This window comes from Hordeum vulgare, chromosome 5H (assembly GCF_904849725.1).
Source record: "Hordeum vulgare subsp. vulgare chromosome 5H, MorexV3_pseudomolecules_assembly, whole genome shotgun sequence".
NCBI lineage: Eukaryota > Viridiplantae > Streptophyta > Magnoliopsida > Poales > Poaceae > Hordeum > Hordeum vulgare.
Window position 1 is genome coordinate 448578471 of NC_058522.1, and position 72089 is coordinate 448650559.

The 72089-nt window shown below is 46.3% G+C and overlaps 2 pseudogenes; both read right to left on the reverse strand.

Annotated features, from left to right (window-relative positions):
• Nucleotides 1–49485: 49485 nt before the first annotated feature.
• On the reverse strand, nt 49486–50196 carry LOC123396855 (annotated as a pseudogene).
• LOC123398279 lies at nt 49486–57975 on the reverse strand (annotated as a pseudogene).
• Between the last annotated feature and the right edge of the window lie 14114 nt (nt 57976–72089).

The following is a 72089-nucleotide window of genomic DNA, read 5'->3' on the forward strand; positions in this document are numbered from 1 at the left end:
CTTATAGGCGGAAGAAGTAGGGCAAAGGAGCCACGGGGGGCCCACAAGCCTGCTAGCCCCCCCCCCCCCAGGCCGCAGCTAGGGTGCTTGTGGCCTCCCCGGGGACCCTTTGCCTTGGTTCTCAAGCTCCCTGCGTATCTTCTGTTCCGAAAAAAATCTTTCCGGAGGTTTTATTCCGTTTGGACACCGTTTAATATTCTCCTTTGAAAAAGGTCAAAAACACGGAAAAAACAGGAACTGGCACTTGGCACTGAGTTAATAAGTTAGTCCCAAAAAAGATATAGAATGGATACAAAACATCCAAAGTTGACAAGATAATAGCATGGAACCATCAAAATTTATAGATACGTTGGAGACGTATCACACCCCCACTAGTTCCATTGGAGAGCTTACCTTAGCTCATATGTGCATTCGTTGCATGGCAATCCCTACTCCTCACATCATATCTATCATTTGGCTTTCTCTCGCCTATGGTTGTCATCATTGATGTGAGACTTTCACACCTTTTTGTCTTCCTTGCCCATCATCATTCTATTTTCCATCCTATGTGCCAACATATCTTTCTTATGCTCATCCATTGCATGACTGCTCAAAGTCGAAAGGGAGAGGATCATTTTGACTTGTGCCTGACTAGTGGTATGGGGTTGAGTCAAAATAAGATTCTGAAGGAGACCAAGTGTGAGGTTTAATAGAATGAGTTCTCAATTAAAAAAATAGGTTATGCTCTAAACCATCTCCCACTTCTTGCACGCAAACACCATTTGGAGACATTCGAGTCACGGACAGCGAGAGCTCTTGCACCCTTATGTTCTTACTTTGCTAATTTCAATACTAGATATAGACTCTTGCTTGTTATTGTCTTGACTTGAATTGCATATCTCACTTGCTTTACTTTGAAGTTCTTATATGTGTGTTAGCATGTCACCACAAAAACTATTTGTGTTATCATTTACCTACTCGAGGACGAGCAAGAATTAAGCTTGGGGATGTTGAAACGTCCCAAACGTATCTATAATTTCTGCTTGTTCCATGATCTTTTGGGTGACATTGTTATATGTTTTGCTACACTTTTATATCTTTTTACACATATTTGGACTAACCTACTAACTCAATGCACCCGGTGCAAGTTTCTGCATGCTGATGTCTTTTTTGTAGGGGCTTTTACCCAATTTTCCGGAGCCCCGAAAATCCCGAGAAAAATATAAAAAAATCAGCGCACCAGAAGCTTCACGAATCACGAAAGAGGCTAGAGGGGGGCCAAGGGCTTCCCAGGCGACCTGTGTGCGCGGCCCACCCCCAGGCCGTGCCGGGAAGCCGCCTGGCTGGGTCCCACGCCCTCTGGTGCCCTCCTTTCGCCTATATTTACCCCTCGACGAGAAAAATCCTATGTGGGATCCACAGTCGCGAATTTCTCCATCGTTACACCGCCGCAGCGCTTCCGAGATCGGGAGCGTCAGGAGACCTCTTCCCGGCATCCTGCTGGAGGGAGGATTAACCTCCGGGAGCTTCTCCACCATCATGGACGCTTCCCGGACGTGCCGTGAGTAGTCCTCCTTGAACCATGAGTCCATGACCAGTAGTTCTGTGATGTCTTCTCTCCAATCTTGTGCTTTCATGATTAGTCCTTGTGAGCTGACCTACATGATCAAGGCACCAATGTTAGTTTCGTGCTATTGCTATGCTCGGTTTGTTGGGATCCGATGGATTATGAGATTATGTTCAAACTGTTATAAGTTATATATTTGAATATCCTTTTATATTATGTTCTTTAGTGATTCATGCATGTTATCCGTTGCTCTTTATTGCTTTGGTTGAGTAGTAGATTGTAACTCCAATAAGGAGTGTTATGCACGATTTTGGGTTCATGCCCCCTGATGTCTAGCTTGAGTGACAGAAACATGAGACTAGGGGATGTGTTGTTGCCACCAGGGATAAAACAACGGTGCTTGTAACCACGGTTGCAAGGATTGTTTACCTTACGCATAGTTCGTTAATGCAGTTGTCCGTTGCTTTGAGTTTACACTTTGGGTGGGGCTCGCAACTTAATACCAGCGAGATGTTCTGGATAGATATCTCAAGGTGGATGATTAGTAAGTAGATGTTGATGAATAAACGGTCTACTTGTCTTGGCGTACTGCCCATTACTATTGATCCTCTAACTTTCAAGTAGCATAATTAGCATTGCGGTGCGTTCATAATTTTGTCAATTGCCCAGCTGTAGTTTGTTTACCCAAGCATAGGTGTTTATCGTCTATTGGGAGAGAGACATCACTAGTGAACATCATGTGACTCCGGTCCATATCACCACCATTGCTTACACCTCCATCATTTACTGCTTTCATTTACTTTTCTGTTGCAATCACTATCACTTTTCCCGCTTGTTTTTTGACCCTTTGCAAACTACAAGGCCGGAGAGATTGGCAACCTCTTTGTACTCGTTGGGAGCAAAGTTATTTGTGTGTGTGCAGGTCCACGTCTTCTGCTTGCGCCAGGGTAGGGGGCACCTACTTGTTGATCCTAGGAGTCCTCCTGGTTTGATAAACCTTACAGTCTCCGTGTAAGGGAAAACTTGTTGCTGACTACATCTCAACCTTCCACTTGGGGTAACCAACGGGGAGCGAGAAGTATAGACATCATATCGTCATCACTTGCTTGAGGCCATAGAGTGCCTTTTTGAGTCTGATGACTTTGTCCGGATGCTTCGGGTCTTCAAAACCATGGGGCTGAGCAACATATACTTCTTCCTCAAGCTTACCATTGAGGAATGCACTTTTCACATCCATTTGATATAGATTAATATTGTGATGGTTAGCATAAGCAAGTAATATTCGAATAGCTTCAAGTCTAGCAACAGGTGCAAAAGTTTCATCGAAGTTAATTCCTTCAACCTGTGTGTAGCCTTGGGCTACAAGCCATGCATTGTTCCTCACTACCTGACCATCCTCATCTTGCTTGTTTTGGTAGATCCACTTGGTGTCGATGATATTGTGCTTGTGAGGATCTGGTCTTTTGACGAGTTCCCACACGTCATTTATCTTGAATTGAAGAAGTTCATCTTGCATGTCTTGAATCCACTCAGGTTTCATGAAGGCTTCGGCAACTTTTGAGGGTTTTGTGATAGACACAAACGAGGAATGCCCACAAAAGTTAACTAAATGTGAAGCTTTTGAGCGAGTGAGAGGACCTGGCGCCTTGATGTCATCGAGGATTTTGTCAAGTTCCACTTCATTTGCAATCCTTGGATGAGTTGGTTGAAGACTTTGGTTGGGCTGAGGAATTTGATCTGTAGCATTTTCCTCAGGTGCACCAACTTGAATTTCCTTGGTGTTGGGGACGACTTCTTCAACAAGGGGTTGTTACTCAGTAGGTATGATATCTTCAGTAGCCCTGAGCTTGATGGTTTCGTCGGGAGATAGTTTATCTGGCACACGAGGTAGTTGATCTCTTTGCGAGCCATTAGTTTCATCAAACCTCACATCTATAGTTTCAACAGCCTTGTTGTGATAGCTGTTGAAGACTCTGTAGGTGTGCTAGTCCTTCCCGTAACCAAGCATAAAACCCTCATGTGCTTTAGGTGCAAACTTTGAGCTATGGTGAGGATCTCTAATCCAGTATATTGCACCGAAGACTTTGAAATAACTTACATTAGGTTTGTTGTCAGTGAGGAGTTCATATGAGGTTTTCTTGAGGAATTTGTGAAGATATACTCGGTTGATGATGTGGCAAGCAGTGTTGATAGCTTCAGGCCAGAAGCGACGAGGAGTCTGTTATTCTTCAAGCATAGTCCCTGCCATTTCAACCAGAGTCCCGTTCTTGCGTTCAACGACGCCATTCTGTTGAGGAGTATAAGGGGTAGACAATTCGTGAGTAATACAAAGTTCATCAAGATAATCATCAAGACCAGTATTTTTGAATTCTGTCGCATTATCACTCATGATGTGTTCGATCTTGACACCGAAGTTCGTCGAGGCCCTTGAGGAAAATCGTTTGAAGACTTCCTACACTTCAATTTTATACAGAATGATGTGTACCCAAGTATAGCGAAAATAGTCATCAACGATCACAAAGCCATATAAAGATGCTGCATTGGTTAGAGTAGCATAATGAGTAGGTCCAAAGAGATCCATGTGAAGCAATTCAAACGAACGAGTAGTAGTCATGATAGTCTTCGAGGGATGTTTCGATCTAGTTATTTTTCCAGACTCACAAGCACCACACAGATGGTCCTTGAGGAATTTTACGGATTCGATCCCAATGACATGCTTCTTCTTCGCCAGTGTGTCAAATTCCTCATGCCTGCATGACCAAGTCGTCGATGCCATAGCCAGCCTTCTGAGGTTTTTGCTAGTAAGCATGTGGCTCGTTGAGGACCTGTGGAAAAATCAACAATGTACAAATCTCCTCTCCTAAAGCCTTTGAATACTTTGGATTTGTCAGATTCCATGATGACTACGCATCTATATTTTCTAAAGATGGCAACCATATCAAGATCACAAAGCATTGATACTGACATGAGGTTAAACCCAAGGGATTCGACAAGCATGACTTTGTCCATGTGTCTGTCCTTGGAGATAGCCTCTTTGCTAAGTCCCAATACCTTGATTTTACCTTTATCAGCGTAAGTGATTTGCCTCGGTGGTGATGGAGTTAGTGGCATATTCATCAACAGGCTTTTATCACCGTTCATGTGATTTGTGCAACCACTGTCAAGAACCCACTCTGTATTCTTGGGTTTGTTATCATGTAGATGAATTAGTACACCTTACCATCTCATATGCTTCAGACTTGAAGAAATATGATATCAATTTTAGTAGATAAGGATTTCATCATAAACGGTAAATTTGAGGACGTGTGAAATGTTATCATTTCATCATTTTTAGCTTGTGTCCAATCATGCAATTTCCTAAGGTCTCTAGCAAATTCTTCAGATGATGACATTCATCTAGAGACCTGACCTGCAGAAGAGATTAGTTCAATTTCTTCACCACCCACATCTGAAGGGGTGGCAAAGAGTTTATCATCCTGCGAGCACAATATGAGAATGGAGGCATTGAAGCTAATGCACTTCTTTTCACAGTAGGGGGTTAGAGTACTGAAATGAATAGGCAGAGAAATTCTTTCAGGACTTATGAACATAATGATTTGAGGAATAACGCTCATATTCCTGTCCCTTGTAATTTCCCTGCATATCAAAAGCATTAGCACGAGTACTAGCATAATATTGACCGTTTGAGGAATTTGATACTCATGAAGACTTTGGTCCACCTGAGGAATTTGATATGGGGTTCTCGTTCTTCACAGGTGGTGTCATGAGGACATTCACCTGAAGATTTCCCAAGCAACTTTTGGGGACAAAGATTTTTCTTAGGGGTGGTCCATTCCTGTAGTTAGTTCCAACATATCAAGCAAATACTTCACCGGATTGATTTTTGAACAATTTATAGTTGGACTCAAATGACTCATCAGAGGAATAGGATATTTCACATGCAAACCCTATTAGAGTGGATGGATCGACGGGAGGGCCTTTAGCAGCAACCCACGAGGTTTTGGGGTACTGCTCAGGTTTCCAGTATGATCCATCGGTATTCAATTTCCTCTCAAAGGCAATGCCTTCTTTCCTCCGGTTCCTGTTCAAAATCTGCTTTTTGAGCACATTGCAAAGGGTTTGATGCCCTTTGGGACTTTTCTATATGCATGTCACATACAATTCCTTCAACCATGCACTTTCGTCAATAGCATTTGTGGTTTCCTCAAGTGAAGAATTTGATACCACGGGAATAGTTGAAGAATTTGTAGCGATAGAAGCATTTGATGATTCTGGTAAAGAATTAGCAGTTTCACGCTCGATGAATTTCAAACATGGTGGAATGAATCAACTTGAGCGGTATTGATCTCTTGAGCAAGCAATGAATCATTTTCCATTCGAAGATCATCATGAGACATTCTCAACTTCTCAAGATCAAGTTTCCTCTAAAGAAATTCATAGGAAAGTTTATCATGATCAGCCAAGAGTGTGCCATAACGATCTTGAAGATTGTCAAATCTAGACTGAAGATTTTTCACATCTTTATTGAGGACTTGAGTACGATTCATTTCATCGTTCAACAGATCATCGCTTCTGTCTAGCAGTTTCTCAAGCTTTTCAATGGCACTTTGTTTCTTAGTGGCAATGTTGGCAAGTTTATAGTAACTGGGTTTTTGATAATCATCAGGTTCACAGTCACTAGAATCAGAGGAGGAAGTATGGTTTGGTACCTTTGAACCTTTTGCCATGAAGCAATAGGTTGGAGCAAAGTCATTAGCATATTCATCAGTGTAGATAGTGTTGTCATTTTCTTCAAGGTTGAAGATTGACTTGTTGACGAATGTGGTAGCCAGTGCAAGACTTGCCACACCAGACTCTGACTCTACTTCAGAACCTTCATCTTCATCACATTCCTTAGATTCTTCTTCAGAATCCATTTCCTTGCCAATTAGTGCCCGAGTCTTTCTGAAACTGGTCTTCTTGTGCGATGAGGACTTTGAAGATGAGGATTTTGAAGATTTCTTATTTTTATTCGTGTCATCAGAACTTTCATCCTTGTATTTCTTCTTCCTTGATTCTTTCACATGGCGAGGACAGTCAACAGTGTATTGACCAGATTTCTTGCATTTGTGACAAGTTCTTTCTTGTAGTCCTTAGATGAAGATTCTGATTTCCTCATATCTCTTCTGGAATATTTTCCTAACTGGCCACGCTTTGTAAACTTCTGGAATTTCCTCACGAGCATTGCAAGTTTCTGTCCAAGTTCTTCAGGGTCATCAATGTTGCAATCCGAGTCTTCTTCTTTGGATGAGGAAATAGCCTTAGCCTTCAGCGCACGAGGTCTTGAGTAGCTTGGTCCATACAGATCTCTCTTTTCTTCTTGTTGGAATTCATGAGTATTGAGTCTCTCAAGTATATCAGCAGGATCAAGCATCTTGTAGTCTCTTCGTTCTTGAATCATCAGAACCAGTGTGTCAAATGATGGATCAAGAGATCTTAGTAGTTTCTTCACAACTTCATGGTCAGTGATGTCTCTAGCTCACAGTGTTTGCAGTTCATTTGAGATGTCAGTGAGGCGATCAAAGTTATCTTGGCAGCTTTCATTATCAAGCCTCTTGAAGCGATTCAAGAGATTGCGAAGAACATCGACATGAGAGTCACGCTGTGTTGAGCCTATCCCAGATAATCTTAGTTGTGCCCAAAGCACTCACTCTGCCATACTAACCTTTGCTCAGATGGCCACAAATGATACTCTTCGCTTGTGAGTCAACTTGCTTGAACTTCTTCACATCAGCGGTAGAGATAGTAGCAGTGATGGAGGGAATACATTTTCCACAATATATGAGAGATCATTGTCAATAGCTTGAAGATGCATTTGCATCTTTGTCTTCCGGTAGGGAAAGTTCTTTCCTTCGAAGGTAGAACATCCTACAGTAACCTTGATCATACATGCGGTTGACATAACTAAAACTCCACGTGGTTAAACCAAAATCACATAGAACAAGGGAGTATTTTGCTCTGATACCAATTGAAAGTGTGTTATATCGACTAGAGGGGGTGAATAGGAGATTTTTAGAATTTCATCAGTGAAGAAAGTCCTCAGTTATGAACTGAGTGCAGCGGAAATAGCATAGGATCAGGTGTGCAAAAACGTCTAGAGCAAAGTACTCGATGAGATTTCATAGATTCAGTTTGCACGGTTCGCAAGTACAGAGTAAGCAGGTGAAGATTAACTCAAGTGAAGAATTTGAGGTTGAGGAAATTTAGAGAAAGTATTTAGGAAAATTCTTCAAACAGTATAGATGAAAGTCAACAACATACAATTGAAGAAATGAAAGAGTTGAAGAAACAGAACCCGTAGCTTGATGAAGACAGTTGTTGATGACCCAGATCCAACTGTTGTGACAGTTGTACATCTGGTTCGGAATGGCTTGGTATTGAAATTAAAGGACACACAGTCCCTACACTATTCTCCTTGAGCTAAGGACACACAGTCCTCACCCAACACTCGGGGTAAGTCTTCAGGGCAGACTTCCAAACTCTCACAAACTCGGTCACCCGGCGATCCACAATTGACTGTTGGATGCTCTAGACCATGACGCCTAACCGTCTGGAGGATGCACAGTCCTCAAAGGTAGCAAGCGACGGTTCCACACAGGCACAACTTCTTAAGTGATGCTCAATCACTTGGGTTTTTGGTATGGGTTTGGTGTTTGGGGTATTTCCTTACTTGATGATTTTCTCTCGAATACTCTCAGGAATTTGCGTTGCTCTAAATGACAAGTGTCAGTTTCTCTCGGAGCTGCCAACCAGCTAGTGGTTGTGGGGGCGGCTATTTATAGCCTGCGAGCATCCCGACATGATTTGACATAAATGCCCTTAAATAATATGATCGTTGGGTGGATAGGATCAGTGAGGTGGCACGTGGCGCGGCAACGGTCGGAACTTTCAACTGTGAAAGTCCTGATGTCTCTCATATTCCTAACTTTGAGGCTTTGGTAGATTTAGGCTTGGGTTGAGCATCATGAGGAAAATCATTTCGTAGTTTTACCTCGACCCCGTTTAATAGTACGGTGTTCCTATGACTCAAGTGTAAATAAAATGAAACAGAAAGAGTAAATCCTCACGCTTCAAAGTCTTCAGAGTGTTTTCTTTAGGACACACTGAATTCTTCATCTTCAATATCTTCATGAGGAATATCAATTTCATCGCAATTTCTTCGGGACCAAAGTCCTCAAGGAAGGACCAAAGTCTTCACCCGAAGACATACATTTTTAGGGGTCGATATTCATCGGATAACTCAAACTCCTCAGCAACTTATAGAGCATGTATACACTCACAAACATATCAGTCTCTTAACCTATAAGTCTTCAAACCACCAAAATCACTAAGGGGCACTAGATGCACTTACACGTTTATAATTGTGGGATAAAAAAGATGTGCATGTGTGGGATGAGCACAAAAAGGAGTAATTTGACCTACGAGTGTTGCTTTTTCGTAACCATCAATGTTTGGCCTGCTCTTAGTAACCTTTAAGGACATCCAAACAAGGGATACAATGCATGCACATACTGTTTAGATGAGGCTGAAGGTGCGTATTTGGATATTTGTAAGAAGGCTGTGTACCTGGGGCATCATCAATTTCTTCCGACCAAGCATCCCGTAAGAAAGAAAGGCAAGCATTTCAAAGGTGAGGCAGATCACACGAAGAAGCCTAGCCACTGTACTAGTGATGATATATTTGATATGGTCAAGGATTTCAAAGTAATCTTTGGAAAGGGTCATGGCAGTCAATCTGTTCCAAATGATGACGCTTCCGGACATCTGCCCATGTGAAGAAGGAATCTATATTTTGGTACCTACCCTATTGGAAAGTCCTAGAACTTCGCTCTGCGATCGATGTGATGCACGTGACGAAGAATCTTTGCGTGAATTGCTAGGCTTCCTGGTCTTGTATGGGAAGACAAAAGAATCACTCGAAGCACGACAAGACCAGCAACATATGAAAGAACGAGACAACATGCATCGACAGAACAATAAGGATAAAGGACGTCATTACTTAAGTCCTGCCAGCTACGCTCTTACCAAAGCAGAGAAGGAAAACTTTTTTGAATGCCTGAGCAGTATCAAGGTCCCGTCTGGCTTCTCGTCCAATATAAACGGAATAATAAATATTGCAGAGAAAAAATTCCAAAACATAAAGTCTCTTAACTGCCACGTGATTATGACGCAATTGCTTCCGGTTGCATTGAGGGGGCTTCTACAAGAAAATGTTTGATTATCCATTGTGAAGCTATGTGCAATCCTCAATGCAATTTCTCATAAGGTAATCGATCCATAAATCCTACCAAGGTTACAAAATGATTTGGTCCAATGTCTTCTCAGTTTTGTGTTAGTGTTCCCACCATCCTTCTTCAATATTATGATACATGTCTTAGTTCACCTAGTCGAATAGCTTACCATTATGGGTCCTATTTTCTACAAAATATGTTCCCCTTTGAGAGGTTCGTGGGAGTTCATGGGAGTCTTAAAGAAATATGATAATAACCGTGATAGGCCAGAAGCAAGCATCTCCAGGGGCTATGGAACAGAGGAAGTTATTGAGTTTTGTGTTGACTATATTCTTGGCCTTAAGCCGATTGGTGTTCCTCAATCGCGGCATGAGGGAAGATTCATTGCAAAAGGCACGCTAGTAAAGAAAACAATAATATGTAGGGATGTGCATTCTTTCAGTCAAGCACACTACACAGTTCTACAAAGTTCTACCTTGGCGGCCTCGTATATCAATGAACACAAGAATATTGTATGCTCCCAACACCCAGCGCAGTCTGGCGACTGGATTACACGTTCACACGTGGCAACTTTTGGCAGTTGGTTGCAAACACATCTCACGAATAACACCACTATTGAAGATGAGTTGTACTTGTTGGCCAGGACACCATCTTCGACTGTATTTTCTTTCCAAGGGTATGAGATAAATGGGATTATATCTTACACGACCGCCCAAGATAAAAAGAGCACCAACCAAAACAGTGGCGTCCGCTTTGATGCAACAAACACTCATAGGGAAAAGGACGCATATTATGGTTACATAGAGGAGATATGGGAGCTTGACAATGGACGTTCTTTTAATGTCCCTTTGTTTCGGTGCAAATGGGTCAATATGACATGAGGCGGGGTAAAGGTAGACCCCCAATGCAGAATGAAAACAATGGATCTAAACAATCTTGGGTACATAGACGAACCAGTCGTCCTAGCCAATGATGTGGCTCAGGTTTTCTATGTGAAGGACATGTCTACCAAACCGAGAAAGAAAAGATAAGGAGGCGAATACATCACACGATGAGCCAAAGCGCCACATAGTACTTCCGGGAAAAGAAACATCATGGGAGTAGAGGACAAGACAGACATGCCAGAAGATTATAAAAAGTTTGATGAAATTCCTCCCTTCAAAGTGAAGACCGACCCAAGCATCATGTTAAATGATGAAGATTCTCCATGGTTACTGTGCAATCATAAGCAAGGGACACACGCAGAAAAAAATTATACCCCAAGATCCCACTCTCGGATGTGACCGACTTCACGTCATCACTTTATCTCTAGTGAGTTTCTGGACTTATAGCTGGAAAGTCCAACTTCGGAAAAATCGGAGGAAACCTTTGTAAGAGTTAGGGTATATTTGTGTTTTGGATGTTCCTAGGTGGAATCTGGAGCGTTGGAATCCAACAAAGAGCTAGGGCATTTTGGCATTCGAAATATTATTTTTGAATAATTATTTGTTAAGTTATGAATTTTCAATTATTAATGTCATTTTAGCATCTTAATTATAGAGAGGAGTTACTCAGTGCATAACTGGGTTGAAAGCCATAGTTATGGGAGACAACTATTCTAATGATGGCTTTGACCTAGAATCACTGTAGTTACATGCAGGTGATGTATTAACTGGCAAAACCAATAATGTGAATAAAAATAGGTTCATAGTTTACCTAACATGCAAGCATAGTGAAAGGAAGAGATGGCCATTCTCGAGAAATAATAATGATCCATGCTATCGTGCACAAAAGGTGGTTCCGACCAAGGATGATAAGGCTTGGAAACAAAAGGAAGCGAAGAAACATTTCAAGCCCAGGATGATTGTTCATCCTCACTTTCACGAAGAAACATTTCAAGTTTGCTGCATGATGGGGTGATAGTCCCAGGGTAGGGTCATAGGCCTGCCCTATAGGTCCTACCCAAGGACTACCCTTCATAGAGGGCAAGGCCCTTAGACAGTTCCGACTGAACTAAGGACCCCCCCCCATCATCCAGTCAGTGACGAGCATTCGGAGCATATTTATCGTACCGACTGAATTCCACTATGTACAATTGTAACCTCCGAGGAGGGCAACGGTCATACGTTTTCATACACCATTATTAGCATTTAAGGCATACGTTACCTGTAACGTAGGCATTTATTCGCCACTACTCCACCCCTTTCCACCGGGCCGTTGTGAAGGGCAGTGCACTCTATATAAGCCGTCCTTCCCCACTGGTGCAGGGGTTGGCATTTACTGTAATCCTATATTCCACTCGACACTAAGCTCCCAAGAGCACTGAGACATAGGGCTTTTACCTCCACCGCAGAGGGGCCTGAACTCATACAACCTCGCCGTAGCTAAGGCTCTGCCCATCCTTTCGTACCCTACACATCTACTGTCAGACTTATACCCACGACAGTTGGTGCCCACCATGGGGCAGGCGTCTAAGCGACTTCCGACGAGTTTGCAGCTTCATCTTTTCATCATGTCGTCCGGCGGAGATTTATGCATGGGTCGGGAGATCCTCTTCGGCGCACTCTCCTTCATCGTCGATGGTTCGGCATGGCTTCGGGGTGCGTCTCTCGATGTCGAGGCGCTCCCCAGTCGCGGGGCTACGCACTTCCGTGCTGGTGCTCGCGGCGTCCTTCTTCTCCAGCAGTCGACCCCGGTGTCGACCTTCGCCCCCGTCACGCGCCGCAACAAGCGGTCCCGCCGTCCGCGGCTCCAGCGTTGGGTGCGACACGCCCAGGCGCACTAGAACGCGTCATCTCAAGTGGCGGTCCTCGAGTCGGTTGTGGTCGCGCCGCCGTCCCAGTGCTTGGACTCAGTTCCAACTGAGTTACCTTCCGAGTACTTGGGTCGCGGGCCTGCAGCCGAAGTTCTCATGGCAAATTCCCATGAAAGTCCCCACCGGACTGGCCGGAACGAGCACGAGGTCGGCGAATCGTCCGGCGCTCGCCGTCAACACCACCGTTCTGCCAGTCGACGCACTCGTCAGAGCAACGTCGAGGTGTTCCGTACACCCGTCCTCAACCTGGCTGCCGCTGCCAAGATAGTCGATTCCCTCCAACCGACTGATTCGGAGGCTGGTAGAGGGATCGAGCAGATCCGTGCCCTGTTGCACACGGCGCAGCAGCAGAATTCGGCGGTCTCTCAGTCGCACAACAGGATCCACAACAGTTCTGTTCACGCGAACACGCATCGGTCGGTTTACAGCCCCCACTCTCATCAGCGACGCAGAGGGGCAGCCATTCCACGAATCCCAAAGATCGTCGCCGTTCACGTACCCCTCCGCGGGGTGGGCCTTACGGGCCCCGACATCATGATGATCGGCGTTCAGTCGGTGACACGTATGATGCAGGGCCCGACGCAAGAGGGTACATCGCCCAGAGGAAGGTCGACAGGAGTCGAGCCCACCGTGATGGTCACGATAGAGACCGTCCGAGTGGAAGCAGGACCATCGTCTCTGGCCCCGAGTGCTTCAGTCGGGCCATCCGTTCAGCTCACATCCCTCCCAACTTCCGATTGGCGACGGGGATCAGCAAGTTCATAGGAGAATCCAAGCCAGAAACGTGGCTGGACGACTACCAAGTGGCGGTCCAGATCGGTGGTGGAGATGACCAGGTCGCCATGAAACATCTCCCCCTGATGCTCGACATCTCGGCACGAGCGTGGCTGAATCAGTTGGCTCCATCAAGCATCTACAGCTGGGCAGATCTGTCCCGAGTGTTCATCAGGACCTTCGAGGGCACGTGCAAACGCCCTGCTGGTCTCGTGGAGCTCCAGCACTGCGTCCAAAAGCAGAATGAGCCCCTGCGTGATTTCATCCAGCGCTGGACGACCCTCTACCACACGGTGGAGAACGTCACAGAGCATCAAGCAGTCTGCGCATTCAAGGCAGGCGTGCGGTACAGAGATCGGTACCTGAAGTTCGGTCGGACAGGCGACATCTCCATGAGCAAGATGATGGAGATAGCCGCACGCTCTTTTAAATGGCGAAGAAGAGGACCGCATACGTAGCAGCAAGCACAAGGCAGTCGCCGACGGAGATGGGAACAGCAATCAGAAGCAAAAGTAGAAAGCTCTGTCCACTCCGCAGGCAGAGGCAGCTACCGTTACAAATGCCAAGTTCAAGGGCAAGGGGAAAGCTCAATACACCCCCAAGAAGAAGCAGTTCGGGAACTCCATCCTGGATCAGCCATGTCCAATACACACGAAGATGGATGAAGAAGGCAACTCCATATTCCCGAAGCACACCACTCGGCAATGTCGCCTCCTGATCCAAGGGTTAGGCGAAGGGCAGCCGAGTGAAAAGGACAACGAGCAGGATGATGAGGACAAGGAGGATCCGTTCCACCAAGTCCACGCAACATTGATGATTTTTGCTGACGTGGAAAGCAATAGTCGACTGAAGCTGGTGAATAGGGAGGTGAACATGGCCACCCCGACCAACCCCACGTTCCTCAAATGGTCACAGACTGCGATCACCTTTGATCAGTCGGATCATCCAGCACACGTGCCCACCCCGGGGAGGCAGGCTCTGGTAGTCGACCCGGTGGTGGAAAGAGTCCGACTGCGCAAAGTCCTCATGGATGGCGGCAGCGGCTTGAATATCATGTACGCTGACACTCTCAAGGGGATGGGCATTCCGAAGTCCAAACTTAGCGAGAGCAGCATGCAGTTCCACGGAGTCGTCCCAGGACGAAAGGCCAAGTCACTCGGCCAGATCGCGTTGGACGTCGTTTTCGGCTCCGACAAGAACTTCCGCAAGGAAAAGCTGACATTCGAGGTGGTGGACTTCCAGAGTGCATACCATGCAATTCTGGGCCATCCGGCGTATGCACGTTTCATGGCCCGTCCATGTTACGCGTATTTGAAGCTGAAGATGCCGGGTCCCAAAGGTGTGGTCACCATCACAGGCAATCGGCAGCGGGCCGAAGAGTGTCTGCAGCAGGGGTCGCGGATTGCCGATCAGCAGATGGCTATCCTCGAGCTAGATGAGTACAAGAAGACGGCCGACCCCGCTGACTTGATGCGTTCGAAGAAGCCAGCTTCGGAGTCCGCATTCCAGTCGGCGGGCGACACGAAGAAAGTCAGCATCCACCCGACGGACGACACCGCCGCCCCGACGAACATCTCCACCACCCTTGATCCAAAATAGGAAGCCGAGCTCATCCAATTCCTCTGTGAGAACTGGGACATTTTCGCATGGAAGCCCGCTGACATGCCAGGTGTACCCGGGGAGTTGGCTGAGCACCGAGTGCATGTGGATCCTACCGCTCGGCCCGTCCGAGAACGCCTGCGTCGGTCCGCCGCGCACAAAAGGAAGGCAATCGGAGAAGAGGTGGCTAAACTTTTGGCAGCCAACTTCATTCGCGAGGTACACCACTCTGAGTGGCTCGCCAATGTTGTCATGGTGCCCAAGAAGGACAAGTCCCTCCGTATGTGCATCGACTTCAAGCATCTCAATAAGGTCTGCCCGAAAGATCATTTCTCGCTCCCTCGCATTGATCAAATTGTCGATTCGACTGCGGGTTGCGAGCGTTTATCATTCCTTGATGCCTATTCGGGCTATCATCAGATCCGTCTGTATGGTCCGGATGAATTAAAAACAGCCTTCATCACCCCGTTCGTGTGTTTTTGCTACATCACTATGCCATTCGGTTTGAAGAATGCAGGAGCAACTTTTATGCGCATGATCCAGAAATGCCTCCTTGACCAGATCAGTCGAAATGTGGAGGCATATATGGACGATATCGTAGTCAAGTCACGCAAAGGTTCTGACCTGCTGACTGACTTGGTAGAAACATTCGCCAACCTTCGTAGGTACGATATCAAGCTCAACCCTGCTAAGTGTTCATTCGGTGTTCCCAGCGGAAAGTTACTCAGTTTCTTCGTTTCCGAACGAGGGATCGATGTCAGCCCCGAAAAGATCGAGACCATCGTCCGAATGGAGCGGCCGGTCAGAGTACATGATTTTCAAAGGCTCACAGGTTGCCTAGTGGCTTTGAGCAGGTTTATCGCTCGACTCGGCGAGAAGGCGTTACCTCTGTACCGACTCATGAAGAAATCAGATACTTTCGAGTGGACAGATAAAGCCCAGATTGCATTCGACGACCTCAAAGCCCTGCTTTCCACCCAGCTGGTTCTTGCTGCCCCGCTCAGTAAAGAACCCCTTCTTCTGTACATCGCGACTACAAATCATGTCGTCGGCACTGTTCTCACAGTCGAACGTGAAGAAGAAGGCAAAGCGTACAAGGTTCAGCGGCCAGTATATTATGTCTCCGAAGTCCTGACTCCTTCCAAGCAGAGGTATCCCCATTATCAAAAGCTTATTTATGGGATCTACATGACTGCAAAGAAGGTGGCTCGCTATTTCCAAGACCACCCGGTGTCTGTCGTTTCTGATGCTCCGTTGTCAGAAATCCTCCACAATCGAGACGCATCAGGCTGAGTGGCGAAGTGGGCTATGGAGATGTTATACTGCGACATCAAGTTTGAAGCCAAGAAGGCTATAAGGTCTCAAGCTCTGGCTGACTTCATAGCAGAATGGGTAGAACAACAGCAACCGACTCACATCTACTCGGCTCATTGGACTATGTTCTTCGATGGGTCCAAGATGCTGAATGGCTCCGGCACTAGCGTAGTGATCATATCGCCAAAAGGTGATAAGCTTAAGTATGTGTTGCAGATACATTTTGATTCTTCCAACAATGAGGCAGAGTATGAAGCTCTCCTTTACGGATTGCGCATGTCCATCACACTCGGCGTCCGTCGCCTGATGGTCTATGGCGATTCAGATTTGGTGGTTAATCAAGTGATGAAGGAGTGGGATGTCAGGAACCCCACCATGACTGCATACTGCAACGCGGTAAGGAAGCTCGAGAAGAAGTTTCAAGGTCTGGAACTTCACCATGTTCCGCGACTGAAGAACCAAGCAGCTGATGAGTTGGCAAAACTCGGATCCACTCGGAGATCAGTCCCGAGTGATGTCTGCCTCGAACACCTAGATCTCCCTTCGGTGAAAGAAGATCCTTTTACGGAGGAACCGGTACAACCGAAGAGTTCAACAGATCCGACTGAAGTCGAGGTCCCCGCTGTGGTTGATTTGATCATGGAGATTCTTGCTATCATCCCCGATTGGACTGTGTCGTTCATTGCGTACATCCTGAGGCAAGAATTACCAGAGGACGAAGTCCAAGCGAGGCAGATCGTCCGCAGGTCGAAGTCCTTCACCGTCATTGATGGCCAGTTGTACAAGGAAAGTGTTTCAGGAGTCCTTCAACGATGCATCTCCCCTGAGGAGGGACAGTTAATCCTGGAAGAAATTCACTCAGGAACTTGCGGCCATCATGCCTCCTCAAGAGCAATCGTCGCCAAAGCATTCAGAGCTGGCTTCTTCTGGTTGCAGGCGAATGAAATGGCAAAGGATATGGTCGACCGATGCGAAGGCTGTCAGTTCTATTCGAGCAAGTCCCACAAGCCAACGTCTCCGCTGAAGACAATCCCTCTTGTTTGGCCGTTCAGAGTGTGGGGATTAGATACAGTCGGTCCATTCAGAACTGGCCAAGGGGGATTCACTCATCTGTTGGTGGCAGTCGATAAGTTCACCAAGTGGATTGAAGCCAAGCCCATCAAGAAGCTCGACACCCTTACGGTCATCAAATTTGTCAGAGACATCATCTCCAGATTCGGAGTCCCGCACAGCATAATCAGTGACAATGGCACAAACTCTGACTCTGACAGATTCAAAGGTTTTTGCACAGGCCAAGGTATCCGAGTGGATTTTGCATCTGTGGCGCACCCTCAAACCAACGGGCAAGCAGAGCGGGCGAACGGACTTATTCTTCAAGGGCTGAAGCCTCGACTCCTGCGAGAAATTGGACATGCCGCCAGCGCATGGGTCACCGAGCTACCTTCGGTGTTGTGGGGCCTCCGCACAACTCCGAATAGATCTACAGGGCGATCCCCGTTCTTCCTCGTTTATGGAGCAGAGGCAATCCTTCCGAGTGACTTGCTTCACAACTCTCCACGAGTCGAACTCTTCTCCGAAGCCGAAGCGGAGCAGGCCAGGCAAGACGGAGTGGATCTACTAGAAGAAGAGCGCGAGATGGCACTAACTCGCTCAACAATTTATCAACAAGATCTGCGGCGTTTTCACGCGCGGCACGTCACGAGTCGCACATTCCAAGCAGGTGACCTGGTGCTCCGAGTGGACCAGCAGAGGCCTCACAAGTTGGCTCCCGCCTGGGAAGGACCCTTCATCATCTCTAAGGTGCTGAACAACGGAGCATATCGACTCTACAACCTCGCCAGGGAAACGGACGAGCCGCGAGCATGGAACGGAAATCTCCTGAAGTGCTTCTACACGTGACCACCGACGGAGGCAATGTAAAGAACAAGTATCATTGAAGTAATACAAAGCAGGCTGATTTTTTGCAGGTCAAAAATTCTTCCGCGTTTGCAGACTCCGGTCTAAAAAACTCTCTCCGAGTGTGCATTAAAAGTCGCACTCGGGGACTTAGCTGCGACCCAGAGTCGCCTAAGTAAAAAACTCTCTTCGAGTGTGCGCTAACAGCCGCACTCGGGGACTTAGCTACGACCTAGAGTCGCCTAAGTAAAAAATTCTCTCCGAGTGTGCGCTAACAGCCGCACTCGGGGACTTAGCTGCGACCCAGAGTCGCTTAAGTAAAAAGTTCTCTCCGAGTGTGCGCTAACAGCCGCACTCGGGGACTTAGCTACGACCCAGAGTCTCCTAAGTAAAAAACTATCTCCGAGTGTGCGCTAACAGCCGCACTCGGGGACTTAGCTGCTACCGAGAGTCGCCTAAGTAAAAAATTCTCTCCGAGTGTGCGCTAACAGCCGCACTCGGGGACTTAGCTGCGACCCAGAGTCGCCTAAGTAAAAAATTCTCTCCGAGTGTGCGCTAACAGCCGCACTCGGGGACTTAGCTGCGACCCAGAGTCGCCTAAGTAAAAAACTCTCTCCGAGTGTGCGCTAACAGCCGCACTCGGGGACTTAGCTGCGACCCAGAGTCGCCTAAGTAAAAAACTCTCTCTGAGTATGCACTAAAAGTCGTACTCGGGGACTTAGCTGCGATTCAGAATCGCCTAGGTAAAAAACTCGCTCCGAGTGCGCACCAAAAGCCGCACTCGGGGACTTAGCTGCGACCCAGTGTCGCCTAAGTAAAAAACTCTCTCCGAGTGTGCACTAAAAGTCGCACTCGGGGACTTAGCTGCGATTCAGAATCCTCTAAGTACAAAACTCGCTCCGAGTGCGCACCAAAAGCCGCACTCGGGGACTTAGCTGCGATTCAGAATCGCCTAAGTACAAAACTCCTCCGAGTGCGCACTAAAAGCCGCACTCGGAGACTTAGCTGCGATCCAGAATCGCCTAAGTAAAAAAGCTTCCTTCGAGTGTATCCTCGAGATCCACTCGGAGGCTTAGCAAACCCTCATTGAGGCTCATGTGGATGTGAAGACAACTGACAACTACATGAGTATCAACTCACTCCGAGTGCGCACGAGATGCCGCACTCGGGGACTTAGCTGTGATCCAGAATCGCCTAAGTAAAAAAGCTTCCTTCTAGTGTATCCTCGAGATCCACTCGGAGGCTTAGCAGACCCTCAATGAGGCTCATGTGGATGTGAAGATAACTGACAACTACATGAGTATCAACTCACTCCAAGTGCGCACGAGATGCCGCACTCGGGGACTTAGCTGCGGTCCAGAATCGCCAAAGTAAAAAGCTTCCTTCGAGTGTATCCTCGAGATCCACTCGGAGGCTTAGCAGACCCTCATTGAGGCTCATGTGGATGTGAAGACAACTGACAATTACATGCTCCGCATGTTTGCCATTGGCTTCACCAAGAAACGCCAAACAAAAACCACGAGCCAAAATCGTGTCAGAAAATAAACTTGGCGAAAGAAGAGCAAAATATTCGATTCGAATTCAAAGTTGGATCTACGATAGTCGGCTCGGTGTGGATCAAGCTTATCCACACCAAACCACGAATGTGACGGCCAACAGCAGTGGCCCAAGTTTGATACAGATACCACTCAGCATACCGAGGTAAAGTTTTTCAAGCGTCATCAGGACTGGCACCGGGACTGGCGGGCTCCACAAAGGTGTCAAGGTCGATCCCGTCCGCGACACGAGTGGCTGTCTCGAGGAAGGTCTCCATGAAATCTTCGAATCGAAGCTTCTTGGTGTTTGCGACCTGCCACGCCTTCAGCTTTTCTTCGCGAGCTTCCTTGCAGTGCACTCGGACTAGCGATAGCGCCACGTCCACACCACAACGAGCGGCAGACTTCTTCCATGCCTGCACTCTGTTCGGGACGTCCTCCAGCCGAGTCATCAACCCTTCTATTTCCCGCCGGGAATCGTCTTCGGGCCACAGCTCCTTGTCGATCCGGCCGATAACTTCTCGCAGGCGGCCAATGAAAGGTCCCACTCTGCCAAGGCGAATATGTGCTCGGAGCATGTCCCGATTGGCTTCGTCGCCGAGTGGAACGTTCGAAACAACCGACCGTTCAATGTCAGCTGCTTCAGCCTCAGCGTCCAGACAAAAATCTGCCAAGAAAAGACAAGCAGAAAGTAAGCGCAGAATAAACTCCAAAGACAAGAAGCACTCGGCAAAAAGCTTACCACCGAGCAGTGCAATCATCTTCCTTGCCCAGTCGTTGACGTACTTCTCCTGCGAAATGCACCGACTGTTCATCAACTTCATCTGACCCATCAGTTCAGTTCTTTGCTTGCCCATTTTCTCAATTTCGGCCACCAATGCCTTGTTGGTCTCCCGGGACCCCTCCAGAGACTTCTCTCGGTCAGCAAGAGCCCCCTTCACACCAGCCAAGTCATTCACAGCCGCCTCCAATTCCGCGGCAAGCTGAACCTTTTCAGCCTTCAGAGTATTGTACGCGGATCCCATTTTGCAAGTCTTCTGCCAAATCAGCGGAAACAGAAGCTCAGACACATTCAACAAGGAAAACAAGCAAAGCTCAAAGTTCTTCAGGCCCCTGCCGATGCAAGCACTCGACAGCGGTCTCGGGGACTACACCGAGTGGGTTCACTAAGAGTGACCCCACTGACATGAAACTCGAACAGGCCGGCCCTATTGAGCTACATGACAAACAGACAAATCTATGAAACTACTATCACCCGACCTGAGTAACACTACTCTCGGGGACTACACCCAACGGGTGCACTCGGAGTACCCCCACTGGAAACATTCGGGCAGATCAGCTCTGATCCACTCGGGTAACGGAAAATACATATAAAGACAACTGTCGATGCAAGCACTCGACAGAAGTCTCGGAGTGAACGCACTGCAAACTAATCCTACCGTATCCGAGTATCACTTAAACCCCCAGTGGGTTACAAGAGGAAAGTAAACACTTACTAGCGCACTTACTCGGATATCGTCCCGGAGTTCCAAGCTTCTCTTGTACAAAGACGTGATGGAGTCATACGCCCCTTGGCGTCACCCACCATGAGCTCCACCTGCACCATGGCCTCCTTGGCGGCTCCCACTTGGTCTTCCGGGAGGTGTCGGGCGTCGTACTGGACGGTCGACGGACCTGGCATGACAGAAGACTCCTTGGGCATCCCAAGTCCCGCTCCAGTTGTTTCCGCCGCGAGGGGCACCGCCTCAGTCGACGGCATCGTCTCGGTCGGCGACGCGTCCATGGTGGGAGCAGCAGCAGATGGAACAACCTCAAGGACAGGCGCCAAAGTTGTCCCTGATCCCCTTTGGTCGTCCTCCTCTAGATGAATCACCTCCGAAGGAATCCCGACTGAACAACATGAGGTTACAGAAAAAGGGGCAAGATTAAAGGCAGCACTCGCGAAACAATAATGCAAACTCTCGGAGTCGTCACAACGTACCTTGCTGGGGTGTGGCAGCGTTATCCGTATCCATGGGATCATCGTCTTGGCGCGGCAGAGAGGTGGCGGAGGTAGCAGCTCTGTCAAGTAAAATCCACTCGACCGATAAGCATGAGTTCAATCAAATACTGAAAGAAGATGGGAGAACAAGACACTTACGCTGAGGCAACTCGAATAGCGATCCTCATCCAAGGCAAAGCTTTCCGAGGCTTGGACCCACTCGGTTTGGCCACCTTGGACGGTTGGTCCGTGGGCTCGGCAGCAGCGTCCCTGGTCCTCTTCACGCTCCGAGCACTCGGAGCCACGGGAGGAGCTCGCGGAGGAGTCGGCGCCACGGGAGAAGCAGGCGGAGCACTCGGAGCTGCTGGAGGAGCCGGCGTAGCCGCCGGTTCGTGACGGCGCTTAGTTCGAGGCTCTGATGGTGGAGGTGGCGAGCTCTGCTCCCCAACCTCGCCCTCCTCCTCTCCAGACTCCTCCGTTTCCCCACTGTCGGAGACGTACTCGGTGCTATCCACGCTGCCCTCCTGGCAGCCCTCCTCTTCCTCAGCGGGATTCCCGTTCGAGACGGGAGAGTGCCAGTTGGTCCACTCCAGCACAAAATACAGTCGACAACGTCAGACACCAGGCGGCGACACAAGAAAAGCAATAGATCTAAGAATATTGAAGGCACTCGACAAGATGCACTCACCTCATTCGGAGGAGGATTGTCGGCGCGGAAGGGCCTCACTCGTCGGGCTCCTTGGGGGTTGTCACATGCGCCTGTAATGCCGCGGACCCACGCTGTCACGGTCTCCCCGGTCACGCACTCTGGATGAGTCCGAGTGGAATCCTCGGGCCCCATGTAGTGCCACATGGCGTGGTGTCGGGCTTGCAGCGGCTGGATGCGCCGACCCAGAAAAGTCTCCAGCAAATCTGTGTCGGTGACTCCCTTGCGGACGACAGCTATCAGTGCGTCGACCAGAGGTTGGATCTGGATCTTTTCCAACTTTGAGAGTGCAAGCTGCCTGGGAGGGGCCAGACGGTCTAGGCTAAAGGGCGGCAACGCAGTCGCGGCATTCGGACAAGCTATGTCCTGGCAATAGAACGAGGTCGACTGCCAGTTCCTAACTGACTCGCACAGCTGGAGAGGGGGGTAGCTACTCTTTGTTTTCTTTTGGAAACCTAAGCCCCTGTAGAGCTGGAGGAGATGGGTTTTATTGTCCGACTGGCTAAGCTTTTTGATAGTCTGAGACCTAGCGGAGAAAATGTACTTAAAGAGCCCCCAATGGGGGGGACATCCAATAAAGCACTCGCACAGAGTGACGAATGCGGCGAGATGGGCTATCGCGTTGGGAGGAAAATGATGGAGCTGCGCCCTGAAGTGATTCATAATACCTCTAAAGAAGGGGTGGGGAGGCAAGGAGAAGCCCTTGTACACGTGGCTGAGCAGCAAGACGTGCTCTCCCTCCTGCGGCGCCGGCTCCGTCTCGCCCTCCGCCGTCAGCCTCCACGACTTGTTGGCAATCATGCCTTGCTCCACCAGCTCCAGAAGGTCGTCCGCCGTCACCGTGGAGGGGAGGAAATTCCCCTGGATCCAACCCGCCGGTAGTGCTCCCTGTCGCCGCTGAGCAGGAGCCGCCACCTTCTTCTTCTTCTTCTGCGACTCGAGCTTGCTCCTCTACCCCTTCGTCATGGTGAAGGCAGCAAATCCGCAGAGGAGGAGAGGAAGAAGGAGGCTTGGAACGCGCAGGGAGCTATGGGAGAAGCGAGGCGAGTGCGAGTAACAAGGGCAGCGCAACAAGAAACCCCCGCCGGAGAGGCTTAAATAAGGTTCCGACTGGGTCACTAACAGGTGGCCCCGAAATCTTATCCCCCGACCGGCTGCTGCGATATTAGTGGAGAAGATAAAGGCGCGGTAATCGAGGCGGCAGAAACTACTCGATGACGATGTCGACATCCCCGCTGAGCGCGCGGCAACCGAAATTTGAAGATCCCAGAAAATCCGCCGCTGTCAGTTTGACCGGTCACATCGAAAGATTCCGCGGAAGCACTCGGTCCCTGACGGTTCGTTTCACTGGTATATTCACTCGGATCACTGGTCGAAAGGATAAAATGGATCGAGGCAAACAACGCCGAAGTCACATCCATACTAGTCGGATCCGTACTCCAGGCACCACTTCGTCGTTCCAACCCCGATCCATTCAGGGACTAATGATGGGGTTATAGTCCCAGGGTAGGGTCATAGGCCTGCCCTATAGGTCCTACCCAAGGACTACCCTTCATAGAGGGCAAGGCCCTTAGACAGTTCCGACTGATCTAAGGACCCCCCATCATCCAGTCGGTGACGACCATTCGGAGCATATTTATCGTACCGACTGAATTCCACTCTGTACAATCGTAACCTCCCAGGAGGGCAACGGTCATACGTTTTCATACACCATTATTAGCATTTAAGGCATACGTTACCTGTAACGTAGGCATTTATTCGCCACTACTCCACCGCTGTCCACCGGGCCGTTGTGAAGGGCAGCGCACTCTATATAAGCCGCCCTTCCCCACTGGTGCAGGGGTTGGCATTTACTGTAATCCTATATTCCACTCGACACTAAGCTCCCAAGAGCACTGAGACGTAGGGCTTTTACCTCCATCGCAGAGGGGCCTGAACTCATACAACCTCGCCGTAGCTAAGGCTCTGCCCATCCTTTCGTACCCTACACATCTACTGTCAGACTTATACCCACGACACTGCAATTCCATTTCTATTGTAGCAACCAAGAATGGCATCCATTTATTTTTTTGAAAATATATGTTTCTTTCCTTGTACAAATATGCACGTAAGACATATATATGGATCCATTGGTATAGGCCACCTGAAAAGCATGCTATCTGATTGCAAAATCGGGAAAGCGTGAAAAGGGGAAGTTGATGATATGTTGAGGGTTGAGAAATCAGATAATCCTATGAGAATAGTGTAGAATTATAAGAAATAACATTTCCCGGGGCTCAGTAACAATGGTGGGGGTTCCTACCTCATTTTTCTACCCACTACAAAACTTAATATCACTACCCAAGAAAATGTTGAGAAGGTGACACTAAATGCAACAAAGAAAACAATAAAAAAGCAAATAGAAAGCAAAACAAAACTTCAAGGAAATCCAAATAAAAACTCCTAAAGGAAATGCAAGACTTAATTACAAATAACAAAAATAGTTTTTGTCCTAAATAAAACTTAGCAGCAAAGAAAAATACTAAACTAATAACTTAACACAAAAGAAAATACAAAATTATTAGGTTTAGAAAAAGTATTTTATAATATTCTTCAATAGAAAAAGTAATCAACTAAAATGCTTTTATAAAACTCTAGTTATGGTCAAAATAATATTAACTTAGAAATAAAAAATTCAAATAATAATAGAAACTGTTTCTAATATAAAGTAAAGTTAATAGAAAGTAAAATTTATCCAACTATAATAGCAAAAAGAAGTAATCCCGATTGGTGGCTTCAACCGGGGGTGAAGGCCTACCTTTACTCCCGGTTGCAGCCACTAGTCCCGGTTGGTGGCTGCAACCGGGACTAAGGGCCTACCCTTTAGTCGCGGTTGGAGCCACCAACCGGAACTAAAGGGTTGGCGATATTTAAAGTGCTTCTTCTCCCTCCTCCAATCTTCCTCTTCATTCCCTGGCCCGAGTGCACCGCAATGCCGCTCCCGCCGCCGGCCTCCACGTGACACCGTCAAGCTACCCGGTCGCGCCGCAACACCACTCCCTCCTCCGCTCATCCACGCGTGTGTCGTTTAAGCCGCCCGGTCCCACATCAACGACATCGCTCTCCTCCATGTGTGCGTTGTCCGAGTCGCCCATGCCCGCCTCGATGACATTGCCGCTCTCCTCCATGCACGTGCCACCCGAACCCGCCTCGTTGCCATCGGCGTCTCTTGGCTGCACTACAGGATTGGTGAGCACATCCATACCGTCGGCCTTCTCCTATATTGCGCCATATAGATTATAGCGATGAGACTAGCTAGTTAGTTTCAATTCATAATTTTCATTCAGTTTAGAACGTTCTAGTTGATTTTAGAAAACGTACTAGTTCGGTACTTAGTTGATTACTTAAATTTCTAGTTGGAAGGAACATAGTCGATTATACTACATCTAGAGATAAGTTTGTAGCAAACTTTTTATATAGGATCAAACTGAGTTCAGTTTAGTTTAGTTCCTAGTTTTTTTGCAGTTGGAAGGAAAGTTAGTTGATTATAGTACATCTAGATAAGTTTGTAGCAATCTTTTTTATATGGGATCAAACTGAGTTTAGTTCAGTTTAGATGTTGCACACGGAGAATTTGAAGTTATATGAGAAATTGGTTCAGACATAATAAGATTAGCATGTATAGTGATCGTTTTCGTGCATCGTAGGAATTTGTATGAATATTAAGTTTTCATAGGAATTTGTTCTCGGTGATGATGCCCCACCCGCATCCTCATCGTCGACTTGGCGGCGATAAGCAGTTTGAGAGGCCCCATGTCCGGGACTGGGCTTCGCCAGGCTGAGATTCCATGATGACTACGCATCGATATTTGCAAAAGATGACGATCATATCAAGATCACAAAGCATTGAGATTGACATGAGGTTAAACCCAAGGGATTCTACAAGCATGACTTTGTCCGTGTGTCGATCCCTAGAAATAGCAATCTTACCAAGTCCCAATACCTTGCTTTAACCTTTGTCTGCGTAGGTGATATGCTTAAGTGGTGATGGAATCAGTGGGATATTCATCAGTAAACTCTTGTCACCAGTCATGTGATTTGTACACCCGCTGTCAAGAACCCACTCTGTGTTTTTGGGTTTGTCATCCTGTAGATGAATTAGTATAGCTTACCATCTCATATGCTTCAGAGTGAAGAATATGATATCAAATTCATCACATGATGTAGAATCAGGACATAATGAGGACGTGTGAAATGATAAACATTTCACCATGATTAGCTTGCGTCCTATCAAGCATTTCCTCATGTCTCCAGAAAATTCTTCACATGAAGACTTTCATCTAGAGACCTGACCTGCAGAAGTGATTAGTCCAATTTCTTCACCACCCACATCTGAATGGGTGGCAAAGATTACATCGTCCTGCGAGCACCATAAGAAAATTGTGGCATTAAAGCTAATGCACTTCATTTCACAAGAGGGGTTAGAGTACTCAAATGAATAAGCGGAGAAATTCTTTGAGAACTTATGAATATAGTGATTTGAGGAATAGTGCACAGATTCATGTCCCTTGTAGTTTTCGTGCATATCAGAAGCATTAGTGTGAGTGCTAGCATAGTTTTGACCATATGAGGAATTTGATCCTCGTGAAGACTTTGATCCACTTGAGGAATTTGATCTCGGGTTCCTGTTCTTCACTAGTGGTGTCATGAGCACATTCACGTGAAGATTTTCTAAACTGCTTTTGGGAACCTAGATTTTCCTCAAGGATGGTTCATTCCTGCAGTTAGTTCCAACATATCTAGCAAATACTTCACCATTCTGGTTTTTGAACAGTTTATAGTGGAGTCAATTGACTCATTAGAGGAATATGAAGTTTCACATGAAAAGTCTGATAATATAGATGGGTCAATAGCAAGTCCTTTTGCAGCAACCCATGAGGTTTTGGGATACTCCTCAGGTTTCTAGTATGAACCATCAACATTCAATTTCCTCTCAAATGCAGTACACTCTTTCCTAGGGTTTCTGTTCAGGATCTGCTTTTTGAGCACATCGCAAAGGGTTTGGTGCCCTTTGAGGCTTTTGTAGATGCCTGTCACATAAAATTCCTTCAACCCTGCATTTTCATCAATGACATTTATGGTTTCCTCAAGTGAGGAATTTGTTACCACGGTGTTGGAGCATATATCTCCATATGTGGTATTGGTACTTGATGACAATTCCTATGGACTAATGGTTGCCTTAAGTTACATTTATAGGATTTGTCCATAGGCACTTCTTGAAGTCCATCTGTTGGGTTCAAGGAGTTTATATGATGACCAAGATGGTATTCAAGGTATTATCCAAAGAATGGTCATAGAGACACATGGTTGATCAAGATCTCAGACAAAGAGTAAATCAAGATGATCAACACACAAAGCGTACAAGATGTACCGAGAGGGATCAAGTGATCCCATGGTATGGATTTGTCCATAGGCACTTCTTGAAGTCCATCAGTTGGGTTCAAGGAGTTTATATGATGACCAAGATGGTATTCAAGGTATTATCCAAAGAATGGTCATAGAGACACATGGTTGATCAAGATCTCAAACGAAGAGTAAATCAATATGATCAACACACAAAGCGTACAAGATGTACCGAGAGGGATCAAGTGATCCCATGGTATGGTGTGTTTACATGGGCTTGCGTCAAAGGGAAGATCTCATACAACCCATGGAGTATGACGTCAAGTTGTGATCATCATCAATGGTTGATCAAGATCTGTGACAAAGAGTAAATCAAGATGATCAACACACAAAGCGTACAAGATGTACCGAGAGGGATCAAGTGATCCCATGGTATGGTAAGCATTGTCCATTACGTGTTTTTGTACTAACCCATGGTCTTTGTGAGAGTTCTATGTGGGGGTTAGGTGTGCTTCCATGGGCTTGCGTCTAGAGGAAGATCTCATACAACCCATGAATGATGACGTCAAGTGGTGATCGTCATCAAGATGGCGGTGTGCAAGTTCAAGTGGATCAACACGAAGATATCTTGCTTGAAGCCTGTTGTTCATTGTGGTGGCAATGGACTTGTGAAGATATGCTGAAGAGTGGCTCACCCATAGTGAGTATGGGGGAGCAATCAACTAGTCTTCGTCAAGCCAGCGCAATCAAGAAAGGTGGTCCATCTTTAGGAAGACAAGATCATCATCATCTAGCTCAAGAGGACGAGGTGCAAGGTATAGGTTTGCCCTTGATAGGTTTTCTGGTTAGGATAGATTGATGTACTATCAAGGGGGGCTCTCAAGTGAGTAGCTTGATCGTATCGTTTGTTGAGAGCTCAAACCATTTGCATCCTTGCATCATACTTCTTGGTTCTTATTTGGTGTTTCTCTTTGTGAGTTTTAGAGCTTATGGTCATCTTCATGACAAGCTCGAGTTCATCGAAAACGGAGTCCATATGCAACTACTATGATGTTTTCGATGTTGGAGTTTTTGCCAGTTCTTCATTCTTAGAGGACTCACATCTTTATATCATTGGAATTTTCATAACCGCATGGTCTTAAGATTTCCATAACCGCATGGTCGCTGTTTGGATAGCCCTTGTCGTCCTGAATCCAACAAGCTTGGGTTTTCTCGATTTGGAGCTCGTATGCGGAAGTTATGGCTGTTTCAGTGGCGAGCGGTAGTACCGCTGGACCTAGCGGTAGTACCGCTAGAGTTGGCGGTAGTACCGCTGGCCCAAGCGGTAGTACCGCTGGCTGGCGGTAGTACCGCCCCTAGTCAGCGGTAGTACCGCTCCAGGAGCTTAGTACCGCCTGCCTAGCGGTTGTTCATGGACGGACCTTTTTGCGAAGACTTTCTTGGCGGTGGTAGTGCCGTTGCACTACCAGGGGCCCAGCGGTAGTACCGCTGGAGTGCCAGCGGTAGTACCGCTAGATGGCGGTAGTACCGCTGGAGTGCCAGCGGTAGTACCGCTGGAGTACCAGCGGTAGTACCGCTGCAGCCAGCGGTAGTACCGCTGGAGCTCGGGCAGAAAGTGGGGGTAACGGTCTGATTCCTTCCCCCACTATATAAAGGGGGTCTTCTTCCCCCTTGGTCTTATCCATCCGTTGAGCTCTTGTTCTATCTCCATTGTTGACATTCTTAGAGCTTGATTACTCTCTATCCCTCCAATGATTCTTGCTTGTTCTTGAGGGAAAAGAGAGAGGAGATCTAGATCCACATCTCCACCAATCACTTTCTCCTCTATGTGAGGGGAACCCCTTGGATCTTGATCTTGGAGTTCTTTGTGAGCTCCTTGTTCTTCCTCTCATATTTCTCCATAGCTTTTGTTGTTGTGGAGGTTTCGTGTGTTCTTGCCATTGCATTAGTTGCATCGGTTTGAGTTCTCCACGGTGGTACGTGGAAGTGAGAAGTTGAGAAGCTTACTACCTTTGGTACTTAGTACCCTTGATATTGTTCTTCGTGGATGCTTTGGCATCCTAGAAGCTTGGTGGTGTCTCGGAGCTCAATCATTGTGGTGTGAAGCTCTGGGAAGCGTCGGGGTCTCCAATTAGGTTGTGGAGATTGCCCCGAGCAATTTGTACGGGTACCGGTTACCGCCCCCAAGGGTTGCCACGTGTACGGGTTCGGTGACCGCCCCCAAGGGTTGCCATTTGTACGGGTTCGGTGACCGCCCTCAAGGGTCCCTTAGTGGAATCACGGCATCTTGCATTGTGCGAGGGCGTGAGGAGATTACGGTGGCCTTAGTGGCATCTTGGGGAGCATTGTGCCTCCACACCGCTCTAACGGAGATTAGCATCCACAAGGGTGTGAACTTCGGGATACATCATCGTCTCCCCGTGCCTCGGTTATCTCTTACCCGAACCCTTTACTTATGCACTTTACTTTGTGATAGACATATTGTTTATTGTAATATATCTTGCTATCACTTAGTTGTTTATCTTGCTTAGCATAAGTTGTTGGTGCACATAGGTGAGCCTAGTTGTTTGTAGGTTTTGTGCTTGACATATTAAACGTTAGTTTTATTCCGCATTTGTTCAAGCCTAAACCTTAACTATTTTAAAGCGCCTATTCACCCCCCCCCCCTCTAGGCGACATCCACGTCCTTTTCACACGGGTACAGTTGAAGAATTTGTAGCGATAGAAGCATTTGAAGTTTCAGGTGAAGAATTAGAAGATTTGCGTTTGATGCATTTCAATCATGGTGGAATCAATTTTCCCCGAGCGGTACTCATCTGTTGAGCATGCAAAGAATCATTTTCAATTCAAAGATCATCATGGGACACCCTTAACTTCTCAAGATCTTGCTTTCTTTGAAGAAATTCATAAGAAAGCTTCTCGTGATCGGCCAAGAGGGTGACATGATGATCCTTAAGACTATCAAACCTAGACTGGAGTCTTTTGACATCATCATTCAAGATTTGAGTCTGATCCATTTCCTCATTCAATAGGTCATCGTTTTGTCTAGCAATTTCGGAAGTTTTTCAATAGCAGTTTGTTGCTTAGTGGAAATATTAGCAAGCTTATAGTAACTGGGTTTTTGATAGTCATCAGGTTCACAGTCACTAGAGTGAGAAGAGAAAGTGTGATTGTGTACCTTGAAACCTTTTGCCATGAAGAAATAGGTGGGAGCAAAGTCGTCATCACAGTCATCAGTGTTGTTGACGTTGTCATTTTCTTCGAGGTCGAAGATGGGCTTGCTGACAAAAGTAGTAGCAAGAGCTAGGCTTGCCACACCCGACTCTGACTCCTCTTCAGATCCTTCCTCTTCAACACCTTATTTAGATTCTTCCTCACAATCCATTTCCTTGCCAATAAGAGCCCGAGCCTTTCTGAAATTGTTCTTCTTGTGCGATGATGACTTTGAATATTTCTTATTTTTCTTTGAGTCATCAGAATTGTCATCCTTGTATTTGTTCTTCTTTGATTCCTTCAACCAGCTAGGACAATCAGCTATGTAGTGACCAGATTTCTTGCATTTATGACAGGTTCTTTTTTTGTAGTCCTCGGATGAAGATTCTCATTTCCTCATATCTCTTCTTGAAAACTTTCCAAATTGGCCACGTCTGGTGAACTTCTGGATTTTCCTCATGGGCATAGCAAGTTCCTGATCAAGTTCTCCGGCATCACCAAGACTGCAATCAGAGTCTTCTTCTTCAGATGAGGAAACAACCTTTGCCTTCAGCGCATGAGGTCTTCCATAGCTTGGTCCATAGAGGTCTCTCTTTTCAGCTTGTTGGAATTCGTGAGTATTGAGTCTCTCAAGAATATCAGCATGATCTAGTAACTTGTAGTCTCGTTGTTCTTGAATAATCAAAACCAGTGTATCGAATGAAGAATCAAGAGATCTCAATTGAGTCTCTCAAGAATATCAGCAGGATCTAGTAACTTGTAGTCTCATCGTTCTTGAATAATCAAAACCAGTGTATCGAATGAAGAGTCAAGAGATCTCAATGGTTTCTTCACCACCTCATGGTCAGTGATGTCTCTGGCTCCAAGATCATGTAGATCATTTGAGATATCAGTGAGGCGATCGAAAGTTTGTTGGAAGCTTTCATTGTCGAGTCGTTTGAAGCGGTTGAAGAGATTGCGAAGAACATTAACTCGAGAGTCACATTGAGTAGACACTCCTTCATTTACTTTGGATAGCCTTTCCCAGATAAGCTTTGCAGAGCACAAAGCACTCACTCTACCATACTAACCTTTGCTCAGATGGCCATAGATGATATTCTTCGCTTGGGAGTCGAGTTGCTTGAATCTCTTCACATCAGCAGCAGTGATATTTGCAGTGAGAGAGGGAACACCATTTGCACAACATACCAGAGATTGTTGTCAATTTCTTCCAGGTGCATGTGCATCTTGTTCTTCCAGTAGGGTTATTCTGCCTCGTCAATGGTAGGACGTCCCGCAGTTACCTTGATCATACCTGTGGTCGAATAACTAAAACTCCAGGTGGTTAAACCAAAATCACACAGAACAAGGGAGTACCTTGCTCTAATACCAATTGAAAGTGTGTTATATCGACTAGAGGGGGTTAATAGGTGATTTTTTTATAAATTCATCATTGAGGAATTCCTTGTGAGGAAAGTCCTCAGTCATGAACTGAGTGCAACGGAATAAGTACTCAGGCAAGGTGCAAAACACTGATAGCATAGTCGTTAGAGTGAATTGAAACGTTCGGTTTGCACAAGTAGCGTGTTCAGGACATGCAGGTGATGAACAAGTGAAGTGAAGAATTTGGGGTGAGGAATTTGTGAAAGTCTTCAGTAAAATCCTTCAAACAGTACCGATCAAAGTCATCAACATAAAACTAAGGAAACGAAAGGGTTGAGGAATTAGAACTAGGTGCTCGACGAAGACAATGGTTTGATGACCGAGTTCCAACTGATGTGACAGTCCTACGTCTGGTTTGGAGCGGCTTGGTATTTAAGACCAAGGACACACAGTCCCAGGACACACGGTCCTTACTGTATTCTCCTTGAGCTAAGTACGCATAGTGCTCACCCAACACTCGTGGTAAGTCTTCAGGGAAGACTTCCAAATCCTCACAAACTTGGTCACCGGCAATCCACAATTGATTGTTGGATGCTCTAGACCAGTGAAGCCTAATCGTCTAGAGGATGCACAGTCCTCGAAGGTAACAAGTGTATGTTCCACACAGGAACAATCTCTTCGGTGATGCTCAATCACTCTAGGGTTTTGGGGTTTTAGTTTGGGTGTTTAGGGTTTTTCCTCACTGATGATTTTCTATCAAAGTCTTCGAGGAATGGGTTTCTCTCAAATGACAAGTGTTAGTTTCTCTCTCGGAGCAGCCAACCAACTAGTGGTTATGGGGGCGGCTATTTATAGCCGGGAAGCAATCCCGGCATGAATTAGCATAAATGCCCCGGATAAGGTTGGGGACAGCTGGCTCGCGGCGCAGTAACAGTTGGAACATTTCAGGTGTGAAAGTCCTCATGTCCCTCATGTTCCTCACTGGTAGGTAACTCGCACTGGTGAAAACATAACTCCTCAGTTAGAGCAAATTCCTACGAGACTAGAAGATCTTCGTCTGTGTCACTGAAGAATTTGACTATACTATTGAAGATTTCCAAAGACTTCACCTGAGGGGTTTGTATGTGTAGGCTTTGGGATGAGCATCACCTGGAAACTTTTCCTTAGTTTTAGCTTGACCCCCTTTAAAAGTACGGCGGTCCTATGACACAGAATACAGAAAATGAAACTACAAAAATGAAAGTCTTCATGCTTCAAAGTCCTCGCATCAATTTTTTTACGGACACACCAATTTCCTCACTTTCAAAGTCTTCAAGTAAGTACCAAAGTCTTCAGCCGGAGACATACATTTTTAGGGGTCGATATTCTTCGAATAACTCAAACTCATCAGCGACTTATAGAGCCTATGCACACTCACAAACACATTAGTCTCTTAACCTATAAGTCTTCAATACACCAAAATCACTAAGGGGCACTAGATGCACTTACAGGGACGGAACATAACCAAGCTTGAAGGAGATGAATGGGATCGTTTCATCGCTCGCATGCATCACACTGGTGGCGAATTGATCAGCTTCTCCTTCACAAGAGAAACTTCAAGGCTTGATGTTATCTCTCTCAACTATTAGGTAGAAGACGATGACCCACTTGATGAAGCAGTCTTTGCCCAAAGAATGAACAGGCTGAACGAGGATGAAACTGACACGCTTTTGGAAAAACTTCCGCCATGTGATGCCTACGTTGGGATGTCATTCGTGACCCGCGTGACACGGGGGTGGTTAACCGCCATGCCATGGTATGTTACTTATTATTACTATAGTAATTTGATATCCTTAGTATATATTAATGTGATGATATGGTTAGTGCGGAATTTGATGATATGCTTAGTACATATATTAATGTGATGATATGCTTATAGTGTAGTAATGTGACATGATCATCATGTTTGTTTTTTCAAAAATTACCTAAGAGTCTATGTGTGAGCTGTGGCACCAGGACGGATGAAGAAGGCATTGCTAGACTACGCCTTAATACAAAGGGATCTGTCTCCACCTGTGCTTATGCAGCGCACACGGACGGGCGCACTATCTTCAGTGCAGCTGGATGGAGCAGCTTCCTCGCTGGCAAGAATGTTCGGGTTGGACACGCCGTCTTAGTCAATATCAGGAACACCCCACGCCATGACTTCAGGATGATGATCGTTATCGACCTCCTTTAAGTATGTTAGTTTGCTCATGCGAAATGAACTCCTTATTAAATATGTTATAGATATACTTTGCTCGTGTTTGTGAGGATTGTCGTTAATACCTACTTGTGAGCTTGGCACTTATTATTAACTGGAATGCATTGTTTTATTAGATTAGTTCCTCGTGTGCAATGCTAAATGTTATGTGCTAGGAATTTTTTTTGTTGCACAAAACTTTCCTGGCATGCAATGTACATTCAACACTGCTAGGTGAACGATTATAACGATGGCGTTGCCTACATGGCACACCATCAGCACATAGACTACCGCTGGCATGGGACCCAAAGCCACCAGTATTTTTTAGCAATGGTGCCATATTGGTGGTGTAGGGCTGCCACGCCAGCAAAGCCTTTTTCCCATGCCATAGCTAGGCTTTTCTTCACTAGCACAAAGTTCACCTCCTCCTCGGCGTTCTCCTCCTCGAGCTCCTTACGGTTATGAGACAGCTCGGACGGCGTGGGCTCAAGCTCGGAGTAGTTGGAGTAGGTGTTGGAGCCCAACCAGGATGCGCCAGAGTTGGAGCCCGAGACGGAGTTGGAGCCCGCAATCTCTCTAGTGTTGGGCACCGGCGCCCTAGGGCACAGACCTCCCGTGGAGATCCTTGTTGTCTGTAGCTGCCTCACCATGCTGGTTGAACTACCTTTGGATTGCACTACCCATGGAAGCAATGGAGTGAAGCGTTGGTGGAACAATCCCGCATGTCGGTATTTAATCAGAGGAATGCGTGGAGTTGAACGGAGCGGGGGAGTGGACCGTCGGTGTGGAGTGTTCAATAGAGCACATCCTCCATCTTTTCACATTGAATCGAGGTGTTACGATCGGTAAAATTGTGTCCTGAGGGTGCACTAATTTCCCTGATGCGACAACACTGCATGGCAGCGTGCATGCATGGCACGCTGCTTCGGGTGCATGCATGGCAGGCTAAGATTAGGTCTCTACGACGGCCCATCGGCCTAGCACGCAGCTCATGGCCGATGTCGCGTGATGTTGTTCCCCCGCTGCCATGCGGGTCACTCATGTCCGCGGTCACGGAGCACCCAGCCGATCTAACCAATAAGACCTCATCTCGCGAATCGACCATGGAAAACCCTAGCATCCGATCTAAATTGTTCCCGAACAATGACCCAACGGCCCTAGTAGTGCGGGGTTTTGAGAGGCGTTTGAGGGGTTTCGGGAGGGGTTTGCGTGCTAGGGTTGAGCATAACTTTTTTTAAAAATCAAAAAATATGAAACTTGCGCACATATTTGTTTTATGTTACTAAGTTACTAGGAAAAATGAGAAACCACAACTACAAATATTTTCATAAAATTTCCTTCATACAACATAGCTATCACGAATAAGGGTGCATGATTTTCAAGGGGAATGCACTAAGGTTTATGGTTAATCGTGGCATAGTTTGTCCAAACGATCTCATATTAAGCATAGACCCTATGTTTGCACACTAGATGACAAGGAAGGGTGCACATTTAGCTATCACAAACAAGACGCATAGTTTGTCCAACTCGATTCTGAATTCAAATGTTGGTTTTTGCACACACCTTTTTTAACTATTAGTTTATTACTCTTTTATATTTATTTTTCATTTCTTTCATACATTTGCTAGACTCCTTTAAAATTCTTTTTAACACTCCTTTTTTCACAAGATAATATAAAACACAAGATAATATAAACCACACAGACTTCAACAAAAGTATATTGCAGTTCACATACTACATTATCAAAATATACAATCTTCCAAGAGTTCACAACCACAAAATTAAAACATTAGACAATCATGGAGGGCTACTAAACGAGAGTCAAAGCCTTCAGTAGGGTTGGATGGTGTGCCGTGATCTTGGCATCCTTCCCACTCCTCAATATGTCCCATTAATGAGACGGAAGGTGCTCAAAGAACCCCTCGGGCTTTGGCTTAGTGGTATAGTAAGGGCAGCAGAACTTCTTTCTCTTGTAGTAGGCAGCCTTTCCTTTGGCCTTGATCTTCTGGACTTCGTCCGATACGAAGGAGTCGACGTTTCGGTCGTCCACAGCATCTCCAAATGTATACTGCACACAAAAATGAGTTACATTCATATAGTAAAACAAATATACACAAAAGTCGCATTGATCATATATTAAAACAAATAAAATTTCAAATAGGCTTTACCTCGTAGACGTCGTCCGCAACAAAGTTGGGATCATACTGGTCCTTGAACCTAGTCATGCCCAGCTTCCTCTTGTTGCCCATAGGGTCATCCTCCTACAATATAAAACTAACTATTAATTATAGGAAACAAACAAATAATTCAAATATACACTAAAGTCGCATTGATCATATTATCCATAATATTAACCTATTTGCATTTTGCATATGCATGTGCACAGATGTCAGAGTGGAGAACTTAATAATTAGATCAAACTTACAGAAAACAAAAATTTAAATTTACCTAAACATTTTAATTTTGGATAATGAAGCAAATCTCCAAACTATGCTGAAAAAGTACAGTTGAAATAAATTGATAGGTATATATAAATTAATGCATTCCTTTTGAATAATAGCCAAAATCTAGACAAGAGCAATGCTTAAATTTATGATCAACTGAAGCACGATATAGAAATATATGCCCAAAATAAATGCAAATCTAGATGACAATGCAAATCTAGCCATCTAAATTAATGAAATAACTTCTAACAATCAAATTCCAAATATGTCTGACTGTTTGATTACATGGTTTCTAAGGGGGTATCAATTGACGTAGCAAGCACGATTCTAATATAAAAAACCTCAAACCAACTAATCTAACCAACTATACTAACACAGGAATCATAATGAAACTAACTAACACTATATTCTTAATTTTAGCACTACCTACGAAAGAGAAATGAGAAGAAGTACCTCCTCGACCACCTGCTCGTTGCCGGCCTACGCATCTGCACGCATTGCGCGGCTCGACGCCGAGTTGGAGCCTGCCACCTCCTTCTCCACTAGATCCGCCGCAACAACTCTAGCTCCATCTTCACTGCAGTTGGAGCATCTCCCGCACCGCCGTGGACGCAGGCAACTCCCTGCACGACATCTGGCACGGTCCCCGCGACCATCTCCTCCGGCATATCTCCGGCCAAAGCCATTGTAGCACCACGAGCGTCCTCCATCGCTGCCAGAAACAAACTGTCGAACGGAAGGAAGGATTAGTTTAGTTCCACCACAAGAAACCTAACCGTCAAAGTTAGGCTTAGTTCGCATTAAACTTGTTTCTTAGCGCATAAACAAATCTTTTTATTTTGCATTAAGTTACATGCGCACAAAGACATAATGTTTACATGTGTAAATTTTATCAAGCTATTTTGACATTTAAAAAATTGTCATCTCACCGGGTAGGATGTGTTTTCGGGTGCAACTTTGTTTAACCTATCTTTGAGGGGCATGCTAGAGATATTTGTCTCTATCCTAAAAAAAGTACATGCGAGATGAAAAGTTAGATTGTTGCAATTATCTAATTTAGTCTAACAATATATAAAAATGGTGGTTTACCCGTGGCTCCGTCCCATATTTTTGTTACTCTTTAGTTCCACCCCTTTTTGCACGCCATTTTTCCTTGTACAACCTTTTCCGCTATCAATGAAATATGTACTCCCTTCGTTTTTAAATATAAGTCTTCTAGATATTTCACTACGGACTACATATGGGTATATAAATATATTTTATAGTGTATATTTATTTACTTTGTTTCGTATGTAGTTTGTAGTACAATCTCTAAAAGAACTTATATTTAGAAACAGATGGAGTAGCTCTCATGCTATGTTGGGGGCCCCTCAGTATACGAAAAGGAGGGGGCGCTTCGAGGGTTCCCCCACCTCCCCCTCCCCCGCCGACGCCGCCGGCCGTCCCCGCCCCCCTCCCCTCTCCCCCTCTTTCCATCCCGCTCCGCCGCTCCAGGGGCCATCGGATCCGCGCCCCCTCTCCCCCTCCTCCCCTCCCGCGACCCGCGCCGCCCCCGCGGTGGTCGGGCCGCGCCCCCAGCCTCCCGCCCACTCGCCCCCCCTTCCCTCCCTCCTCCTGCCGTCGCCGGTGCGCCGCGCCAGCCCTTGGTCGGGCGGTCCCGGTGGTGGCGGGACTCCGGCCTTTACCCTCCTGGCTCGGGTGGCGCGGGGCAGCCCAGGGCCTGGTGGTGCGTCTCGGCGGCAGCGGCCCGGCACGGCGGCGGGGCTCCCCCTGGTGCGGCGTGGATGGTCTCGGTGGCGGTGGTGCTGTCGTTGGTGGCTGGGCAGCGGCGGCAGCGATCCGGCCCTTCAGGCCCAGATCTGGTCCCCCCGGGCCCGATCTGGGTGTGGGCGGGCCTGCCTCGTCGCCTCTGGTTGGTTTGCGGCGCGGCTTGAGGCGGGGATGACAGCGTTGACATCGCACCGCTGCAGCGTGACGATGGGAGCTTCACGAGCTTGTCCATGCCCGGCTGAGCTTTTGGACTGCATGAGGGTAGCGGCGGTGGCGGCCTACATGCAGCAGCACGGCTGCGGGGACTTTACGAGCCGCGGGACTTGGCCGGCGCTCGGCCGGGCCTTCTTGGCCTGGTGTGTCCGGTCGGCACCCGCCGATGGCGGTGGAGGACGTCCTCCGGGTGGCTGCGCTGCTCGTGCCCTCCGGTTCCAATGGTTCGGTGTGCTCTCGTCGTCGTGTCCGGACGGCGACCGTCTTGGATGGTGGAGGTGGTCCCCTCCTGTGTGGTTGACCCCCTGTCAGGTCGTGTCTTCGGGTGGTTCGCCTCAGACTGATCGGTCTTGCTACGTTGACCATGGTGAGACGACGATGATGATTGCAAGACCGAGGTGGCGTTTGTTGGTGGATGGCATGCTTAGTGGTGCGTCTCTGATTGTCCGGGGGGTGGTGGTTTGGGGGTCGGAAGAAATCCTTGTCTTTTGACACCGACATGGTGACGCTTGAGAGTGTCACCCTTCCTTCCTGAAGGGTGTCGGGTGTGCCTCCTCCCCACACCTCGGAGCGTACTGGGGAAACCCTAGGACCTGTCCGGGCAGCAGTGTCGTCGTCGTCACTATACTTTGTGAAGGTGCTGCTTGGTACGCGATGGATCAAGGTGCTTGGATCGTGGTGGGAATATTACAGAGGAGACGCAGCGGTTGCGGGTCATTATTGTTTTCGTTAAGCCGTCAGTGTTGGCATTATTTTTTCTTTTTTTTCTTTTGGGCGTGGATGTGCTGTTTTGTCCCAGCAGTGGTTTCATGTTGTATCCTGTGGTTGCTATATATATATATATATATATATAGCGGGGCGAAAGCCTATTTCAAGGGCTCTAATGCTATGTTAAAAGAAAAACTATGTTCCAGCAGCAATATTTTCTTGCGCATCCATAAGTTGATTGCATTGAACATGGGAAGGTTCGTAAGTCAGATCGAATGTTGGTTCAAACTTCATTATCTTATTTTATCATCACTGCATTCCCATAGAGCATATGTTGTATTCCCAGGGACCAGGACAACAACAGTGAGGACACGACGACGAAGTGGTGTTGTCAGCATACAAGAAACCTGGCAACGTACGTTCATACGCAACAAACAAACCACATGCATGCATGCATGCATGCATGCATGTGGGTGCGGCCCTGCAAACCTATACACATATACGTACAAACAAACGTATAAATCGTCCCCAAACCGCTCATGCATGGACAGTAGACTTTTGCGCTACATGGAGGGATATCCCAGAATGCACCACCGCCGCCAGCAAAACGAAACCATTTCTGGTTCGCACACGTACGCGACTAGAAGCTTGTCCGGTTGGGCTGAATGTGCATGACAATATGACATGGTGTGCAATCAAGAGGGTCCGAAGGCGCCACGCCGCTACACTACACTACATATGAATTTAGGGGATTGCAATTGCATTCTTTTCCTATCCAAATTTTGTCATGTGGTAACGTAGCGGGACGCTTCCACGCAGAGATGTTCTTTCTGGGGACAAATAGTAGCAGAAGCTAAAGATGGAGCTCAGGGCCCATTAATTGCCACAATCCGGCGCAGAAATCCTTCATAAAATCGCTCAACCGTAAGAGGGACAAAAAATTGAAGGAGGTTTGTCAACACAGGATTTCAATGGGAAAAGCACCACACGACGCACGGAGGATAACAGCAAGAAAAGGACCCCGTGGATGGATGGATGGATGGACGGATCAGCTGTCGGCTCGCGAAAGGCACGGCACGGGCCATACGGCCTACGGGGGCGAGGTGTGAAACGAGACGGAACGGAACGAGACGTTATAGACCGTGGCGTGGCCGCAGCGCCGCGATGGACGTGTCGAGTCGCCGGCGCACAGGCCGCGCTTTTCGCTTGATTCGAGCCCGAAAGCGACCGACGGATCGGTCTGCCGCCGCGCCGGGAATGCTCCTGGGCGCTCGCGAGGGAGCCACGTCCATCTCGCCACGGACCCGCACGGTCGCTTCTCTTGATCGGTCAGGTTATTATGTGCCGGTGGTGGAGTCAGTGGCGAGTGTGATCCACTTCTTTCTCTCGGTGTCAATGTCCTTCATGTAGAGGTCTATGGTTCGATCGGAGTGTGTCTTTACGGCATCTATAAAACGGTCAAAATTGCTTCCTATATTAGTACTCCCTCTGTCCCATTAGCTAGCGGGAAATGTTTTTCCAAATTTCTAAACTTAAGGAACATTAAAACTAAAAATCTGCCCACTACGCCCGTTAGTGGTTGCTATGTTGGGCTTAGCCGTGTTGTGAAATATACTCCCTTCGTTCTCAAATATAAGTTTTTATAGAATTCCACTATGGATTACATACATATGTATATAAACATATTTTAAAGTGTATATTTATTTATTTTGTTCTGTATGTAGTTCGTAGTAAAAATTTTAGAAAGACTTATATTTAGGAACCGGAGGTGTATTTAATTAGGACAGCGGCTTACCTATTAGATTTTCATTCTCTTTTATTCTTCCTTTTGTGTAGCCCTAAAAGAGAGATGAAAACAAGTGGATCCACCCCTATCCTTTTGTGTACTCTACTACCCCCGAAGCATTTAGTCTGTGACCAGCGATGCAGCACATGGGTGCTTCATGTAGTCGATTTTAAAATTTACTAACCTTAAACCAATGATTTTGGATAACATAGGTGAAAGTTGTAAGCCCTATTCAAGAATAATCCACTTTTCATAATTCTCCCTACTCTTGAGATTGCTTTTTCATTAGGTACCTAGGCACCTCATGTAGTCCAACCCATTGTCGTTATCCGCGTGTCTAATTCCATTCGTCTTGGTGTGGGCATTATGAAATGAAACGAAGTTAGTTGGGGTGATGCTTTACTGAATACAAAAAAGCTTCCTCAATTCAATGATAACTTTGTCGCGTTGCATCATCTCAAGATTTGTGTGTATCATTGAGTAAATTTGAGTGCTCTCTTTCTCTTGGTGTTAACATCCTAGGGCACTTGTTTATCAACTTCAATTCTGAGAGTGGTCCTTATGGATGCCTTTTGATGTTACTAGGCATTCTAGGGAGTGTGCTCCACTTCTTACCGGTGCCAGCGTCCTCGATCTAATAAAACGGTTCATAGCATCATAACCATCTCTGATTTGATTGAAATGTATCTTCCTTAACTAACCACCCCCAATGCTACGCGCTGCTAGTTTTGGTGTTGTTGTGTTCGGCTTAGGTGTGTTGTGATCATGTGTGAAATCTATTTGGTTAAGAGAACATATTATATTTCATATTTGTGTTCATTCGTCCTTTTATAGTGTGGCTCTGAAAAAGGTACTACCCCACGTATTTGGTTTCATGACTAGTGATGTAACATGTCGGTGCTTCATGTAGTTGATGGTAAGTGACTTTGTAAATCTTGTCACCACGAGCAAGTGTACCTAGGCATTTCATGTAGTTCAAACTATTGTTTTCATCCATGTGTCTAATTTCGGGTTGTATATGTCCTTATAAAATAAAACAAAGTTAGTTGGGATGATGGTTTGATGATTGCAGAAAAGCTTCTTCGAGTAAATGCTAACTTTATAGCATCGGTTCACCTCAAGAGTCAAGATTGTTGTGAGTAAATTCAACTACTCTATTTCTTATTGATGTTAACATCCTAAGGCGCGTGGATGCTGCTAGGCATCCTAGGCAGCTTGCTCCACTTCTCTTGAGATTTTGATTTGTCGTAGATGATGCAACATGTTGGTTCTTCATGGAGCAGATGGCAAGCGACTTACATTTTGCATGTGTCGGCATCCTAAGTTTTTTTCTTGCAAATGAAAATTTTCTATTACTAATCCATCAAAATTACAATCCAAGCAACACAACTCTTGTTCATAATCAGGCAAAATCTGATCTAGACAACAGCGTGAGCTACCAAACATGTGCAATTCGCCATAAAGTGACTTACAGGATTTCGACAGTGCTAACATGAGTAATACAAAAATATTACCGGTTATCTTACTTGTGTCGGCATCCTACACGTGGGTACTTCGTGGAGTCTATGGAATGTGCCCTACGATATCATTTCACATACGTCTTCATCCTAGAGCGTTATCGATATGCATCAAATCTAATTTTGTTTTCATCGGTCCTTTTCTGGTGTTACGGGGGCTAATTACCATTTTTCTTGGTGTGTATGTTGCGTTGGAGAATGAAACTAAGTTAGTTGGGATGATGGTTAAACGGCTACATAAAATCTTCCTCGAGTAATGCTAACTCTCTAGCATTGGTTCACCTCAAAAAACTGTGCTTCATGGAGTAAATTTGAGTGCTCTGTTTCTTTTTGTTGTTAACATCCTAGGCCACCTATTTATCACTTTTGATTTGGAGAGTAGTCCTTCTTAATTCACCATTGATGTTACTAGGCATCCTAGGTCTATGATCCACTTCTTACCAATGTCAACATCCTCACTCTAGTAATTCATAGCATCATATCCACCTTTCATTCGATCAGAGTGTGTCGTTCTTAAGTGGCCACTTTGATGATACTCGTTGCCCGTTTGGGTTGCCAAGTTGTTTTCTGTGTAAAATCTGGTTGATTAGGGGAACAGCTGACTTATTAGATTTCCTTTTTTTAATAGTGTTACTCATATAAGGTACACATTGAAGATTTTAGCTTGTGACCAGCTATTCAAGACAGCCTGCTTCATGGAGTCTATGGCGAGTCTCTTACATCTTACATGCGCCAGCATCTGGGTTAGCTAGGCATGTCCTCTAATTCAAACTATTATTATCATCCACCCTTTCTGGTATTGTGGGCATGAATTCCCATTTGTATTATTATGTATATTGTTTTATGGAATGGAATGAAGTTAGTTGGGACAATGATTTACCAATTGGATAAAAGCTTCCACAAGTAAATGTTAACTTTGTAGCACACTAGTTCACCACCAACGGTTCGGTTTTTTTGTGCTTGATCGAGTAAATTTGAGGGCTCAGTTTCTTATTGATGTCCACATCCTATGGCACCTCTGACTAAGAAAATAATGTGGATCCATGCATTTTGATATTTACTAGGGATAGATTCATCCTTGTCGGGTTGTGTGTATTAAATTCCTATGTCGAATGCAGTAGTTAGGATAATGGTGTATTGATTATAGAAAAGTATCACTAAAATATCTCTGTAAAAAGTACCTTCAAGCCAAACTTGTAACTAAGTAGCATCTGGTTGTGACCCATGATTCACACATGGTGAAGTACGGCTGCTCCACTTCTGTATAGGTGTTATACTATTCCCATCCATCTATTTCGACATTAATCATCACCGGTTCGTGTTTGTCATGTTGTATATCATGTTCTACCATGAAACATAGTTACGACAATGATTTCCCATATATGTAAAGTTTTGCTATTGTGGCTCTTGGAAATATTATTTCGGCTTTTCCTACGTTATGAGGTAGTTGGTTTGCATCCAACAGTTCAAGATTGTTGTGCTTCACGGAGTAAATAGTGAAATAACAAATGATGCACTTCTTAATAGTATGAGTCTATTAGGATATCCATCGCCACTGATTCATTATGTCGTTTTTGTCCATCTATTCTGATAGGGTGCTGCTACAAATCAACCGGCTGATTTCTCCAGGAAATCAACCGAGTTGGCAGCCGTACGATCACTTGTCCTACATCTGTTGGATCAACCAACTCTCTTCCCATTCACGGCTCCACCAATTTGACACAGCACCGAGAACTCTCGGTGATGTCCATGGTAGCATCAAAGCAGCCCCCAACGACACCCCCTCCCTGTAGGGTAACGTAGCATAAATTCAAAATTTTCCTACGCACATTCAGATCTTCCTATGGAGAGACCTGCAATGAGAGAGGGGTAAGAGCATCTTCATACCTTTGAAGATCGCTAAGCGGAAGCGTTTTCTAGAACGCGGTTGATGGAGTCGTACTCGCGGTGATTCCGATCTAGTGCCGAACAACGGCACCTCCGCGTTCAACACACGTGCAGCCCGGTGACGTCTCCCGCACCTTGATCCAGCAAGGAGGAGGGAGAGGTTGGGGAAGAAGACCAGCAACACGACGGCGTGGTGTTGGTGGAGAGACGAGGTCTCCCGGCAAGGCTTCGCCAAGCACAGGCAGAGAGGAGGAGGGAGAGAGCAGGGCTGCGAGAGAGAGAGATTAAACCGTGTCTCAAACAGCCCCGGACCTCATCTATATATAGGGGGAGAGGGAGGGGGCGCAGCCCTTAGGGTTCCCACCCCTAAGGGGTGCGGCAGCCCTCAGATGGGGAAGGGGTGGCGGCCAGGGCAAGGGGGAGGGGTGGCGCACCCCTCTGGTGGGCCTAAGGCCCACCTAAATTAGGGTTCCCCCCCTCTTTTCCTTTCCCCTGCGCCATGGGCTGAGTGGGGAGGCATACCAGCCCAACTAGGGGCTGGTTCCCACCCCCACTTAGCCCATCTTACCTCTTGGGGTCGCAGCCCCCCTTCGGTGGTCCCCCGGGACCACCTCCGGTGGTCCCGGTGGTCCGGGTACGTTACCGGTGATGCCCGAAACACTTCCGGTGTCCGAAACCATCCGTCCTATATATCAATCTTTACCTCCGGACCATTCCGGAGCTCCTCGTGACGTCCGGGATCTCATCCGGGACTCCGAACAACTTTCGGTAATCTCGTATAACAATTCCCTATAACCCTAGCGTCATCGAATCTTAAGTGTGTAGACCCTACGGGTTTGGGAGACAGGCAGACATGACCGAGACACCTCTCTGGCCAATAACCATCAGCGGGGTCTGGATACCCATGGTGGCTCCCACTAGCTCCACGATGATCTCATCGGATGAACCATGATGTCAAGGATTCAATCAATCCCGTATACGATTCCCTTTGTCTGTCGGTATAGAACTTGCCCGAGATTCGATCGTCGGTATACCTATACCTTGTTCAATCTCGTTACCGGTAAGTCTCTTTACTCGTTCCGTAGCACGTCATCGTGTGACTAACTCCTTAGTCACATTGAGCTCATGATGATGTTCTACCGAGTGGGCCCAGAGATACCTCTCCGTCACACGGAGTGACAAATCCCGATCTCGATTCGTGCCAACCCAACAGACACTTTCGGAGGTACCCGTAGTGCACCTTTATAGTCACCCAGTTACGTTGTGACGTTTGATACACCCAAAGCACTCCTACGGTATCCGGGAGTTGCACAATCTCACGGTCGAAGGAAAAGATACTTGACATTAGAAAAGCATTAGCATACGAACAATACGATCTAGTGCTAGGCTTAGGATTGGGTCTTGTCCACCACATCATTCTCCCAATGATGTGATCCCGTTATCAATGACATCCAATGTCCATGATCAGGAAACCATGATCATCTATTGACTAACGAGCTAGCCAACTAGAGGCTTGCTAGGGACACATTGTGATATATTCATTCACACATGTATTACTGTTTCCTGTTAATACAATTATAGCATGAACGATAGACGATTATCATGAACAAGGAAATATGATAACAACCATTTTATTATTGCCTCTAGGGCATATTTCCAACACTCCGCTCCCGTGGTGAAGCTCCATTGCAATCCCCGACGATGAGAGAAACCTGCAAGGCAACACCGCCGACGCCGGCGAAGCTACATTGAAGCACCATCCGTGCTCCGATGCAGCATCCGTGAAGCCCTATTGTAGCCTGGTGACCTCGACGAAGCTCCATTGAAGCACTAGCGGTGCTTCGATGCAGCATTTGTGAAGCTCCATTGTAGCCTGCTGACCCCGATGAAGCTCGATTGAAGCACCATCGGTGCTCCAATGCAGCATCTGCGAAGCTCCATTGTAGCGCCGATGAAGCACCAATGCAACTCCGGCGGCGCTTCAATGGAGCTTCGACAGGGTGGTTTACAACCTCACCGGCGGCTGTTGTTGCCATCGGCGAGCCAGCAACACCGCATTGCTGCCCCCCTTTGCAGCACGGCTCCGTTGTCACTCGTCGTCAAACAGCAGCCCCTCGCATCATAGGGGCACCCCTTCTTCGTAGAAGCAGCAACTATGTCGACCGGGATGGTAGAGGTCATGGAGGGTGAGGCGCTCGGGGATAGGAAGAAAGCGGAGTGTGGACAGAGGAGATCGGGCACATCTAAAGGAGTAAGATGACTCGGTTAAGGGAGAAGATGAGGTTGAGGGAAAAGATAATATTGTGGGGGAGGACGGTTCAGCGGTTCTCGGGGACGCGTGTCAGCCCCTCGAGGCGGCTTGAAGACGCGAGAAATCAGCCGGCTTATTTAGAACGTTTCCCATTCTGATATTACCTGGTGTTGATTTGAGTTTTTCATGGTGTGTGCATTGTGTTTGTACAATGTTGGTTAAGATGGTGGTTCACCTGTTATAGAAAAGTTTCCCTATTATGTGGAGAAATATGCCCTCGGTTAAAAAGTTACTAGCAGTCAACAATCTCATATCTATCTACCATTTGGTTTACAACAAACGGTTTGAAAAAAAAGGTGCTTCGCAAACAGCAATCCACTTCTTTTTCTCTAGAACTTGTTACAAAGGCTACCTTTTGTGATCTAATGTGAATTTTTGTGATTCAATGTTGTTATCGGCCCAGGTTACATATATACCCATTCCTTTTGAGTCAGTCTACTGTTATCATATGTCTTCCATTTCATTTCCACTCTATTGCATCTGTGCACCGCTCTCTCGATTTGCCGTACAAATACAAGGTGTTGATATTCGTCGACCATTAGACATTCATCACAAATATAAGGTGTTGCTGTTCGTCGACCATTTGACATTCATCAGATGGCTAAACATCCGAATACACGACAAGGCGGAACACCCCACATGATTAGCGCAATATTACACTACCATGAGAAGAAGAAACCCCCGCAACAAGAAGAACTATCTTGAATGCCAAAGTGAAGTGAAGTCATCTGAAGCAGCTTGTCACTCGAAATTGAAGAAATCAGTTGCAGCTCGAGTCTCATGACCGATTGGCACGCCGCTTGCATCTTAAATCTGAAGCCATGAACCGAGGAGGAAACTCGCGGTGAGATCACGTTGGAGACGACGGGAGCAACCAGAAAAGGTTACTGGGATCGCGAAGCAAACTTGGACGTGTTATAGGAGTCGGCGGGGATTGGCATCTGCATGGATGGCAGTTGCATGCATGGCCCTAACAGCTCACGCCTGTCCCCATGCGGAAGAGTTAATAAGCAAACTCGTCCGCTGCCTATTTTTCGCGTCGTTGATGATGTCCTGTCCCGTCCCGTCCCGTCCCTGCTCGTAGTGGACTTTCCGGAGACGCATTGGCACCAAACAAGTGATGTTTTTTTGTCACGGCTATATACGTGGGGTGAAGTGAACTATAACAAGCTGGAGATCGGTGACATGTGCCTGCATTTTGCCGTTCTCGTCCGGCCTGGTGCTCCTAGCTTTCGCCTGAAATCCTTGTGTTCTGGTGTTCCGGTTGCGCACGAGAGATGCGATGCTGAAACGTTGATCTTTCGCCACCTGGAGCTGGAACACTCCACGCAATCTTAAACAGACACAAGACTAGGAGAATGCATCGCGCACACGCATACAGATACAGGGAGGCGTGCGCGTCCTACCACTGCTAGGATAGTCCAGTCCAGCATACATCCAGGCATATACGCACCGAAGACCCTACCGATCTCGCGGCATTTAAGCCCCGGGGCGACGCTACGACTCCACAGCACAGTGGCCAGCGCCCACTCGTGCATGCATCATGCATGGACCGTCATGGAGCGCGGGATCATGATGCACCGGCGCACACAAGTCCACCTCCGGAACCGGGACACCTCACTTGCCACTTCGACTTCCCTTTCGAGGCCCTTGAATGCCCGTCCCTCTCAGGCCCCGCCCGGGCGCCACGTAGGCGCCCTCGACGGCGACCTCGCGGACCATGCCGACACCGCCGCGTGGCTCTCGGCGGTGCCGGAGCACGGCGAGGTGAGGTTGCGTGCCGGGCGTCGCAGCTGGCTCCGGGAGGCTTCACTAAATGCGGCATTGATGGCCGCGGCACGGCCAGCCGCTGGGGATCACGCCCCAATTATTACTGATCAAGGATCTGCCTGTACGACCACCACCCTCTGCAACCTGCGTGCCAGGCTGAGCTTCTAGTTCCAGATACGTACAGGCTACAGCAGCAGCGAGCGAGCACCTCTCAGCTTCAAGCATTGATTCGCCGGGCGGCGAAAGAACGCCGCCGCCGCACGCCGTCGCCGCCTAGGTGAAATGTACGGGTCGGGCAAGGAGGAGCAAAGGGACGTTTACCCGTGGAGACAAGTGCCTAGCTTGTAGTAGGAAATGTACATGGACATCAATGGGAAGAGGGTTGCTACCTCCATGTGCAATGAATGAATGCCCACCACCACCAGGTGACGATGCAGGGTTAGTAGGGCTTGCTTGCTCCATGCCATCAGCCTGGCACCACGAAGATGGGCTTAACTGCAATTATTTGATCAGGGCAGTATGTTTTTTCTTTACACAAAAATTGAATGTGTGTGGACGTCGTCAGCTCCGTCCGGTGTGTGACACACAGGAACTGATGGCGCTGCTTTACTGTTTCTAAAAGCTCAGGTGCAACAACATGGCACGTCGACCGGCAAAAGGCGATATGAGTTGAACTCGGTCAGGATCACCCCACAGTGTGGTTTCCTCAAGCGCGCGGTTCATCTTCCTGACGAGAAGGGTCCCTGCAGGAAGTCGTAGAGCTCCTCTGCAACTGCGAAGGGGTATTCTTCCTGCGGCAGAAGCGCGCCCGGGACCTCCACGAATTTGGTCACGCCTTTGGCGCCCTTGAGAGCCTCCATCTCGGCCTTGGACCTCTTGGGGGAATTCAGCGTCGACACCACTAAAACAGGGACATCTCCGTCCAACTTGGCAAACAGCTGCAGGAACTCTTCCCTCGACTGGACAGGGTCGAGAAGGCCCGTCAGAAACGCGGCAGGGACGTATCGCGCCTTTTCTTTTGGTCTCGTAGCGGCTTTCGACGATTTCTGGTGTCACATTCTCAGGGTTGGCATACACATGGGACTTGTATTGGGACTGGATGGACTTTTCGTTGCTCACCGGAACATTGTACATCATCCAGCCGATGGCTGGGGCCCTGAGGGTTCCTCATAGAAGCCCATACCTGTCATTAACAGGTCAAAAGTTATTTTGCTTGAATCTTATGCACTAGCAGGCCGGATGTCTGTAGAAAAATGGCTAATAGGGGTGATGATATTCATAGCACACATTATTTGCATTTATTCTGTGGGATTTCAATGCATACTGCTTTAGGTCACACCTACAATCCTGCATCACAGGCTTCACTAATCAGTTATACATATATATCAACATTAGTTAAATGCATGAGGCTACACATGTAAATCAGTACTGGAGCACAAAAATGAGGAATCTCCTTTCTCATAAAGCCACTAAACCAATTTGAAAAATGAAGTGCCTGCAAATGGTACTGTACTTTCCATGTGCAACGACAGAGACAATTCCATAACGGCAACCAAGGCCAAACATAACTAATAAAATCACTGCATAAGGCAGACTCGTTCGTACACAAACATTTTCTCAATTGCACCCTAGCTTGGGGCCTACACATCACCATGTTGCAACTACCTACAACCTAAAAGATATGTATGCAAAACAGTGCTGCAACTAAATGCAAATCTGTACTAAACCACGTAGAAGATTTTACTAACAGTGCTACAACTGAAAGATTTGTATTGAACCAACCAGCAGATTTACTATTTGTTGAACAAGATGCTCCAACCCACCTAAAGGCATGTGATAGCACTACTGATAGGATAGGCATGAACACTACAGAATAAAAGGCAGGATGAGGTACACTTTGATACAGTATAATGATGATCAAGAGGGAGTATTTTCTCCTATAGTACCGGTTGCATCTAAGGACTATCAAGATCATCTTAATGTTTCCACAGCTTCACAATCCTCACAATTCCGGGTATATTTCATACCTATGACATCTGCCTAGCACATTTTTTATATTCACCCTTGACAATTGACATACACAATGAACAACAAATATTGTGAGGAAAGGGTCAGAGAATATAGCCATAGCCCATAGGCATGACCGCATGAGGCTTGTAAATGGAGTGTCTGCAGATTCTGTAGTCAAGACAGCACAGAAAAATGCAAACTGTTTCTGAATAACTGGCAATGAAGTGCATTGGTAGTGGTGATTACTATTATCTAAAAAAAAACTCTCTTAATAAAATGAGTGTCCTGCCTTCACCTGATTTGAGCATAAACAAAGTTGCACAGATGACAGAACACAGGAGTGCCTATAAAAGTATTTCTCTGGCAAACATACGTATTACCATTATTAATAAGAATTAATAAGCGCAAGTTTAGTACCTTGTTTTCATATCAGAACCTTGGACAAATACAATGGAAAGGGTCCAGCCCAAGTAGGTGCAACAGCAGCAACCGCTGATGGTCTGATAAGGTCCTTCCCAGCCGCACAGACGGCTATCGTTGCTGCATGACCACCTCTAATAACTACCAGTTCACCATGTGAACATAGTGTGGACAATACAAGTGTATAACCACATCATTAAGTCCTACTGACATTCAAACAAAACAATAACTTCAAAGTGATGGCTGTTACTGAATATTGAAAATCATACTCACAAAAAGCAGTTAATCTGACAAACATCAACCAACTAGAATTTGTTTTCTTGTTTCTGGCAATATGTTATACTCGTTAACATTGACGAGAGAATTTTTCCATGGTGACTTTCGCTGTTCTGCTGAACTTTGTAAGCTTCCTTTAAGTATATTGCTAGTTAAGTTAAGAATAGTTAGATGCCAGTATACAGTTGCCACTCAGCTTTCATGTACCAGCCAAGAAGAATCTAACAGGGAAAAATGTTCTCTAGAATATTTCAGTTGGCTATGAATAATAACATTCAGCAGGCATTATTTCGTGCATACGGCAAACATACAACTTCAGGGATGGTTGAATGACTGAACATATATCTTTCAAAACAATGATTACAATAAGCATATACAAAGGTAAAGTAGGAAGTTGTCATTGAAGGATAGGAGTTGTAATATTCATGAACCAAATAAGTGTAACCAAAGCAAAGTATATAGAATCAAGCACAAATTAAAGGGAAGATGCTTGCAATGGCAGACTACCAGTGCACTGAGTAATCTGATTACCTGCATTGGCCAGAGGACTATTTGGTGAATTCAGTAGCTGAACCAGAAAATTCTCCAGCACATCAGCATTATAGTTCAGTGAGGCCTGTCTGAATAACCCAAACCAGGCCAATCAACAACAGTAGCACGGTGCGTGAGTTCTCCTTTCCGTGTCACAATAGCTTTGGCGACCACCCTCCATTCCTCCACTGTGCTAACATCAGAAATCGTTGGGATCATAAGGATGTTCTTCACATTCTCAGCAATCCCCACCTCATGTTCCTCATAGTAAACGCTTACTTGTTATTTTCAAATGTCCACTGCCACTTCCCAGTCTAGAAAAGCATACCAAATAATGTTACAGACAGATAATACCACAGAGAGACAATATAAAGTTGCTTGTATGATCACAGTTAGCAGTCGAATGTTGAGATATTTGCCTCTAAAGTAGTCGATATTAACTACGGACCTTAACTTTAACAATTGATGCACAGACAATTGTACTAGCGGAATCTGTTGGATTAAGCGAAAATTGGTATCATGAACTTCAGTAATATTTTGAGCATAATAGTACCAAGTTCAGCACAAATGTGGTCCACTGTTCAAGTCTTCAAGATCGCAAGAAAAAAAACTTACAATTCTGTTTTGTTTGCCTCACAATTCCTATTTCCCTTTTTTTTTCCTGTAAAGTCAATTCCTTATGTCCCAACCTCACATCTTGTTACTATAGGAGCAATATGACATCAACTTTACTCCATCTTAGAGAACATGCAAATATATGCATAAACTCAGCCATACACACCAACTAACAAAATGGACATAGCAAAATCACTGCACTAGCAATCAAGTAGGTAGAACCAAAGATAGGGCCATGTCATGACACTGAATGTGAATAATAAAGTAGATGTGCCAGACCATTAGAGAACACTGAAACTAAATCAAGTAAACAGACCGACAACTACCGGATGAACAGATAACGGGGAGGTAATAAAGTAGAAAACATTGGTGCATCCTCCTCTTAAAGTGCTACCTAAGAGCAAGTACAATAGGATGACGTAGGCGGGCTGTAAGACTTAAAATAATATATTTGTGATGAGTTGAAAGAGAGAGAAGAGAAGCCGGCTACAAACTAACAGCCGGCTGTAACACATGCTCCTAGACATTTTGTGAAAGAGGATGGTGGGCCTTATATCAATAAAGTAATACTTATTTATATCTACCTATTGTACTTGCGGGCTATAAGCTTGGCTATAGATGACGTGTCAATATCATATAACCAGCAGCTGGCTGTACTATTAACCATGCTCTAAGGTGAGAGTGGCGATAGGCAGGACGAGCGCGCTTGCTCCCGTTGCCTGGACCTATGGAACAACCTGGTGGTGATGGGCGCATTTAGTGCATATCTGAATACGAGCAAGGATACACAGTGTGCATAAGAGCAAGTATAATAAGGTACAGTCAGCAGGCTGTAAGAATTAAAATACTATATTTTTGCTAAGTTGGATGAGAAAGAAGAGAAGAGAGAAGGGAAGCAGGCTCTTCGTGAAGAGCCGGCTCTAGCACGTGCTCCTAGGTGCTTTGTGAGAATGAAAGATGGGCCATATATGATAAAAGTAGTACTCTTTTATAGCTAACTATTGTACAAACTAGCTATAAGATGGGCTATAAGACTTCTTATAGCCAGCAGTTGGCTATACTATTAGCCATGCTCTAATGCAGGTCTAATTATGACCTTGTGGTAACGGCTGCTTGTCCATATGTTCTGTTGGTGCAGGAAGTGGCCCACGGCACAACAAGTGTGCGGGAACATGTTTCACCGCTTGGTCCACCACACTGGTGCAGAAAAAAAAAAGACTAATGATGCCTGAATCGTGTTCCTCAATTTTTTTAAGTCCCTCAAAAAAATGCTTGAACGTATCCTTGGAGCAAACAAATGATTCGGTTGGACAGGTACAAGGTAAGGGCTATTGGAGCCTCAAACCGTCCGTTACCGTTCGGACGGACCGGTCTGGACGTATTTCGCTATCCAACACAGTACTCCAATAGTCCACAGACTGGTTCGGGTCATCCAGAATTTCATAAACCAGACGCAAACTAGGAGTGTTTTACGGTCATCCGGACCGCTGCTACATACGCATCCGACACCCCGGTCCCACCCAATACCCTCCCAGCCCGAAAAACCCTGTTTGCGCGAAGCGGTTGTCACACATTCATGCCAGTCAGCGCCACTCCAGAGTGGAGATGACCAAAGAGCATTTGTCGCTCAGAGCGACGCGACCGGACATGACCGAACAAGCGGGCGGCACCACTTCAATGCCGATGCGGCGACAGAGAAGCCTACTCCGGCCGTTGTGCCGCATTGAAGCCGGCTTCGCGTCCCTTGCCTGACGGGCCTACTTAATTAAGCAAGGCTCCGATGCCTTCCACACCGCACCACTATCCAATCTCCTCTCTGCTCCCACCCTCCCTGCTCCTCTCCACTCCGGCCGTCCAGACCACCGCACCATGACGAAGTCATGGTTCTTCGTGCCGATAGGCGACGCCAGCTCCGGATTTTCAAATCCTTATCTCGGCGCTCTCCAGGGCCCTCGACCTCCACGGCCATTGGGTCCGACAACGAGGAGGACCGGCCGTCGCCGCTGCAGCTGCTACGCCTGTACACGTGTACACGGAGGCGGTGATCACGAACGATGAGTTCGTGCGGCGAATGGAGCTCCTGATAGAGCGGGCTAAGTTATCGTGCTCTAGTTAATAGAACTACCATATATTCTTGAAAATTCAAGTGTGCTATACGTAACACGAACAAGAAAAATCCAATGGTTGTACAAAAGTTATATTACAACAAGTTCATAATTTGCCATGATGCTGAAATTGCACTTGAGGACAATTGAGTGAAAATTTTGCCATGATAGCGAGCTTTTTAAATTTGAACATGGAAAAAATGGCACTAGTGACGGTACCCATACTAATGTACCATGGTGTGTTATTTGTCGTGGCGACAAAAATGTAGGTAAGTGAACACAAGCACTTCGCAAAAAAAAATTCCTAGATGAACACAACACCTACCGAAATTGCAACAATTCCCTTTTTGGCATGACTTATGAGACACTAAATTACCGTAAAATTTGCCATTGGTCTAATATAAGAAACAATACTAATGCTACATACTATACCAAAAATAGAAACTGTCATGGTCTAGATAATATAAGTGTCATGTCACCTACAATAAAACTAGCATGATGTATTTAATAAACTTGCCATGGTGTAAAATAATTTTAAATAAAGATTAACCATGGCCAAACAAATAAATTTGCCATATTACATTCTTCTGTCATGGTCCAAATTTCATTTTGCCATAGTCCAAGTTATAATATTTCCCATGGTAAGAAAGTAAACATTTCATGGTACAAAAAAATAAATTTTCTAGGGTCTAAGAATAAATGTGTCATGACACAAAAGAAAGAAATTTGGCATGGTCCAAAAAAGGAAATTCCCCTTACTCCCAAAAAATCATGGCAAAAATACCTTTGTAGATCATGGCAAATGTGGATAAAGAAGTTTAGGAATTTGCAATGGCCACATTGGCAAATATTAAGAAAATTGTTATAAGAAAACACATGACAGCCTTTTCAATTGCTATGCTGTTTTTCAATTGCCCACAGTTGAATTAGATGTTCTTGTAATTTCTTTTAGGACATGAGTTGACGAATGCTCTAACTACGCCACGCGGATGGCCGGTGACAGGTGTTGATGCGATCCTGGTGTGCACCTTCGGCAGGAGACAACACGTGCAGCAGCTGGTTTGGTTTCCTAATAGATTGGGAGGGAAATGCACCATGCTCCGCGGTTACTATTAATTAGGGGGTTCAGGTCCAAGCCGTCGTCTACTGCCGAACGACCGTCAGCTTTTTTTTTTAGCAGAGTACAATCGAAGTCGCTCACATACACGAGCGTACACTCACCCCTATGAACGCACACACGCACACCCTACCCTTATGAGCACCTTCGAGAGACTAAGCCGGCACATCATCTTGAGATTGACAAAGTCGCCACTGACGCCTTCGTTGTCGACGGGAACGTCTCCTCCCACTGAAAGCACTTCGCCGGAATACCTGGAATAAATCCAGGAAAATGCAAGCACCAACGTCAAGTCTGGGACGTGAACTCTGGTGGGCAGGGGATACCACAGTCCTCCTAACCATCCAACCACAGGTTGGTTTGCACGACCGTCAGCTATTGACGTGCGTGCAGCCATTACGTAGTATGTACGTGACAGCCGAAATACAATAATTTTCGGACACCCTGTACGACTGACAATACAAGACGCAGCCCACATCTCATGCGAAAGAATGGCTGGCGATTCCGAGACTAGGCACGCTCGTCTGCTCATACGAATTTCCGGACCTAAGGTTTTCAAACAGTTTGCAAAAAAATTGGCGATGTAGAGAACACAGATTTTACTTAGGTCCAAAATATCAAGACCCAGCTCGAATGCATTTGGAAGATATAAATTGACAAGTAGAGAAAATATATACTGATGGTCAGCAAAAAATCAGCACTCATGCACATTTTTTCTTTTCCACCCCTTCAAACTGCGGTTGAATTGGTCTTGAAATCTTGCATGACTGTGGGCTAGGTCATCCCCTCTGTGACTTTTAGACATGGGAAGCAAGGACGTAGCACCGCAGGGGGAGCACGGATATTCTACAGTGGAAGAGGAGGTAGAAGAAGAAGAAAGAGGAGGGCAAGGAGGGCTTGCAGGGTCCTGGATGACCATGAAACACAAAACCTTATATGCACGTACTACTACTTCTTCTATTTCATAGGTGTATGTCATACAGGGTCCATTTGTTTCACGTTGTAGTAATTCCACCTTGTCAAGAAAAATCTGCAACAGTGTTTTGATGATTTGACCAAACAGTCATCAATGGATAGCGTCAATATAGTTTTAAGATTTTCTATAGGGCTAAACATCTGGCACGATGTTAAAATGATCATCAATCCAAGTATTAATCTCTGTGAGAAGAGTCTTGAAATAACAATAGGAGGAAGTATAATTTGGTTTTACCGAGGAAGCATATTGTGTTACAGGATGCAGAATGCAATGATTCATTCACTTATACATAGGTAAACAGGCATCTGATCAATGATCATTTGGTTCTCCCTCCCCTCTCCTCCTTGTAACAGATGAGTTCAAGGCAAGCTCCTCGTAAAGTAGAACAGAAGACAGATCAAAATTCGATAACCACCCAAGCATGCCGCATATTTTTGAAGAAATTAGGTATATGCTGCAGCGCATATGATGTGTCCTAACAACCAAAATTTTGCTAGTAACGATATTTATGACATTTATTAGGTGGTACGTGAGTTCTGCTAGGCATTGATTTTCTTTAAGCAATAGGGAAGTTTCTTAGGTACTGAAAACCTACCAAACAATTCAAAGATCTAAATCTGCGTGGGATAAGTTCGCGAAGCTCAATCGTGCTAAGACTCACGGCTTATTTTAACGGATTCCCCAGCCACCCAATACACAAGATTCTGTTGAGCCCAAATCCGGCAGCCAGCCACGCCAGCGTTTAACGTTGATACTTCTATTCGGCAAGTACTTGTTTGGCGATCTCACCTTGGAGGGCGAGTACGCGGGAGGGGAGATGAAGCAGCGTACAGCGAAGCGCCTCGCCCGCCGGAGCAGAACCAGGCGGCTGGAGGCCGTGACGACGAGGCGAGGAAGGCGGCGGCCGCCGCCGCGGAGGGGCGCATGAGCGGAGTGGGAGGCAGAGCCGGGTGCGACAGGGGTTGTGGTCTTGTGGAGAGGAAGCAGACAACGTGGGGTGGAGTGGAGTTATACGTGGGCATGGGCAGCCGGGCCGGGCTCGGACTGGAAAGTTGAGCTGGGTCACGTTGGACCGGGCTTGGGCCTATCAAAAAATAAAATTAAGCTGGAGTCTGGTCAGGTCGATCGAGTCGGGCTTTTTTCGTCTTGGGCCGGGCTCAGATCAAAAATTCAGGCCTAACGATCGGGTCGGGCCGAGCTCGGGCCTGGGTTTTTAGCATTGGACTTTTTTGACCCGGCCCGGCCCAAAAAATGCCCAGGTATAAGTGGAGTCAAACGACTTAGGGCAGGTTTGGTTGTGTGTATCGTTTTTTTCCTATTTGCATACTTGTCCTAGTTAAGCCTCATTGAGCATATGCACGCAAAAAACCAACATTTGCATGTTGAATGGTTGTCTAGATGTCCTCTCCCTCCATCCTAGCGACGCTTTTACGCACCATGTTTGGTTGCTCGCATTGTATGTGGTCGCATGAGTGCACGTTGTTTGATTACATACGAGCATATACTTGTGCTCACGTTGTACCCTACTTGCTGAGCTTACCAATACTACTACACCTTACACACATTCACACTGAGCACGCCAACGCCACAAACAGTTATGACGATGAACTGGACAAAGATGATGAAGTTTTTCAGCCCTAATGGTCGATCCACCTTGCCAACCGCAACCTTGTTGCGTGAATACTCTCGCACATATTTGGAGTAAGCATCGCCTGCCGCCTGCCTAGTCTTAAACCCTCCTCTGTGGTTGTTGTTGTCGTACCCTAAAATTTGTTTGTTGCAAGCTTCCCATGAACTCTAAACCGTTGAAACCCTACCTTCGAACACCACATACCATTTGCCCTTGCACAAGAGCAATAAGTTCAAGCAACAAGCATTGCAACACGCATACATCAAGCAATGAAGAACTCTAGGAGCAAGCAGTGGAGCGAAAAGCATTAGTAAGCATGCAAGATCATAGCAAGTTCAACCTACACTATTTTGATGTCATCCTACCACCACATCCAAAAGAGGGTGTATTCCTACCACCGTGGGTTCGTGATCACCGCAAGGATCTCCGTGAGGGGCTAGTATATACCACCTCGCCAAAATATACAGACCATAAGATTGTTTTTAAGCCCTAACTACACAAATTATATGTCATCATCATCATCATCGTCCTTGTCTCCATCGCCGTCGAGCATCATGCACACCGTCGCCACCAGGAGAAGCAGCACTAGTAGTAGTGCTTTCCCATCCAGGACTGTTAGAATGACATGGTTTCTGAGCTAATCGCGACGTGGCCTTGGTAGTGCTCTGCCTCCAGAAGGATCGAGCAGGTGTCCTCATCCCATGAAGCACCGCCGAGGTCTCTGAGCTTGGATGCGGTGATCCACCTAGCTCTCCACTTACTCGGGTGGTTGTACACCTGGGTCGAGGTGACCTCCTGTCCACAAAAGTTGAACACCTGCTTTGCAACAAGGTTCAAGTACACCTCCTTGAAACCCTTGCCAGTCCTCACCCCACTAGATATGATCTCGCACATCTTGTTAAGCATGAAAGTGGAGAGGAACGGCTGTCATTTCATGTTGTTCCCCCTGCCATCCTTCTTCTCCTTTGTTGCTGCCTTTTGAGTAGCAGCATGAGCAACAGAATTGGGCTGAGCCAACACAAATGGAGGAACCGTAGGCAACACCTCGAAAACCTGTGAATCAAGAGGCATTTGTTCCATAGGAGGCTGGGAGTCCTTGACGTAGGACGACGGGAACTGGCTCTCGGACAACACGAGGGCCTGATTAATCTCTTGTGTTTGTGTGGTCATGTCCTACAATCCTAAGCGTCATGAACACCACAAGACAGTACACATGGATGGTACAACTAGCAGTAACAAATGCACACATGGATGATCTAGTTCAAGGCAGCACTACCAAATCCATCAAAGCATACCACACATCAACACATCATAAGAAAGCACTAAGCTTGGACACATATGGATGATCTTGCTCAACACTTGCACACTACCAACAAACCATCCATGACCACTAGCTACCAACACTTGCCCACATGGAAACAACCCCCCAATATGCTCCAAATCCATCACAGCTAGCTACTATAACATCATAGTCAAACAGATCGGACGGCCTAACCCTACCACATGGACAGATCTAGCTAGAACTAGTAGAGAGGAGGTGATGATTGAAACTAGAGGCGCCATCGGAACGGCCGGGAGGAGGCGCCTGACACGTCGAAGAGGAGGAGGAGGACCCACTACCGCAGTCAACCGGTCGCCAAAGTTGTTGCGCCACTTACCTCGTTGTCGAATTCGATCCGCGCCGGAGGAAAGCTCGAGAGGGGGAAATGGTGGTGGGAGTTTTGCCACCGCTGTCACCCTCGATATATAGGGCGACCGAATCGGCGGGCGGTGACTGTAATTCGTGCCGCCGCTTTTTCGGAGATACACCATCTCTCCCGCCATCTCCCTCCCCTGCGCGGCGCGACGCGACGTTCCCCTCCCCTGCATCGCTCGAGCCTGGTCGCAAAAAATGGCTGATTCGGCCGTTCCCAGCGGGCCTGGCTGAGAGGTGCTTTGAGGTTCGTGCTATGCGAGCCAAATAGTGAATGCACGCTACCAAACAGCCCATTTTCATCCCGCGCGGGCCTGGCTGGGCCTAATGCAGGCAACCAAATGTGTCGTGAGAGCCTCGTCATCAATTTGCTTGGTCCAAGTATTCCTCGGAATTTTGTACCCATTTTTTTTCTTTGAACCACTTTTTAGAAATGGATTTCTTTCCACTTAGGATAGGTGCCAATCCGATTAAGGGCAACTCCAACGCGCCGATGCATTTTGTTCACATGCGTATCTTTGGGTCTTAAAAACGAAACAACGACCTAACACGCATATGCAGACAAACACATGATTGTTTTTTGTCCGTCCGTGACCCATTTCCGATCTAAATTTGGGTCGGGTTAGCGTCAATACGGATACGTGTGATGCCCGTCCTTGTCCTCCCCGTGGCCCACCCGTCGGTGGCGCATCCACCACATTTCCCTTCCTTACTTAAAACCCTCCATCCTCCCGTCCACTTGTCATGAACGACATGCCAAACCCCGATGCCGATGTTGTCGGTCCAATGGAACCAGGGTACCACAACCCATCTACTGTCGGCCCAGTCGTCCATGCGAAGAAGGCCTAATGTGACATCTAACCCACTGGAGGACTCTGAAGGCCACCCGTGAGGTTCTAGCTTTGCGAGGTTCCACCTCTGTCAAAGAAAGAGACACCAGACGCTTGTCTACCAGCAGCCATAGGCCGCATGAGGTCTCTGATGTCTACTACACAACCTTATTCTTGTAGACTCGTGTTGAGCCTCCAAGCGCAGAGTTTTGTAGGACAATAGCAATTTTCCCTCAAGTGGATGACCTAAGGTTTATCAATCCGTGGGAGGCGTAGGATGAAGATGGTCTCTCTCAAGCAACCCTGCAATCAAATAACAAAGAGTCTCTTGTGTCCCCAACACCCCCAATACAATGGTAAATTGTATAGGCACACTAGTTCGGCAAAGAGATGGTGATACAAGTGTAATATGGATGGTAGGTATAGGTTTTTGTAATCTGAAAATATAAAAACAGCAAGGTAACAAATAGTAAACAGTGAGCAAAATGTTGTGTAAATGCTTGGAAACAAGGCCTAGGGTCCATACTTTCACTAGTGCAAGTTCTCCCAACAATACTAACATAGTTGAATCATATATAAATCCCTCACGTGCGACAAAGAGTTCCCTCGAAAGTCACAAATAGCGAAGAACAAACGAAGAAATTATTGTAGGGTACGAAACCACCTCAAAGTTATCTTTTCCGATCAATCTTATGAGCTATCCCTATAAGTGCCGCGAACAACCCTAGAGTTCGTACTAAAATAACACCTTAAGATACACATCAACCAAAACATTAATGTCACCACAAGTACCCATGGGCTTGATTATATGATATGCATCACACAATTTCAGATTCATCATGTTCAATCCAACACAAAGAACTTCAAGGAGTGCCGCAAAGTTTCTACCGGAGAGTCAAGACGACAACATGTGACAACCCCTATGCATAGATTCCCAAGGTCACGGAACCCGCAAGTTGACCACCAAAACATATGTCAAGTGGATCAACAGAACACCCCATCGTCACCACGGATATCCCATCGCAAGACATACATCAAGTGTTCTCAAATCCTTAAAGACTCAATCGATAAGAAAACTTCAAAGGGAAAACTCAATTCATCACAAGAACATAGAGAGGGGAAAACTCCATATGATTCTGTTGGGGAACGTCGCATGGGAAACAAAAAATTTCCTACGCGCACGAAGACCTATCATGGTGATGTCCATCTACGATCTAGTACCGAACGGATGGCACCTCCGCGTTCAGCACACGTACATCTCGACGATGATCTCGGCCTTCTTGATCCAGCAAGAGAGACGGAGAGGTAGAAGAGTTCTCCGGCAGCGTGACAGCGCTCCGGAGGTTGGTGATGATCTCGTCTCAGCAGGGCTCCGCCCGAGCTCCGCAGAAACGCGATCTAGAGGAAAAACTATGGAGGTATGTGGTCGGGCAGCCGTGAGAAAGTCGTCTCAAATCTGCCCTAAAAGCCCCATATATATAGGAGGAGGGAGGGGGACCTTGCCTTGGGGTCCAAGGGACTCCCAAGGGGTCGGCCGAGCCAAGGGGGGGAGGACTCCCCCCCCAAACCGAGTTGGACTTGGTTTGGTGGGAGGAGTCCCCCTCCCTTCCCACTTCTTCCCTCTTTTTTTTTTCCTTTGATTTTCTTCTCTTGGCGCATAGGCCCCCTTGGGGCTGTCCCACCAGCCCACTAAGGGCTGGTGTGTCTCCCCAAAGCCTATGGGCTTCCCCGGGGTGGGTTGCCCCCCCCCCCCCGGTGAACTCCCGGAACCCATTCGTCATTCCCGGTACATTCCCGGTAACTCCGAAAACCTTCCGGTAATCAAATGAGGTCATCCTATATATCAATCTTCGTTTCTGGACCATTCCGGAAACCCTCGTGACGTCCGTGATCTCATCCGGGACTCCGAACAACATTCGGTAACCAACCATATAACTCAAATACGCATAAAACAACGTCGAACCTTAAGTGTGCAGACCCTGCGGGGTCGAGAACTATGTAGACATGACCCGAGAGACTCCTCGGTCAATATCCAGTAGCGGGACCTGGATGCCCATATTGGATCCTACATATTCTACGAAGATCTTATCGTTTGAACCTCAGTGCCAAGGATTCATACAATCCCGTATGTCATTCCCTTTGTCCTTCGGTATGTTACTTGCCCGAGATTCGATCGTCAGTATCCGCATACCTATTTCAATCTCGTTTACCGGCAAGTCTCTTTACTCGTTCCGTAATACAAGATCCCGCAACTTACATTAAGTTACATTGCTTGCAAGGCTTGTGTGTGATGTTGTATTACCGAGTGGGCCCCGAGATACCTCTCCGTCACACGGAGTGACAAATCCCAGTCTCGATCCATACTAACTCAACTAACACCTTCGGAGATACCTGTAGAGCATCTTTATAGTCACCCAGTTACGTTGCGACGTTTGATACACACAAAGCATTCCTCCGGTGTCAGTGAGTTATATGATCTCATGGTCATAGGAATAAATACTTGACACGCAGAAAACAGTAGCAACAAAATGACACGATCAACATGCTACGTCTATTAGTTTGGGTCTAGTCCATCACATGATTCTCCTAATGATGTGATCCCGTTATCAAGTGACAACACTTGCCTATGGCTAGGAAACCTTGACCATCTTTGATCAACGAGCTAGTCAACTAGAGGCTTACTAGGGACAGTGTTTTGTCTATGTATCCACACAAGTATTGTGTTTCCAATCAATACAATTATAGCATGGATAATAAACGATTATCATGAACTAAGAAATATAATAATAACTAATTTATTATTGCCTCTAGGGCATATTTCCAACAGTCTCCTACTTGCACTAGAGTCAATAATCTAGTTCACATCATCATGTAATTCCAACGAATCCAACACCCATATAGTTATGGGGTCTGATCACGTCTTGCTCGTGAGAGAGGTTTTAGTCAACGGTTCTGAAACTTTCAGATCCGTGCGTTCTTTACAAATCTTTATGTCATCTTATAGATGCTGCTACTACGTGCTATTCGGAAATGCTCCAAATATCTACTCTACTATATGAATCCGTTTCACTACCCATAGTTATTCGGGTTAGTGTCAAAGCTTGTATCAACGTAACCCTTTACGACGAACTCCTTAACCACCTCCATAATCGAGAAAAAATTCCTTAGTCCATTAGTTACTAAGGATAAATTTTGACCGCTGCTAGTGATTCAATCATGGATCACTCTCTGTACCTCTCAACAGACTTTGAGTCAAGGCACACATCAGGTGCGGTACACAGCATGGCATACTTTAGATTCTACGGCTAAGGCATAGAAAACGACCTTCGTCTATTCTTTTTATTCTGCCGTGGTCGGGTTTTGAGTCTTACTCAAATTCACACCTCACAACGCAACCAAGAACTCTTTCTTCGCTGATCTATTTTGAACTCCTTCAAAAACTTGTCAAGGCATGCATCTTATTGAAACTTTCATTAAGCGCTTTTGATCTATCTCCATAGATCTTTGATGCTCAACGTTCAAGTAGCGCAATCCAGGTATTCCTTTGAAAACTCCTTTCAAACAACCTTATATGCTTCACAGAAATTCTACATCACTTCTGATCCACAATATGTCAACCACATATACTTATCAGAAATTCTACAGTGCTCCCACTCACTTCTTTGGAAATACAAGTTTCTCATAAACCTTGTACACACCCAAAATCTTTGATCATCTCATCAAAGTGTATATTCCAACTCCGAGATGCTTGCACCAGTCCATTGAAGGATCAGTGGAGCTTGCATACTTGCTAGTATCTTTAGGATCGACAAAACCTTCTGGTTGTATCACATACAATGTTTGCTCAAGGAAACCGTCGAGGAAACAATGTTTTGACATCCTACGTGCAATATTTCATAAATAATGCATCAACAACTAACATAATTCTAACAGACTTTTAGCATCGCTATGAGTGAGAGAGTCTCATCATAGTCAACTGTTTGATCTTGTCGAAAACATTTTTGCGACAAGTCGAGCTTTTCTTAATAGTGACTTGTCACCATCATTGTCTGTCTTCCTTTCAAAGATCCATCTTTACTCAATAGTCTTATGACCGTCAAGTAGTTCTTCCAAAGTCTACACTTTGTTTTCATACATGGATCCTCTCTCGGATTTCATGGCTTCCAGCCATTTGTCGGAATCCGGGCCCACCATCGCTTTCTCCATAACTCGTAGGTTCACTGTTGCTCAACAACATGACCTCCAAGAAAGGGTTACCGTACCACTCTGCAGCAGTACGCGACCTTGTCGACCTACGAGGCTTGTAGTAACTTGATCCGATGCTTGATGATCACCATCATCAGCTTCCACTTCAATTGGTGTAGGCGCCACAGGAACAACTTCCTGCGCCCTGCTACACACTGGTTCAAGTGATGGTTCAATAACCTCATCAAGTTCTACTACCCTCCCACTCAATTCTTTCGAGAGAAACCTTTCCTCGAGAAAGGATCCATTTCTAGAAACAAACACTTTGCTTTCGGATCTGAGATAGGAGATGTACCCAACTGTTTTGAATATCCTATGAAGATGCATTTATCCGCTTTGGGTTCGAGCTTATCAGACTGAAATTTTTTCACATAAGTGTCGAAACCCCAAACTTTCAAGAAACGACAGTTTAGATTTCTCTAAACCTCAGTCTATACTGTGTCATCTCAACGGAAATACGTGGTGCCCTATTTAAAGTGAATGCGGTTGTCTCTAATGCATAACCCATAAACGATAGTGGTAATTCGATAAGAGACATCTTAGTGTGCACCGTACCAAATAGTGCGTGGCTATGATGTTCAGACACATCATCACACTATGATGTTCCAGGTGGCATGAACTGCAAAACAATTTCCACATTGTCTTAACTGCGTACCAAAACTCGTAACTCAGATATTCATTTCTATGATCATATCGTAGACACTTTATCCTCTTGTTACGACGGACTTCACTCCGAAACAGAATTGAACTTTTCAATATTTCAGACTTGTGATTCATTAAGTAAATACTCTAGTATCTACTCAAATCATCATTGAAGTAAGAACATAATGATATCCACTACTTGCCTCAGCACCCATTGGACTGCATACATCAAAATGTATCACTTCCAACAAGTTACTATCTTGTTTCATCTCAATGAAAACAAGGCCTTGCTCATGTGGTATGATTTGCATGTCACTAGTGATTCGAAATCAGGTGAGTACAAAGATCCATCAGCATGGAGCCTCTTCATGCAATTTATACTGACATGACTCAAGCGGTAGTGCCACAAGTAAGTGGTACTATCATCATTAACTCGTATCTTTTGGCACCAATATCATGAACATGTGTAACACTACGATCGAGATTCAATAAACCATTGAAGGTGATTATTCAAGCAAATAGAGTAACCATTATTCTCTTTAAATGAATAATCGTATTGCAATAAACACGATCCAATCATGTTCATGCTTAACGCAAGCACCAAATAACGATTATTTAGGTTTAACACCAATCCCGATGGTAGAGGGAGCGTGCGACGTTTGATCGTATCAACCTTGGAAACACTTCCAACACGTATCGTCACCTCGCCTTTAGCTAGTCTCTGTTTATGCCGTAGCTTTCATTTCGTGTTACTAATCACTTAGCAACCGAACCGGTATCCAATACCCTCATGCTACTAGGAGTACTAGTAAAGTACACATCAACATCATGTATATCAAATACACTTCTTTCGACTTTTGCCAGCCTTCTTATCTACCAAGTATCTAGAGTTGCTCCGCCTCAGCGACTGTTCCCCTCATTACAGAAGCACTTAGTCTCGGGTTTGGGTTTAATCTTGGGTCTCTTCATTAGTGCAACAACTGTTTTGTCGTTTCACGAAGTATCCCTTCTAGCCCTTGCCTTTCTTGAAACTTAGTGGTTTTACAAACCATCAACTATTGACGCTCCTTCTTGATTTCTACTTTCGCAGTGTCAAACATTGCGAATCGCTCAAGGATCATTGTATCTATCCTTGATATGTTATAGTTCATCACGAAGCTCTCACAGCTTGGTGGCAGCGACTTTGGAGAACCATCACTATCTCATCTGGAAGATTAACTCCCACTTGATTCAAGTGATTGTCGTACTCAGACAATCTGAGCACACGCTCAACGATTGAGCTTTTCTCCTTTACATTGTGGACAAAGAATCTTGTTGGAGGTCTCGTACCTCTCAACAAGGGCACAAGCATGAAATCACAATTTCATCTCTTTAGAACATCACTTATGTTCCGTGACGTTTTACAACGTTTTCGGCGCCTTGCTTCTAAGCCATTAAGTATTTTGCACTGAACTATCGTGTAGTCATCAGAAACGTGTATGTCGGATGTTCACAGCATCCACAGACGACGCTCGAGGTGCAGCACACCGAGTGGTGCATTAAGGACATAAGCCTTCTGCGTAGCAACGAGGACAATCCTCGGTTTTACGGACTTAGTCTGCAAAGTTTGCTACTATCAATTTTCAACTAAATTTTCTCTAGGAACATATAAAAACAGTAGAGCTATAGCGCAAGCTACATCGTAATTCGCAAAGACCATTAGACTATGTTCATGATAATTAGTGTTCAACTTAATCAAATTATATGCTAAACTCCCACTCAAAAAGTACATCTCTCTAGTCATTTGAGTGGTTCATGATCCACTTACACTATCCCAAGTCCGATCATCACGTGAGTTGAGTATAGTTTCAGTGGTAAGCATCCCTATGCTAATCATATCAACTATATGATTCATGATCGACCTTTCGGTCTCATGTGTTCCGAGGCCATGTCTGCACATGCTAGGCTCGTCAAGCTTAACCCGAGTGTTCCGCGTGCGCAACTGTTTTGCACCCGTTGTATGTGAACGTTGAGTCTATCACACCCGATCATCACGTGGTGTCTCGAAACGACGAACTGTAGCAACGGTGCACAGTCGGGGAGAACACAATTTCGTCTTGAAATTTCAGTGAGAGATCACCTCATAATGCTACCGTCGTTCTAAGCAAAATAAGGCGCATAAAAGGATTAACATCACATGCAATTCATAAGCGACATGATATGGCCATCATCACGTGCTTCTTGATCTCCATCACCAAAGCACCGGCACGATCTTCTTGTCACCGGCGCCACACCATGATCATCCATCAACGTGTTGCCATCGTGGTTGTCGTGCTACTTATGCTATTACTACTAAAGCTACATCCTAGCAAAATAGTAAACGCATCTGCAAGCACATATGTTAGTATAAAGACAACCCTATGGCTCCTGCCGGTTGCCGTACCATCGACGTGCAAGTCGATATTTCTATTACAACATGATCATCTCATACATCCAATATATCACATCACATCATTGGCCATATCACATCACAATCATACCCTGCAAAAACAAGTTAGACGTCCTCTAATTTTGTTGTTGCATGTTTTACGTGGTGACCAAGGGTATCTAGTAGGATCGCATCTTACTTACGCAAACACCACAACGGAGATATATGAGTTGCTATTTAACCTCATCCAAGGACCTCCTCGGTCAAATCCGATTCAACTAAAGTTGGAGAAACCGTCACTTGCCAGTCATCTTTGAGCAAAGGGGGTCACTCGTAACGATGAAACCAGTCTCTCGTAAGCGTACGAGTAATGTCGGTCCAAGCCGCTTCAATCCAACAATACCGCGGAATCAAGAAAAGACTAAGGAGGGCAGCAAAACGCACATCACCGCCCACAAAAACTTTTGTGTTCTACTCGAGAAGACATCTACGCATGAACCAAGCTCATGATGCCACTGTTGGGGAACGTCGCATGGGAAACAAAAATTTTCCTACGCGCACGAAGACCTATCATGGCGATGTCCATCTACGAGAGGGGATGAGTGATCTACATACCCTTGTAGATCGTACAGCAGAAGCGTTAGTGAACGCGGTTGATGTAGTGGAGCGTCCTCACGTCCCTCGATCCGCCCCGCGAACAATCCCGCGATCAGTCCCACGATCTAGTACCGAACGGACGGCACCTCCGCGTTCAGCACACGTACAGCTCGACGATGATCTCGGCCTTCTTGATCCAGCAAGAGAGACGGAGAGGTAGAAGAGTTCTCCGGCAGCGTGACGGCGCTCCGGAGGTTGGTGATGATCTCGTCTCAGCAGGGCTCCGCCCGAGCTCCGCAGAAACGCGATCTAGAGGAAAAACTATGGAGGTATGTGGTCGGGCAGCCGTGAGAAAGTCGTCTCAAATCTGCCCTAAAAGCCCCATATATATAGGAGGAGGGAGGGGGACCTTGCCTTGGGGTCCAAGGGACTCCCAAGGGGTCGTCCGAGCCAAGGGGGGGAGGACTCCCCCCCCCAAACCGAGTTGGACTTGGTTTGGTGGGAGGAGTCCCCCTCCCTTCCCACTTCTTCCCTCTTTTTTTTTTCCTTTGATTTTCTTCTCTTGGCGCATAGGCCCCCTTGGGGCTGTCCCACCAGCCCACTAAGGGCTGGTGTGTCTCCCCAAAGCCTATGGGCTTCCCCGGGGTGGGTTGCCCCCCCCCCCGGTGAACTCCCGGAACCCATTCGTCATTCCCGGTACATTCCCGGTAACTCCGAAAACCTTCCGGTAATCAAATGAGGTCATCCTATATATCAATCTTCGTTTCTGGACCATTCCGGAAACCCTCGTGACGTCCGTGATCTCATCCGGGACTCCGAACAACATTCGGTAACCAACCATATAACTCAAATACGCATAAAACAACGTCGAACCTTAAGTGTGCAGACCCTGCGGGTTCGAGAACTATGTAGACATGACCCGAGAGACTCCTCGGTCAATATCCAGTAGCGGGACCTGGATGCCCATATTGGATCCTACATATTCTACGAAGATCTTATCGTTTGAACCTCAGTGCCAAGGATTCATACAATCCCGTATGTCATTCCCTTTGTCCTTCGGTATGTTACTTGCCCGAGATTCGATCGTCAGTATCCGCATACCTATTTCAATCTCGTTTACCGGCAAGTCTCTTTACTCGTTCCGTAATACAAGATCCCGCAACTTACATTAAGTTACATTGCTTGCAAGGCTTGTGTGTGATGTTGTATTACCGAGTGGGCCCCGAGATACCTCTCCGTCACACGGAGTGACAAATCCCAGTCTCGATCCATACTAACTCAACTAACACCTTCGGAGATACCTGTAGAGCATCTTTATAGTCACCCAGTTACGTTGCGACGTTTGATACACACAAAGCATTCCTCCGGTGTCAGTGAGTTATATGATCTCATGGTCATAGGAATAAATACTTGACACGCAGAAAACAGTAGCAACAAAATGACACGATCAACATGCTACGTCTATTAGTTTGGGTCTAGTCCATCACATGATTCTCCTAATGATGTGATCCCGTTATCAAGTGACAACACTTGCCTATGGCTAGGAAACCTTGACCATCTTTGATCAACGAGCTAGTCAACTAGAGGCTTACTAGGGACAGTGTTTTGTCTATGTATCCACACAAGTATTGTGTTTCCAATCAATACAATTATAGCATGGATAATAAACGATTATCATGAACTAAGAAATATAATAATAACTAATTTATTATTGCCTCTAGGGCATATTTCCAACAGATTCATCTATATTAATGAAACTCATGATACATCAAGATCATGTCATCTCAAGAACACGAGAGAGAGAGATCAAACACATAGCTACTAGTACATACCCTCATCCCCGAGGGTGAAAATGTTGGGGAACGTTGCATGGGAAACAAAAAAAATCTACGCACACGAAAACCTATCATGGTGATGTCCATCTACGGGAGGAGATTTGGATCTACGTACCCTTGTAGATCGCACAACATGAAGTGTTAAGAAAGGCGGTTGATGTAGTGGAACGTCTTCACGTCCCTCGAACCGTCCCGCGATCTGTCCCACGATCCGTTCTGATCTAGCGCCGAACGGACGGCATCTCCGCGTTCAGCACACGTACAGCTCGACGATGATCTCGGCCTTCTTGATCCAGCAAGCAAGACAGAGAAGTAGATGAGTTCTCCGGCAGCGTGACGACGCTCCAGTAATGGTGATGATGTACTCCTGCAGGGCTCCGCCCAAGCTCCGCAGAAATCCGAACTAGAGGTAAAACTATGTGGTCTAGGGTTGAGTTGCACGTGGCAAAAGTTGTCTCAAATCAGCCCTAAAACACCACTATATATAGGAGGGAGGGGGAGGGCTAGCCTTGAGGGACAAGCCCTGAAGGTGCACCACCCAAGGGAAGGAGGAGGACTCCTCCTCCAATTCGGTTTGGGAAGGAGGAGTCCTCCTCTTCCTTCCCACTTCCCTCTTTCCCTTTTTCTTTTATTTTCCTTTGGTATTTTCTTATGTGGCGCCATGGGCCCCTTGGGCTGACTCCACCAGCCCACTAAGGACTTGTGGCGCCACCCTAGTGCCTTGGGATCACTCCCGGGTGGATGGGCCCATCCCGGTGAACTCCCGGAACCCATTCGTCACTCCCGGTACACTGCCGGAATTGCCCGAAACTTTCCGGTGACCAAATGAAACCATCCTATATATCAATCTTCGTTTCCGTACCATTCCGGAAACCCTCATGACATCCGTGATCTCATCCGGGACTCCGAACAACATTCGGTAACCACACATATAACTCAACTATACTAAAACATCATCGAACCTTAAGTGTGCAGACCCTGCGGGTTCGAGAACTATGCAGACATGCCCCGAGGCACTCCTCGGTCAATATCTAATAGCGGGACCTGGATGCCCATATTGGATCCTACATATTCTCCAAAGATCTTATCAGTTGAACCTCAGTGTCAAGGATTCATATAATCTCGTACGTCATTCCCTTTGTCCTTCAGTATGTTACTTGC